This window comes from Vigna unguiculata, chromosome 1, assembly GCF_037176805.1.
Source record: "Vigna unguiculata cultivar grain cowpea cultivar isolate G323 ecotype 2 chromosome 1, ASM3717680v1, whole genome shotgun sequence".
In the NCBI taxonomy this organism is placed as follows: Eukaryota; Viridiplantae; Streptophyta; class Magnoliopsida; order Fabales; family Fabaceae; genus Vigna; species Vigna unguiculata.
In genome coordinates this window covers 39,800,188-39,861,135 of record NC_140792.1, presented here as the reverse complement: position 1 = coordinate 39,861,135, position 60,948 = coordinate 39,800,188, and the positions used below count along the sequence as shown (strand labels likewise).

At 28.9% G+C, this 60,948-nt stretch overlaps 1 protein-coding gene across 1 annotated transcript; it reads right to left on the bottom strand.

The window, feature by feature from the left end:
• Nucleotides 1-1,627: 1,627 nt before the first annotated feature.
• On the bottom strand, nucleotides 1,628-6,563 carry LOC114163774 (glutathione gamma-glutamylcysteinyltransferase 3-like). Its single transcript, XM_028048089.2, has 8 exons — nucleotides 6,344-6,563; nucleotides 6,110-6,266; nucleotides 5,789-6,027; nucleotides 5,391-5,554; nucleotides 4,515-4,566; nucleotides 3,809-4,036; nucleotides 3,154-3,672; nucleotides 1,628-1,877 (listed from the first exon to the last, which is right to left on the bottom strand). Exons 1-8 carry the CDS (start codon nucleotides 6,419-6,421, stop codon nucleotides 1,821-1,823), a joined length of 1,494 nt encoding a protein of 497 aa, XP_027903890.2. The 5' UTR covers nucleotides 6,422-6,563; the 3' UTR covers nucleotides 1,628-1,820.
• Between the last annotated feature and the right edge of the window lie 54,385 nt (nucleotides 6,564-60,948).

Below are 60,948 nucleotides of genomic sequence, written 5' to 3'. Positions count from 1 at the left end.
TAAATTTTAATGTAAATATCAATAATTAATTTTGTAAGTCATTTTAAATATTAATACCGTTAATGAATTAATAATTTTTATCTGAAATATACCTAATTGAGACATCTTTTCAAAAGAAGTTGATACTTAACATCCAAAATAAAGTGAATACCGACTAATTAAAAAGAAATTACGCCCTATTTACATCTTTTGGTAATTTTATTTGTTATGCGAGACAATAAAATATATAATAGATGAATAGATCCGAGAACCACACATTGATGCGACCTAGAGCACTGTTTCAGGAAAATTAAATTAATTTATTTTCCACTTATTTTTGAAATAAATTAAATGTGATAGTCAAAATATAAAAAGCGTGCTGTTAATTTTCCTTTTAACTTACCCTGATCCTTTTTACTTAGTAGAACTAAGCTTTATATCTTCAAAAGCACATGCGTTCATGTTGATTCTATGGTTAAAGTCACCTATACTTAAAAAGTTTGCTTATTAAAAAGATAAAAAACAAGATAATTTTTTTTCTATTCAATTGTTAATTTTGTTAATAGACAAAATTGAACCCGCAATCTTTCATACCTTCTTTTCCGAACTCTTCAAAGTAAGACAGAAAATATATACTATTGAGTTAAGAAATTCAAATAATTAATTGACGCAGGAAAAAGATGCTCTTTGCTCTGATGCAAAAATTGGTATAAAAGACCCGCCAAGCTTGTTGGGGTATATGAATGAAAGCAATACCAAACAGTTTTCAAAGTGTGCAGTTTAGATATTTGATGATATGCGAAGCTGAATAAAATTAGACTAGACTAAAAGTGAAATGAAGTTCTTAATGTAGTTTAATTAAATTTACTCCATACTTGTAAAATTAGAAAAGACAAAAATTAATAAAGATCTTAAAGTAAATTGATCTCATCAAAATTCATTTCCATCAACTCAATATTAACTTTTGAATTCTCAAGTATTTTCAATTCTGGTTGAGACATCAATAAAATATGACAATTTTCGGTAATAACTCAAATTTCATTTCATTAGTGACTCAACAACCTTCCACAAAATGAGACTACGCCATTCAATCTTATTTAAACTTCATCTACAAAATCTTCTCCTATGCAAACATAGACTAAAAACATATATATAGGTTCATTAAAACCCCTTACCGGGGTCTATAACTCCACACTTTTGACCAGCTCGTGATATTATGAAGGACCATTTAGAGTATCAATGACTAATTCTATAAATAAAGTAGCCACGAACAAAAGAAGCAAAAAGGACAATGCAATTTACGATGGTACAACGAGTGGTTGATATTCTTTAAACAGAAATTGCCAAAAAAACCTGTCAGCATTGTTCAATTCATTTAACATTAACTTCGCATGAATCATTGCATGTTTCCAACTGTCAATTTTAAGCGCACACGCAACGATATTGTAATGAAAAATAATAGCCATCGACTGTTACTAGTTGTCACGTAATATAACAGCTGAGAAAAAAAAGGATCATGTGGTTGAAGGAAATGAATAGCTTCAAAAAGACAAAATATCTATTTGGAGAAAAACAAAAATGATATACCATGCATGAACATATCCATTCATTTATTTTCAATAGATCAATAGTATAAAATGAAATAGGATTTTACTGCTTTAACTTCTCATAATTTATTACTCAAGTGAGAAATATCAGATTAACGTTCACCTTTTGGCACATTCAGTTGATTCATCTTTCAATTTATGCAAATCTGCTTGTTATTCTTCCCTACAGAATTACGCTACAGCTCAGACATCATCTTGCACAAAGGTAGAACAATAGTTTTTCTCAGGTGTGTTCTACACGTCACCACAACGTTGCATGAGAAAATGAAGTTGGTCTCGCAATAACAAAACCTGTTTCAAGAATTATTACTGAGTATCAGAAGCTAATCAGATTAGTGATTACATTGCAAAGTTATAATAATAATTTCACCCAACCCACTAAGTTCCATTCATTAGTTTTTCATGAATTCTCTTCGACGATGTAGAACCTATGCTTTCCTGAGATTTCTATGCTATACATACATTTGAAGAACATGAACAAGATTTACTTGGTTCTATATCAAGTTTCTTAGGCAAGTTTTCTTATTATTTGAGTTGGAAAATTAATTCCAGCAATTTTTTCCTAAACCAAATTAATTGGGAAATTAAAATTATTCAATTAGCACAAATTTAGATAAAACAATTACTAACTTTTCAATTAATACCAAGTTCGTTCCACCAATGTACAGAACAAAAATAATGTTAAAGTCAGAAGAATATTTCAAAATATTTTTTTTATAAGTAAAACTGTAATTATTTTAAGATCAGGTAATACTATACATTGATTATTTTGAAATGGAAAGAATATAATTTACCTCTTCAACTTTGTTGGCCAGAGAAATTTTAGAACATGTTAATAAGCATTAGCAATACCAAATCACTATCAAACTTTATCCCAATGGTGGGTTGGACACGATCTATTTATTCCCATTATATATATAAAAAACTATATTCCTGTTGATAATTCATAACATGCCAATGATACTCTCTATTAAGCTTTAATATTATGAGCAACTGAAGCATTCAGGTTCTGTCAAGGTGGTCAACGTAAAGGGTGATATGTTGACACTACTAAAAGAGACAATCCTTTAATTACATATATTTTATTTTTTAATTAAAAAATTTAATATATATTATTATATTATAAAATAGAGTTATCAAAATGAACATATGTTTTTGAGTGTCAAAGTGTTATTTTCCTTTTATATATATATATATATATATATATATATATATATATATATTCCAATTAGTGGTTAATGTAAATGTTTCTTGTTTTTAGATACCTCTCTATTAAGCTTTATCATGAGCAACTTAGCATTTCAGAGTCTCTCTGTTATGTTTTTTGAAACTCAATTAACTGAAAAGGTAGTCTTGAATTTGGTGTGATCAAATTAATTTGGATCAAAATTTTCAAATGGTGTGAATTTACAGTTTGCTGTAAACTGAGAAAAGGAATATACTTGTAAGACAATAGGACTTTGTAAGTAGAGTTATTAAAAATGAAATCCTATTAAAATATTTATTTACCATGAAAAATAATAGCCACGGTTTAGCATAAAATTCTTAGTTGGAATCCAGACATTACCTCTTCCTGAAGTAGGGGAGGGAGATCTTCAGTTGCTAGAAGGCTCAAAACTTCCACTCGCAGCTTTTCTTCTTTAAAACCCGACCACGTATGCAAGGGCAAGGCCAATAAAAGTATCGTTAAGAAATCTGTATCAGATGGGTGCATTTCTTTGCAGTGACCTTCATTATAAAGACACAACCTACTTGGCTCCATTTGACACAGAGGGACCAACACTTCAATTTCTTCACTACCATCACTAGTTGTAACAGTTCCGGAAGCTAATGTTCCTGGATTTTCACTGTCAACATTCAGATGTTTTACCACTATTTGACTGCAGCTTTTTCCACCTGACAAACCTAACCTACCACAACCAGTCAAAAGATCTGCCCCTTGGCAACAAACACCGGTGGCAAGTACTGATAGCGTATCTTCGTCACCAAGGTTTGCATATGTTTTACAACATGAACTTTCAGAATCCAACCACCTGGTCACGTGTTTGAAAAGTGAAGTTGTGCGAATCTGTTCCAGTATGTCAGCCTGAAATTTCAAATCTCTCAAATATTGTTATTGTTCATTTATTTGAAGTTCCTAATTATGCAAATGATACATTTGACAGATCCAAGAGTGAAATTATCCCCACCCCCAAAAAACAGAAAGGAAGTAGAGTCAAAACCTTTAAAGCAAGCCTTCCTTTTTCCTCGTCGCTTAATGTGAGATTTCTATCTTCTTGTCTGCGAACTTCAGCAACCCATGTTATTAACCCTCTCAATTCACTAAGAGGCGGTTTAAAAACAACAGACAGCACTTCCTGAACGTCTGTTAGATCCTCTGAATTTAGAAGTTGAGGCACATCTTCAGTTAGAAATTTGGCGACACGGCTCCAACCTTCATGTCTACAACTCTGCAGACAATCTTTAAGTATTTATTTACTATTTGCCTTAATCTACAAAAAGAAACTGGTTTGCAAAGCATACGAAAATAGAGCTTTTGTTAAGAAAGACTTTTACCTATATTTTCAATCATTACAGTTCCTACAAGTGAAAAAGGATGCAGACCTCCCAATCACACTTCACATTTTAACATGATCTATGTATGGCTATAAGACATTTTATTGTTCAAAATGATTTCAGAAGAAGAAGCTATTTCTAGCTGACCTAACCATTACAATTTTACAGTGCGCTTCATATTTTAACATGATCTATGTATGGCTATAAGACATTTTATTGTTCAAAATGATTTCAGAAGAAGAAGCTATTTCTAGCTGACCTAACCATTACAATTTTACAGTGTGTCAGAGTACTTTCCCTCTATTCTAAACTCATGATTTTAGAAATTGTATATATAGTGGTTCAACAAAGAATCTAATAGTATCACAATACCAAAGTATAAAGTATAGAGGGTGCTCTGTTAAGCCTTGAAATAACCATGTACCTGAAATACAAATTTCCAAGTATAAAATAGTGGGCAGGAAGACTAGTTGAACATGCTTAACAAGCTAAATGAGTTCATAAAATCGCATCCTTTAATCATAGCAACTAGAAAGATTTTAATGACACTGATACATTCAAATAGTACGATTTTCAGATTACATCAGCAGATAACAACTAGAAGATATATGTGAATAGAATATATAGATATACACAAATTTAGTACATATTATCAAATTATTGTTATGCCTATGATGAGGTAAAGATATTTTCGACTTCCACCCGTTTCCCTCTCAAATTCTACAACATGATTGATTGGAGTGGAACTTGTTACCCTACAAAATAAGACTCGGAAAATGTACCTTTATAAATTAATCAAACCAATTTCGATAATTTAAAATAGCAATTATTCTCTGGAGTTCCCGATGCAGATTTCTTTTCCTTAATGAAATGCATCAGGGCATAAATAATACCTAAATTACTTGAAGCATACAGTACATTCCACGAAAACTACCATTTTTGAGAAATTGGTAATCTTGAATAAAAAGAAAGAACCTCGTAAGAAATGAAAATTTATTGACTAGTGAAACATTTCCACTGTTCAATAAACAGTTCTCACACAAAATTGAGGAAGGTTTAGTTTTGGCGAAAGGGGAAGTGCAACAAATTTGAAGGAAATAATAGTAATTAAAGGGGCTATAATTTGGGTGAAATTTTACCAAAGACATTGAGAAAGAAAGAATGTGTCGCCAGCATCCCTTAATTAAGACACAACTAGCTGTTATCCTAGTATGCTTTAATTAGCAGTGTAAGAGATCTTAGTGTTACCCCCTTCGAAGTCCCGTTGCTTGATCAATGGTGCTCATTCCCTCCCAGAGAAGGGTAAGGGGAACCCAGTGAGGAGGATACTTGAAACGAGCAACATCCAATATGAGGACCATATCCCTTTCAGCGTGATATCCTCCAACTGGTGAAAAGTGACCAATTCCAGTCTGTTACCCAACAAGAAGAAAATTTTCCATCATTTCTATAAACTCATGTACCTCTCTCCATTTCCTACACAACTCAACAGTAAGTGTATCTGTATAGAAAAGGACCTTAGATGTTGAATTAACCAACTATGTATAAAGTGAAGTAGGCTCGATCAAAGTTAACTAAACATGAATTATGAATAGACAAATAATCTATCATAAAGACGAATGGTTAACCAATGAAGTTTACACCACCTGATTGAGGTGTGTCCTGTGGTAAGACACAATCACATGAGAATCCTCAGAGTGAGAGCAGGAAATCACACGTTTGCGAAACTCATCAACCGAGCTTTTATCCGATCGAAAGGCTTCAACCTTAGCTCCATTGCATCGAGCCAAACACGCAACTTTCCCGAACGTAATGCCTTCCAGTTTAATTTGAGCCAAAGGCTCACAGCAATCCAGCATGGACTCATCAAACCATCTCCAAGGACCTGTTAAGCGACTTTTCCTATCATAAATTAAAAAAAGAAAAAAGAAAAAAGAAAAAAAGAGAAGATTACTACACCAATGTACCTTTCCATTTTCTTCCAGGATCAATTGCAAGGGCATTGAGAACAACGGAAAGTGTGGCGAGACCGCAGTATGCAGGCTCTGATTGCGTCTGATAGTAGGATATTAGCTTGAAGAAGGCTTCCATGGTTCCTTGCTCGTGTGCCTCGCCGAACAGCTTCTGTGCAAAGAAGAACGAATCGATGAAACTGTTGAAGGAAGAATTAGATGAATGGAATGATGAGAAAGAGCGTTGACCTTGCCTAGGGGCGAAGCGAACTCGATTGCAGGGGAAGGTAGCTCTCTGCGGTATAAACCTGTGCTCGCCATGCTCATCAAACCTCTTCTGCCTCTTCTGCAACTGCTACAGTAATGTTTCTCTTCTGAACTTAACAAATTACCGTTACTTACTATCTTCACTTCCTCTTTCTTTCTTTCTTCTTCTTCAGTTCTCTCCCCCTCTCCCTCTCTCTGTCCCCACAATATTTTAAGAGAAAATATGTTTTAACCAACTACTCCAACACGAAACAAAAGTAAAAAAACATAAAAACTCAAATATTCATTTGTCTCAGTTCTTTTTTCAATTTGGTTCTCTTTGTTTATATATATATATATATATATATATATATATATATATATATATATAAAAGAAAAAAATTAAATAACCAAATATATATTTAAACATTTAAAAAGTTAAAAAAGATAAAAATTGTGGTGGAAGAATGGGAAGTGTTGGCCCCCTTATTGAATGTGAAGCCCCCTTATTGAATGTGAAGTAATCTTTTGAAATAAATAAATTGACCAAAAACTATAATCAAATGAAAGTTCAAGAAACTGTAATAGTAGTATGTTTTTTTTTTTTTATTATTATTATTATTATTATTATTATTATTTAATACAAAAATATAAGAAACCGTCTAACATTTTTACGTTAAAACCGTTTTTTTAATTTCTAACTTAACTTAAATAAAATTAAATAAAACTAATTTTTTTTATTTTTTAATTAACATTTTATATTATTATTATTATTACTTAAACACCTACATTATTATTATTATTATTATTATTATTATTATTATTATTCTTTTAAAAAAAATTAAATGAAACTTTTCTAATTAATTTTATTATTTTTTAAAAACAATTTTTTTTAATTAACAATTGTTTTTTCTTTGGAAACAATTTTTTTAATCATCCAAAACAAACTTGGGTATTAATAGTACCACAAATTTGATTACAAGTCATACAAATCAACCTTGTTTCCACTAAGTGGCTATTATAAGTTACAAAAATTAATCTTTACTTCTTGAACTAGGTGGTCGGCTTGAAAAAAAAAAATAGGCCAAACCATATAGACAAAGAAGTTGGACAAAATGAACAAATGAGTGAAAAGTTGTTTGTTACTTTTCGTACACTTTTTTAAAATATGCTAATCAATCTTTTTTTATCATCCAATGGGATGTACGTCTTATGTACCAAGAATTTAATTATAAGTTACAAAAATCAACCCTTTGCACCAGGTTGCTGGCTTAAAAAAAAAAGGTCACACCATATAGGCAAATAAGTCGAACAAAATGAACAAATATGTGAAAAATTTTTTGTTACTTTTCATACACTTTTTTAAAATTTACTAATCAATTTCTTTTTTATTATCCAATGGGATGTACCCCTCATGTACCACATATTTTATTATAAGTTACAAAAATTAATCCTTACTTCTTGCAATAGGTGGCTGACTTGAAGAAAAAAAAGGCCAAACAAGATAGACAAAGAAGTTGGACAAAATGAACAAATATGTGAAAAGTTGTTTGTTAATTTTTGTACAATTTTTTAAAATTTGCTAATCAATCTTTTTTTTATCATCCAATGGGATGTATATGTACACGAATTTTATTATGAGTTACAAAAATCAACCTTTATTGTTTGCATAAGGTGGATGACTTGAAAAAAAATAGGCCAAACCAGATAGACAAAGAAATTGGACAAAATGAACAAATATGTGGAAAGTTGTTTGATACTTTGCGTAAGATTTTTTAAAATTTGCTAATCAATGTTTTTGTTATCATTCAATGGGATGTAGCTCTCATGTACTGTACAACATATTTTATTATAAGTTAGAAAAATCAACCCTTCTTGCACAAGGTGGCTGGCTTGAAGAAAAAAATAGGCCAAACAAGATAGGTAAAAAAGTTTGGCACAATGAGTAAAGTTGTTTGATACTTTGCATACAATTTTTTAAAATTTGCTAATCAATCTCTTTACTTTATCATCCAATGGGATGTATCTCTTATGTACCACATATTTTATTACAAGTTACAAAAATCAACCTTTACTTTTTGCACAAGGTGGCTGACTTGAAGAAAAAAAATAGGCCATATAAGATAGGCAAAAAAGTTTGGCACAATGAATAAAAATGTGGAAAGTTGTTTGATACTTTGCGTACAATTTTTTATAATTTGCTAATCAATCTTTTTGTTATCATTCAATGGGATGTACTTCTTATGTACCCAATATTTTATTATAAGTTACAAAAATTAACCCTTACTTCTTGCACAAGGTGGCTGGCTTGAAGAAAAAAATAGGCCAAAAAAGATTGGTAAAAAAGTTTGGCATAATGAACAAATATGTGGAAAGGTTTTTGATACTTTGCGTACATTATTTTTAAATTTGCTAATCAATCTCTTTATTTTATCATCCAATGGGATGTATCTCTTATGCACCACATATTTTATTATAAGTTACAAAAATCAACCCTTACTTCTTGCACAAGGTGGCTGGTTTGAAGAAAAAAATAGGGCAAACAAGATAGGTAAAAAAGTTTGGCACAATGAGGAAAGTTGTTTGATACTTTGCATACAATTTTTTAAAATTTGCTAATCAATCTCTTTATTTTATCATCCAATGGGATGTACCTCTTAAGTACGACATATTTTTACAAAAATCAACCCTTACATCTTGCACAGGTGGCTAACTTGAAGAAAAAAATAGGCCAAACAAGATAGGAAAAAAAAGTTTGGTACAATGAACAAATATGTGGAAAGTTGTTTGATATTTTATGTACAATTTTTTAAAATTTGCTAAATAATCTTTTTGTTATCATTCAATGGGATGTAGCGCTTATGTACCACCAATTTTATTATGAGTTACAAAAACAACCCTCATTGTTTGCCCAAGGTGGTTGACTTGAAGAAAAAATAGGACAAACAAGATAAGCAAAAAAGTTTGGCACAATGAACAAATATTTGGAAAGTTGTTTGATACTTTGAGTACAATTTTTAAAAATTTGCTAATCAATCTCTTTTATTTATCATCCAATGGGATGTACCTCTTATGTACCACATATTTTATTATAAGTTACAAAAATCAACCTTTACTTTTTGCACAAGGTGACTGGCTTGAAGAAAAAAATAGACCATATAAGATAGGCTAAAAAGTTTGGCACAATGAATAAAAATGTGGAAAATTGTTTGATACTTTGCGTACAATTTTTTATAATTTGCTAATCAATCTTTTTGTTATCATTCAATAGGATGTACTTCTTATGTACCCAATATTTTATTATAAGTTACAAAAATTAACCCTTACTTCTTGCACAAGGTGGCTGGCTTGAAGAAAAAAATAGACAAAAAAAGATTGGTAGAAAAGTTTGGCATAATGAACAAATATGTGGAAAGGTTTTTGATACTTTGCGTACATTATTTTTAAATTTGCTAATCAATCTCTTTATTTTATCATCCAATGAGATGTACCTCTTATGTACCACATATTTTGTTATAAGTTACAAAAATCAACTCTTACTTTTTGCACAAGGTGGCTTGGCTTGAAGAAAAAAATAGGCCAAACCAGATAGACAAAGAAATTGGACAAAATGAACAAATATGTGGAAAGTTGTTTGATACTTTGCGTACAATTTTTTAAAATTTGCTAATCAACCTTTTTGTTATCATTCAATGGGATGTACCTCTTATGTACCACGAATTTTATTATGAGTTACAAAAATCAACCTTTATTGTTTGAATAAGGTCGATGACTTGAAGAAAAAAATAGGCTAAACAAGATAAGCAAAAAAGTTTGGTGCAAAGAACAAATATGTGGAAAGTTGTTTGATACTTTATGTACAATTTTTTATAATTTGCTAATCAATGTTTTTGTTATCATTCAATGGGATGTAGCTCTCATGTACCCAATATTTTATTATAAGTTAGAAAAATTAACCCTTATTTCTTGCACGAGGTCGCTGGCTTCAAGAAAAAAATAGGCCAAAAAAGATAGGTAAAAAAGTTTGGCACAATGAACAAATATGTGGAAATGTTTTTGATACTTTGCGTACAATTTTTTTAAATTTGCTAATCAATCTCTTGATTTTATCATCCAATGGGATGTACCTCTTATGCACCACATATTTTATTATAAGTTACAAAAATCAACCCTTATTACTTTCACTTGGTGGCTGCCTTGAAGAAAAAAATACACAAATAAGAGCTACGTATTAGTTTCCGTACAAAGTGTTAAAATATAGTGATCATTTCTTATATATTATCCAAAGGATGCACTTCTTATGTACCACAAGTTTGATTATAAGTTACAAATATCAACCCTTATTACTCTCACTAGGTGGCTGCCTTGAAGAAAAAATTAGGCAAATAAGTGGGGCATAATAAACAAATAAGTGGAAAGCTACGTATTAGTTTTCGTACAAAGTTTCAAAATTTATTAAACAATTTTTTTTTATTATCCAAAGGGATGCACATCTTATGTACCAGAACTGTGATTATAAGTTACAAAAATCAACCCTACTTACTTTCACTAAGTGGCAGCCTTGAAGAAAAAAAATGGGAAAATAAGTGGGGCATAATAAAAAAATAAGTGGAGAGCTACGTATTAGTTTGCATACAAAGTTTTACATTAATTATTAATTTTTTTTATTATCTAAAGGGATGCACTTCTTATGCATCAAAACTTTGATTATAAGTTACAAAAATCCACCCTTATTACTTTTACTAGGTGGCTGCTTTGAAGAAAAAAATGGGCAAATAAGTGGGGCATAATAAAAAAAAAAGTGGAGAGCTACCTATTATTTTTCGTACAAATTTTTAAAGTTTATTAAAACATTTTTTTTATTATCCAAAGGAATGCATTTCTTATGTACCACTTCTTTGATTATAAGTTAAAAAATCAACCCTTATTACCTTCACTAGGTGGCTGACTTGGAGAAAAAATAGACAAATAAGTGGGGCATAATAAACAAATAAGTGGAGAGCTACGTATTAGTTTTCGTACAAAGTTTTAAATTTTATTAATTTGTTTTTATTATCTAATGGGATGCACTTCTTATGGATCAAAAGTTTGATTATAAGATACAAAAATCAACCCTTATTACTTTAACTAGGTGACTGCCTTGAAGAAAAAAATAGGCATATAAGTGGGGCATAATAAACCAATAAGTGTAGAGCTACGTATTAGTTTTCGTACAATGTTTTAAACTTTATTAAACATTTTTTGTAATTATCCAAAGAGATGCACTTCTTAAGTATCACAAGTTTGATTATAAGTTACCAAAATCAACCCTTATTACTTTTACTAAGTGGGTGCCTTGAAGAAAAAAATGGACAAATAAGTGGGGCATAATAAAAGAATAAGTGGAGAGCTACGTATTATTTTTCGTACAAAGTTTTAAACTTTATTAAAATATTTTTTTTATTATCCAAAGGGATGCACTTCTTATGGATCACAAGTTTCATTATAAGTTACAAAAATCAACCCTTATTACTTTCTGTAGGTGGCTCTCTTGAAGAAAAAAAATGGGCAAATAAGTGGGGCATAATAAAAAAATAAGTGGAGAGCTACGTATTAGTTTTCGTACAAAGTGTTAAAATATAGTCATCACTTCTTATATATTATCCAAAGGGATGCACTTCTTATGTACCACAAATTTGATTATAAGTTACAAAAATAAACCCTTATTACTTTCACTAGGTAGCTGCCTTGAAAAAAAAATGGGCAAATAAGTGGGGCATAATAAAAAAATAAGTGGAGAGCTACGTATTAGTTTTCGTACAAAGTTTTAAACTTTATAAAAAAAAATTATTATCTAAAGCGACCCACTTCTTATGGATCAAAAGTTTGATTATAAGTTACAAAAATCAACCCTTAATACTTGTACTAGGTGGCTGCCTTGAAGAAAAAAATGGGCAAATAAGTGGGGCATAACAAAACAATAAGTGTTGAGCTACGTTTTAGTTTAAGTACAAAGTTTTAAACTATTATTTTTTTTTTATTATTTAAAGGGATGCACTTCTTATGGATCAAAAGTTTGATTATAAGTTACAAAAATCTTTCACTAGGTGGATGCGTTGAAGAAAAAAATGGACAAATAAGTGGGGCATAATAAAAAAATAAGTGGAGAGCTACGTATTAGTTTTCGTACAAAGTTTTAAACTTTATAAAAAAAAATTTTTTATCTAAAGCGGCGCACTTCTTATGGATCAAAAGTTTGATTATAAGTTACAAAAATAAACCCTTATTACTTTCACTAGGTGGCTGCTTTGAAGAAAAAAATGGACAAATAAGTGGGGCATAGTAAAAAAATAAGTGGAGAGCTACGTACTAGTATTCGTACAAGGTTTTAAACTTTATTTAATTTTTTTATTATTATCTAAAGGTATGCACTTCTTATGGATCAAAAGTTTGATTATAAGTTTCAAAAATCAACCCATATTACTTTTACTAGGTGACTGCCTTGAAGAAAAAAATGGACAAATAAGTGGGGCATAATAAAAAAATAAGTGGAGAGCTATGTATTAGTTTTCGTACAAGGTTTTAAACTTTATTAATTTTTTTTTATTATCTAAAGGGATGCACTTCTTATGGATCAAAAGTTTGATTATAAGTTACAAAAATCAACCCTTATTACTTTTACTAGGTGGCTGCCTTCAAGAAGAAAATGGGCAAATAAGTGGGGTATAATAAAAAATAAGTGGAGAGCTACCTATTAGTTTTCGTACAAAGTTTTAAACTTTATTAATTTTTTTTTATTATCTAAAGGGACGCACTTCTTATGGATCAAAAGTTTGATTATAAGTTACAAAAATCAACCCTTATTACTTTTACTAGGTGGCTGCCTTCAAGAAGAAAATGGGCAAATAAGTGGGGTATAATAAAAAATAAGTGGAGAGCTACCTATTAGTTTTAGTACAAAGTTTTAAACTTTATTAATTTTTTTTATTATATAAAGCGATACCCTTCTTACGGATCAAAAGTTTGATTATAAGATACAAAAATCAACCCTTATGACATTCACTTCCGCCTTGAAGAAAAAAATGGGCAAATAGGTGGGGCATAATAAAACAATAAATGGAGTGCTACGTATTAGTTTTCGTACAAAGTTTTAAACTTTATTAACCAATTTTTTTTTTATTATCTAAAGGGATGCACTTCTTATGAATCAAAAGTTTGATTATAAGTTAAAAAAATCAACCCTTATTACTTTTACTAGATGGCTGCCCTAAAGAAAAAAATGAGCAAATAAGTGGCGTATAATAAAAAAATAAGTTGAGATCTACGTATTAGTTTTCGTACAAAGTTTTAAACTTTATTAAATTGTTTTTATTATATATAAGGATACACTTCTTATGGATCAAAAGTTTGATTATAAGGTACAAAAATAAACCCTTATTACTTTTACTATGTGGCTGCCTTAAAGAAAAAAATGGGCAAACAAGTGGCGTATAATAAAAAAATAAGTTGAGAACTACGTATTAGTTTTCGTACAAAGTTTTAAACTTTATTAAATTGTTTTTATTATATAAAGGGATACACTTCTTACGGATCAAAAGTTTGATTATAAGGTACAAAAATCAACCCTTATTACTTTTACTATGTGGCTGCCTTGAAGAAAAAAATGGGCAAATAAGTGGGGCATAATAAAAACATAAGTGGAGAGCTACGTATTAGTTTTCGTACAAAGTTTTAAACTTTATTAATTTTTTTTTTATTATCTAAAGGGATGCACTTCTTATGGATCAAAAGTTTTATTATAAGTTACAAAAATCAACCCTTAGTACTTTCACTAGGTGGTGGCCTTGAAGAAAAAAATGGGCAAATAAGTGGGCCATAATAAAAAAATAAGTGGAGAGCTACGTATTAGTTTTCGTACAAAGTTTTAAACTTTTTTAAATTTTTTTATTATTATCTAAAGGGATACACTTCTGATGGATCAAAAGATTGATTATAAGTTACAAAAATCAAACTTTATTACTTTTCACTAGGTGGCTGCTTTGAATAAAATAAGGGCAAATAAGTGGGGCATAATAAAAAATTAAGTTGAGAGCTACGTATTAGTTTTCGTAAAAAGTTTTAAACATTATCAAACTTTTGATGCATAAGAAGTGCATCCCTTTAGATAATAATAAAAAATTTAATAAAGTTTAAAACTTTGTACGAAAACTAATACGTAGTTCTGCACTTATTTTTTTATTATGCCCCACTTCTTTGCCCATTTTTTTTCTTCAAGGCAGCCACCTAGTAAAAGTAATAAAGGTTGATTTTTGTAACTTATAATCAAACTTGTGATACTTAAGAAGTGCAGCCTTTGGATAATTAAAAAAAATTTAATAAAAGTTTAAAACTTTTTAAGAAAATTAATACGTAGCTCTCCACTTATTGTTTTATAATGCCCCACTTATTTGCCCATATTTTTCTTAAAGGCAGCCACCTAGTTAAAGTAATAAGGGTTGATTTTTCTAACTTAAAATCAAACTTTTGATCCATAAGAAGTGCGTCCCTTTAGATAATAAAAAAAATTAATAAAGTTTAAAACTTTGTACGAAAACTAATACGTAGCTCTCCACTTATTTTTTTATTATGCCCCACTTATTTGCCCATTTTTTTTCTTCAAGGCAGCCACCTAGTAAAAGTAATATGGGTTGATTTTTGTAACTTATAATCAGACTTTTGATGCATAAGAAGTGCATCCCTTTAGATAATAATAAAAAATTTAATAAAGTTTAATACTTTGTACGAAAACTAATACGTAGCTCTCCACTTATTTTTTTATTATGCCCCACTTATTTGCCCATTTTTTTTCCTCAATGCAGCCACCTAGTAAAAGTAATAAGGGTTGATTTTTGTAACTTATAATCAAACTTGTGATACTTAAGAAGTGCAGCCTTTGGATAATTAAAAAAAATTTAATAAAGTTTAAAACTTTGTAAGAAAACTAATACGTAGGTCTCCACTTATTGTTTTATTATGCCCCACTTATTTGCCCATTTTTCTTAAAGGCAGCCTCCTAGTGAAAGTGATAAGGGTTGATTTTTGTAACTTATAATCAAACTTTTGATCCATAAGAAGTGCGTCCCTTTAGATAATAAAAAAAATTAATAAAGTTTAAAACTTTGTACGAAAACTAATACGTAACTCTCCACTTATTTTTTTATTATGCCCCACTTATTTGCCCATTTTTTTCTTCAAGTCAGCCACCTAGTAAAAGTAATAAGGGTTGATTTTTGTAACTTATAATCAAACTTGTGATACTTAAGAAGTGCATCCCTTTGGATACTGAAAAAAAATTTAATAGTTTAAAACTTTGTAAGAAAATTAATACGTAGCTCTCCACTTATTGTTTTTTTATGCCCCACTTATTTGCCCATTTTTTTCTTCAAGGCAGCCACCTAGTGAAAGTAATAAGGGTTGATTTTTGTAACTAATAATCAAACTTTTGATCCATAAGAAATGCGTCCCTTTAGATAATAAAAAAAATTAATAAAGTTTAAAACTTTGTACGAAAACTAATACGTAGCTCTCCACTTATTTTTTTATTATCCCCCACTTATTTGTCTATTTTTTTCTTCAAGGCAGTCACATAGTAAAAGTAATATGGGTTGATTTTTGTAAGTTATAATCAAAATTTTGATCCATAAGAAGTGCATCCTTTAGATAATAAAAAAAAATTATTAAAGTTTAAAACTTTGTACGAAAATTAATATGTAGCTCCTCCACTTATTTTTTTATTATTCCCCACTTATTTCCTTATTTTTTTCTTACAGGCAGCCACCTAATGAAAGTAATAAGGGTTGATTTTTGTAACTTATAATCAAACTTTTGATGCATAAGTAGTGCGTCCCTTTAGATAATAAAAAAAACTTTAATAAAGTTTAAAACTTTGTTCGAAAACTAATACGTAGCTCTCCATTTATTGTTTTATTATGCCCCACTTATTTGCCCATATTTTTCTTCAAGGCAACCACCTAGTTAAAGTAATAAGGGTTGATTTTTCTAACTTACAACCAAACTTTTGATCCATAAGAAGTGCGTCCCTCTAGATAATAAAAAAAATTAATAAAGTTTAAAACTTGGTACGAAAACTAATACGTAGCTCTCCACTTGTTTTTTTATGATGCCCCACTTATTTGCCCATTTTTTTCTTCAAGGCAGCCACCTAGTAAAAGTAATATGGGTTGATTTTTGTAACTTATAATCAAACTTTTGATCCATAAGAAGTGCATCTCTTTAGATAATAAAAAAAAAATTATTAAAGTTTAAAACTTTGTACGAAAATTAATACGTAGATCTCCACTTATTTTTTTATTATTCCCCACTTATTTCCTTATTTTTTTCTTCAAGGCAGCCACCTAGTGAAACTAATAAGGGTTGATTTTTGTAACTTATAATCAAATTTTGATCTATAAGAAGTGCATCCCTTTAGCTAATAAAAAAAAATTAATAAAGTTTAAAACTTTGTACAAAAACAAATACGTAGCTCTCCACTTATTGTTTTATAACGCCCAACTTATTTGCCCATATTTTTCTTCAAGGCAGCCTCCTAGTCAAAGTAATAAGGGTTGATTTTTGTAACTAATAATCAAACTTTTGATCCATAAGAAGTGCGTCCCTTTAGATAATAAAAAAAATTAATAAAGTTTAAAACTTTGTACGAAAACTAATACGTAACTCTCCACTTATTTTTTTATTATGCCCCACTTATTTGCCCATTTTTTTCTTCAAGGCAGTCACATAGTAAAAGTAATATGGGTTGATTTTTGTAAGTTATAATCAAACTTTTGATCCATAAGAAGTGCATCCTTTAGATAATAAAAAAAAATTATTAAAGTTTAAAACTTTGTACGAAAATTAATACGTAGCTCCTCCTCTTATTTTTTTATTATTCCCCACTTATTTCCTTATTTTTTTCTTACAGGCAGCCACCTAGTAAAATTAATAAGGGTTGATTTTTGTAACTTATAATCAAACTTTTGATGCATAAGTAGTGCGTCCCTTTAGATAATAAAAAAAACTTTAATAAAGTTTAAAACTTTGTACGAAAACTAATATGTAGCTCTCCACTTATTGTGTTATTATGCCCCACTTATTTGCCCATATTTTCCTTCAAGGCAGCCACCTAGTTAAAGTAATACGGGTTGATTTTTCTAACTTACAATCAAACTTTTGATCCATAAGAAGTGCGTCCCTCTAGATAACAAAAAAAATTAATAAAGTTTAAAACTTGGTACGAAAACTAATACGTAGCTCTCCACTTGTTTTTTTATTCTTCCCCACTTATTTGCCCATTTTTTTCTTCAAGGCAGCCACCTAGTAAAAGTAATAAGGGTTGATTTTCGTAACTTATAATCAAATTTGTGATACTTAAGAAGTGCATCCCTTTGGATAATTAAAAAAAATTTAATCAAGTTTAAAACTTTGTACGAAAACTAATACGTAGCTCTCCACTTATTTTTTTATTATACCCCACTTATTTGCCCATTTTTTTCTTCAAGGCAGCCACCTAGTAAAAGTAATATGGGTTGATTTTTGTAACTTATAATCAAACTTTTGATCCATAAGAAGTGCATCTCTTTAGATAATAAAAAAAAATTATTAAAGTTTAAAACTTTGTAAGAAAAATTAATACGTAGATCTCCACTTATTTTTTTATTATTCCCCACTTATTTCCTTATTTTTTTCTTCAAGGCAGCCACCTAGTGAAACTAATAAGGGTTGATTTTTGTAACTTATAATCAAATTTTGATCCATAAGAAGTGCATCCCTTTAGCTAATAAAAAAAAATTAATAAAGTTTAAAACTTTGTACAAAAACAAATACGTAGCTCTCCACTTATTGTTTTATAACGCCCGACTTATTTGCCCATATTTTTCTTCAAGGCAGCCACCTAGTCAAAGTAATAAGGGTTGATTTTTGTAACTAATAATCAAACTTTTGATCCATAAGAAGTGCGTCCCTTTAGATAATAAAAAAAATTAATAAAGTTTAAAACTTTGTACGAAAACTAATACGTAACTCTCCACTTATTTTTTTATTATGCCCCACTTATTTGCCCATTTTTTTCTTCAAGGCAGCCACCTAGTAAAAGTAATAAGGGTTGATTTTTGTAACTTATAATCAAACTTGTGATACTTAAGAAGTGCATCCCTTTGGATACTGAAAAAAAATTTAATAGTTTAAAACTTTGTAAGAAAATTAATACGTAGCTCTCCACTTATTGTTTTATTATGCCCCACTTATTTGCCCATATTTTTCTTAAAGGCAGCAACCTAGTGAAAGTAATAAGGGTTGATTTTTGTAACTAATAATCAAACTTTTGATCCATAAGAAGTGCGTCCCTTTAGATAATAAAAAAAATTAATAAAGTTTAAAACTTTGTACGAAAACTAATACGTAGCTCTCCACTTATTTTTTTATTATCCCCCACTTATTTGCCTATTTTTTTCTTCAAGGCAGTCACATAGTAAAAGTAATATGGGTTGATTTTTGTAAGTTATAATCAAACTTTTGATCCATAAGAAGTGCATCCTTTAGATAATAAAAAAAATTATTAAAGTTTAAAACTTTGTACGAAAATTAATACGTAGCTCCTCCACTTATTTTTTTATTATTCCCCACTTATTTCCTTATTTTTTTCTTACAGGCAGCCACCTAGTGAAATTAATAAGGGTTGATTTTTGTAACTTATAATCAAACTTTTGATGCATAAGTAGTGCGTCCCTTTAGATAATAAAAAAAACTTTAATAAAGTTTAAAACTTTGTACGAAAACTAATACGTAGCTCTCCACTTATTGTTTTATTATGCCCCACTTATTTGCCCATATTTTTCTTCAAGGCAGCCACCTAGTTAAAGTAATACGGGTTGATTTTTCTAACTTACAATCAAACTTTTGATCCATAAGAAGTGCGTCCCTCTAGATAATAAAAAAAATTAATAAAGTTTAAAACTTGGTACGAAAACTAATACGTAGCTCTCCACTTGTTTTTTTATTCTGCCCCACTTATTTGCCCATTTTTTTCTTCAAGGCAGCCACCTAGTAAAAGTAATAAGGGTTGATTTTCGTAACTTATAATCAAATTTGTGATACTTAAGAAGTGCATCCCTTTAGATAATTAAAAAAAATTTAATAAAGTTTAAAACTTTGTACGAAAACTAATACGTAGCTCTCCACTTATTTTTTTATTATGCCCCACTTATTTGCCCATTTTTTTCTTCAAGACAGCCACCTAGTAAAAGTAATATGGGTTGATTTTTGTAACTTATAATCAAACTTTTGATCCATAAGAAGTGCATCTCTTTAGATAATAAAAAAAAAAAAATTATTAAAGTTTAAAACTTTGTACGAAAATTAATACGTAGATCTCCACTTATTTTTTTATTATTCCCCACTTATTTCCTTATTTTTTTCTTCAAGGCAGCCACCTAGTGAAACTAATAAGGGTTGATTTTTGTAACTTATAATCAAATTTTGATCCATAAGAAGTGCATCCCTTTAGCTAATAAAAAAAAAATTAATAAAGTTTAAAACTTTGTACAAAAACAAATACGTAGCTCTCCACTTATTGTTTTATAATGCCCGACTTATTTGCCCATATTTTTCTTCAAGGCAGCCACCTAGTCAAAGTAATAAGGGTTGATTTTTGTAACTTATAATCAAACTTTTGACGCATAAGAAGTGCATCCCTTTAGATAATAATAAAAAATTTAAAAAAGTTTAAAACTTTGTACGAAAACTAATACGTAGCTCTCCACTTATTTTTTTATTATGCCCCACTTATTTGCCCATTTTTTTCTTCAAGGCAGCCACCTAGTAAAAGTAATATGGGTTGATTTTTGTAACTTATAATCAAACTTTTGATCCATAAGAAGTGCATCCCTTTAGATAATAAAAAAAAATTATTAAAGTTTAAAACTTTGTACGAAAATTAATACGTAGCTCTCCACTTATTTTTTTATTATTCCCAACTTATTTCCTTATTTTTTTCTTCAAGGCAGCCACCTAGTGAAACTAATAAAGGTTGATTTTTGTAACTTATAATCAAACTTGTGATACTTAAGAAGTGCATCCCTTTGGATACTTAAAAAAAATTTAATAAAGTTTAAAACTTTGTAAGAAAACTAATACGTAGCTCTCCACTTATTGTTTTATTATGCCCCACTTATTTGCCCATATTTTTCTTTAAGGCAGCAACCTAGTGAAAGTAATATGGGTTGATTTTTGTAACTAATAATCAAACTTTTGATCCATAAGAAGTGCGTCCCTTTAGATAATAAAAAAAATTAATAAAGTTTAAAACTTTGTACGAAAACTAATACGTAGCTCTCCACTTATTTTTTTATTATGCCCCACTTATTTGCCCATTTTTTTCTTCAAGGCAGCCACCTAGTAAAAGTAATAAGGGTTGATTTTTGTAACTTATAATCAAACTTGTGATACTTAAGAAGTGCATCCCTTTGGATACTTAAAAAAAATTTAATAAAGTTTAAAACTTTGTAAGAAAATTAATACGTAGCTCTCCACTTATTGTTTTATTATGCCCCACTTATTTGCCCATATTTTTCTTAAAGGCAGCAACCTAGTGAAAGTAATAAGGGTTGATTTTTGTAACTAATAATCAAACTTTTGATCCATAAGAAGTGCGTCCCTTTAGATAATAAAAAAAAATTAATAAAGTTTAAAACTTTGTACGAAAACTAATACGTAGCTCTCCACTTATTGTTTTATTATGCCCCACTTATTTGCCCATATTTTTCTTAAAGGCAGCAACCTAGTGAAAGTAATAAGGGTTGATTTTTGTAACTAATAATCAAACTTTTGATCCATAAGAAGTGCGTCCCTTTAGATAATAAAAAAAATTAATAAAGTTTAAAACTTTGTACTAAAACTAATACGTAGCTCTCCACTTATTTTTTTATTATGCCCCACTTATTTGCCCATTTTTTTCTTCAAGGCAGCCACCTAGTAAAAGTAATAAGGGTTGATTTTTGTAACTTATAATCAAACTTGTGATACTTATCCCTTTGGATACTGAAAAAAAATTTAATAAAGTTTAAACCTTTGTAAGAAAATTAATACGTAACCCTCCACTTATTGTTTTATTATGCCCCACTTATTTGCCCATATTTTTCTTAAAGGCAGCAACCTAGTGAAAGTAATAAGGGTTGATTTTTGTAACTAATAATCAAACTTTTGATCCATAAGAAGTGCGTCCCTTTAGATAATAAAAAAAATTAATAAAGTTTAAAACTTTGTACGAAAACTAATATGTAGCTCTCCACTTATTTTTTTATTATGCCCCACTTATTTCCCTATTTTTTTCTTCAAGGCAGCCACATAGTAAAAGTAATATGGGTTGATTTTTGTAACTTATAATCAAAATTTTGATCCATAAGAAGTGCATCCTTTAGATAATAAAAAAAAAATTATTAAAGTTTAAAACTTTGTACGAAAATTAATACGTAGCTCCTCCACTTATTTTTTTATTATTCCCCACTTATTTCCTTATTTTTTTCTTACAGGCAGCCACCTAGTGAAAGTAATAAGGGTTGATTTTTGTAACTTATAATCAAACTTGTGATAATTAAGAAGTGCATCCTTTGGATAATTAAAAAAAATTTAATAAAGTTTAAAACTTTGTACGAAAACTAATACGTAGCTCTCCACTTATTTTTTTATTCTGCCCCACTTATTTGCCCATTTTTTTCTTCAAGGCAGCCACCTAGTAAAAGTAATAAGGGTTGATTTTTGTAACTTATAATCAAACTTGTGATACTTAAGAAGTGCATCCCTTTGGATAATTAAAAAAAATTTAATAAAGTTTAAAACTTTGTACGAAAACTAATACGTAGCTCTCCACTTATTTTTTTATTATGCCCCACTTATTTGCCCATTTTTTTCTTCAAGGCAGCCACCTAGTAAAAGTAATATGGGTTGATTTTTCTAACTTATAATCAAACTTTTGATCCATAAGAAGTGCATCTCTTTAGATAATAAAAAAAATTTATTAAAGTTTAAAATTTTGTACGAAAATTAATACGTAGATCTCCACTTATTTTTTTATTATTCCCCACTTATTTCCTTATTTTTTTCTTACAAGCAGCCACCTAGTGAAAGTAATAAGGGTTGATTTTTGTAACTAATAATCAAACTTTTGATCCATAAGAAGTGCGTCCCTTTAGATAATAAAAAAAATTAATAAAGTTTAAAACTTTGTACGAAAACTAATACGTAGCTCTCCACTTATTTTTTTATTATGCCCCACTTATTTGCCTATTTTTTTCTTCAAGGCAGCCACATAGTTAAAGTAATATGGGTTGATTTTTGTAACTAATAATCAAACTTTTGTTCCATAAGAAGTGCATCTCTTTAGATAATAAAAAAAAATTATTAAAGTTTAAAACTTTGTACGAAAATTAATACGTAGATCTCCACTTATTTTTTTATTATTCCCCACTTATTTCCTTATTTTTTTCTTCAAGGCAGCCACCTAGTGAAACTAATAAGGGTTGATTTTTGTAACTTATAATCAAACTTTTGATCCATAAGAAGTGCATCCCTTTAGATAATAAAAAAAATTATTAAAGTTTAAAACTTTGTACGAAAATTAATACGTAGCTCTCCACTTATTTTTTTATTATGCCCCACTTATTTGCCCATATTTTTCTTCAAGGCAACCACCTAGTGAAAATAATGAGGGTTGATTTTTGTAACTTATAATCAAACTTTTGATCCATAAGAAGTGCATCCTTTAGATAATAATAAAAAATTTAATAAAGTTTAAAACTTTGTACGAAAACTAATACGTAGCTCCCCACTTATTTTTTTGTTATGCCCCACTTTTTTGCCCATTTTTTTTCTTCAAGGCAGCCACCTAGTAAAAGTAATAAGGGTTGATTTTTGTAACTTATCATCAAACTTGAGATACTTAAGAAGTGCATCCCTTTGGATAATTAAAAAAAAATTGTTTAATAGTTTAAAACTTTGTACGAAAACTAATACTTAGCTCTCCACTTATTTTGTTATTATGCCCCACTTATTTGCCTATTTTTTTCTTCAAGGCAGCTACCTAGTGAAAGTAATAACAGTTGATTTTTTTAACTTATAATCAAACTTTTCATCTATAAGAAGTGCATCCCTTTAGATAATAAAAAAAAAACTAATAAAGTTTAAAACTATGTACGAAAACTAATAAGTAGCTTTCCGCGTATTTTTTTATTCTGCCCCACTTATTGGCCCATTTTTTTTTTCTTCAAGGCAGCCACCTAGTAAAAGTAATATGGGTTGATTTTTGTAACTTATAATCAAACTTTTGATCCATAAGAAGTGCATCCCTTTAGATGATAAAAAAAAATTAATAAGGTTTAAAACTTTGTACAAAAACTAATACGTAGCTCTCCACTAATTTTTTTTATTATGCCCCACTTATTTGCCCATATTTTTCTTCAAAGCCACCTAGTGAAAGTAATAAGGGCTGATTTTTGTAACTTATAATCAAACTTTTGATGCATAAGAAGTGCATCCCTTTAGATAATAAAAAAAATTTAATAAAGTTTAAAACTTTGTACGAAAACTAATACGTAGCTCTCCACTTATTTTTTTTATTATGCCCGACTTATTTCCCCATTTTTCTCTTCAAGGCAGCCACCTAGTAAAAGTAATAAGGGTTGATTTTTGTAACTTATCATCAAACTTTTGATCATAAGAAGTGCATCCCTTTAGATAATAAAAAAGAATTAATAGTTTAAAACTTTGTACGAAAACTAATACGTAGCTCTCCACTTATTTTTTTATTATGCCGCACTTATTTGTCCATTTTTTTCTTCAAGGCAGCCACCTAGTAAAAGTAATAAGGGTTGATTTTTGTAACTTATAATCAAACTTTTGATCCATAAGAAGTGCATTCCTTTAGATAATAATAAAAAATTTAATAAAGTTTAAAACTTTGTACGAAAACTAATACGTAACTCTCCACTTATTTTTTTATTATGCCCCACTTATTTGTCCCTTTTTTTCTTCATGGCAACCACCTAGTAAAAGTAATAAGGTTTTATTTTTGTAACTTATAATTAAGCTTTTGATCCATAAGCAGTGCGTCCCTTTAGATAATAAAAAAAAATTAATAAAGTTTAAAACTTTGTACTAAAACTAATACGTAGCTCTCCACTTATTTTTTTATTATGTCCCACTTATTTGCCCATTTTTTTCTTCAAGGCAGCCACCTCGTAAAAGTAATAAGGGTTTATTTTTGTAACTTATAATTAAGCTTTTGATCCATAAGAAGTGCATCCCTTTAGATAATAAAAAAAAATTTAATAAAGTTTAAAACTTTATACGAAAACTAATACGTAACTCTCCACTTATTTTTTTATTATGCCCCACTTATTTCCCCATTTTTTTCTTCAAGGCAGCCACCTCGTACAAGTAATAAGGGTTGATTTTTGTATCTTATAATCAAACTTTTGATCCATAAGAACTACATCCCTTTAGATAATAATAAAAAATTTAATAAAGTTTAAAACTTTGTACGAAAACTAATACGTTGCTCTCCACTTATTTTTTTATTATGCCCCACTTATTTACCCATAATTTTTGTATCTTATAATCAAACTTTTGATCCATTAGAAGTGCATCCCTTTAGATAATAATAACAAAATTTAATAAAGTTTAAAACTTTGTACGAAAACTAATACATAGCTCTCCACTTATTTTTTTATTATGCCCCACTTATTTGCCCATTTTTTTTCTTCAAGGCAGCCGCCTAGTAAAAGTAATAAGGGTTGATTTTTGTAACTTATCATCAAACTTGAGATAAGAAGTGCATCCCTTTGGATAATTAAAAAAAATTGTTTAATAGTTTCAAACTTTTTACGAAAACTAATACTTAGCTCTCCATTTTTTTTTTATGATGCCCCACTTATTTTCCTATTTTTTTCTTCAAGGCACCAGCTACCTAGTGAAAGTAATAAGAGTTGATTTTTTTAACTTATAATCAAACTTTTCATCTATAAGAAGTAGATCCCTTTGGATAATAAAAAAAAATTTAATAAAGTTTAAAACTTTGTACGAAAACTAATAAGTAGCTTTCCGCGTATTTTTTTATTATACCCACTTATTTGCCCATTTTTTTTCTTCAAGGCAGCCACCTAGTAAAAGTAATATGGGTTAATTTTTGTAACTTATAATGAAACTTTTGATCCATAAGAAGTGCATCCCTTTAGATGATTAAAAAAATTTAATAAAGTTTAAAACCTTGTACAAAAATTAATACGTAGCTCTCCACTTATTGTTTTATTATGGCCCACTTATTTGCCCATATTTTTCTTCAAGGCAGCCACATAGTGAAAGTAATAAGGGTTGATATTTGTAACTTATAATCAAACTTTTGATCCATAAGAAGTGCATCCCTTTAGATAATAATAAAAAATTTAATAAAGTTTAAAACTTTGTACCAAAACTAATACGTAGCTCTCCACTTATTGTTTTATTATGCTCCACTAATTTGTCCATTTTTTTTCTTCAAGGCAGGCACCTATTACAAGTAATAAGGGTTGAATTTTGTATCTTATAATCAAACTTTTGATCCATAAGAAGTGCATCCCTTTAGATAATAATAAAAAATTTAATAAAGATTAAAACTTTGTACCAAAACTAATACGTAGCTCTACACTTATTTTTTTATTATGGCCCACTTTGTTGCCCATTTTTTTTCTTCAAGGCAGCCACCTAGTGAAAGTAATAAGGGTTGATTTTTGTATCTTCTAATCAAACTTTTGATCCATAAGAACTACATCCCTTTAGATAATAATAAAAAAATTAATAAAGTTTAGGACTTTGTAGGAAAACTAATACGTAGGTCTCCACTTATTTTTCTATTATGCCCCACTTATTTGCCCATATTTTTCTTCAAGGCAGCCACCTAGTGAAAGTAATAAGGGTTGATTTTTGTAACTTATAATCAAACTTTTGATCCATAAGAACTACATCCCTTTAGATAATAATAAAAAATTTAATAAAGTTTAGGACTTTGTACGAAAACTAATACGTAGGTCTCCACTTATTTTTCTATTATGTCCCACTTATTTGCCTATTTTTTTTTTCAAGGCAGCCACCTAGTGAAAGTAATAAGGGTTGATTTTTTTATCTTCTAATCAAATTTTTCATCTATAAGAAGTGCATCCCTTTAGATAAGAAAAAAAATTTAATAAAGTTTAAAACAATGTACGAAAACTAATATGTAGCTCACCACATATTTTTTTATTATGCCCCAGTTATTTGACCATTTTTTTCTTCAAACAGCCACCTAGTCAAAGTAATAAGGGTTGATATTTGTATCTTATAATCAAACTTTTGATCCATAAGAAGTTCATACCTCTAGATAATAAAAAAAAATTTAATAAAGTTTAAAACTTTGTACAAAAACTAATAAGTAGCTCTCCACTTATTGTTTTATTATGCCCCACTTATTTGCCCATATTTTTCTTCAAGGCAGCCACCTAGTTAAAGTAATACGGGTTGATTTTTCTAACTTACAATCAAACTTTTGATCCATAAGAAGTGCGTCCCTTTAGATAATAAAAAATTTAATAAAGTTTAAAACTTTGTACCAAAACTAATACGTAACTCTCCACTTATTGTTTTATTATGCCCCACTAATTTGTCCATTTTTTTCTTCAAGGCAGCCACCTATTACAAGTATGCAGGGTTGATTTTTGTATCTTATAATCAAACTTTTGATCCATAAGAAGTGCATCCCTTTAGATAATAATAAAAAATTTAATAAAGATTAAAATTTTGTACCAAAACTAATACGTAGCTCTCCACTTATTTTTTTATTATGGCCCACTTTGTTGCCCATTTTTTTCTTCAAGCATCCACCTTTTTAAAGTAATCAGGGTTGATTTTTGTAACTTATAATCAAACTTTTGATCCATAAGAAGTGAATCCCTTTAGATAATATAAAAAATATAATAAAGTTTAAAACTTTGTACCAAGACTAATATGTAGTTCTCCACTTATTTTTTTTATTATGGTAGCCCACTTAGTTGCCCATTTTTTTAATCAAGGCAGCCACCTAGTGAAACTAATAAGGGTTGATTTTTGTAACTTATAATCAAACTTTTGATCCATAAGAACTACATCCCTTTAGATAATAATAAAAAATTTAATAAAATTTAGAACTTTGTACGAAAGCTAATATGTAGCTCTCCACTTATTTTTTTATTATGTCCCACTTATTTGCCTATTTTTTTCTTCAAGGCAGCCACCTAGTGAAAGTAATAAGGGTTGATTTTTTAATCTTATAATCAAACTTTTGATCCACAAGAAGTGTATACCTTTACATAATAAAAAAAAATATTAAAGTTTAAAATTTTGTATGAAAACTAATACGTAGCTCTCCACTTCATTTCTTTTCTTCAAGACAGCCACCTGGTAAAAGTAATAAGGGTTGATTTTTGTAACTTATAATCAAACTTTTGATCCATAAGAAGTGCATCCCTTTAGATAATAAAAAAAATAATTAAAGTTTAAAACACTTTGTTCGAAAACTAATACGTAGCTCTCCACTTATTTTATTATTATGCCCCACTTATTTGACTATTTTTTTTTTCAAGGCAGCCACTTAGTGAAAGTAATAAGGGTTGATTTTTGTATCTTATAATCAAACTTTTGATCATCAGAAGTGCATCCCTTTAGATAATAAAAAAAAAGTTCAATAGTTTAAAACTTTGTACGAAAACTAATACGTAGCTCCCCACTTATATTTTTATTATGCCCCACTTATTTCCCCATTTTTTTCTTCAAGGCAGCCACCTCGTACAAGTAATAAGGGTTGATTTTTGTATCTTATAATCAAACTTTTGATCCATAAGACCTACATCCCTTTAGATAATAATAAAAAATTTAATAAAGTTTAAAACCTTGTACGAAAACTAATACGTTGCTCTCTACTTATTTTTTTATTATGCCCCACTTATTTACCCATAATTTTTGTATCTTATAATCAAACTTTTGATCCATTAGAAGTGCATCCCTTTAGATAATAATAACAAAATTTAATAAAGTTTAAAACTTTGTACGAAAACTAATACATAGCTCTCCACTTATTTTTTTATTATGCCCCACTTATTTGCCCATTTTTTTTCTTCAAGGCAGCCGCCTAGTAAAAGTAATAAGGGTTGATTTTTGTAACTTATCATCAAACTTGAGATAAGAAGTGCATCCCTTTGGATAATTCAAAAAAATTGTTTAATAGTTTCAAACTTTTTACGAAAACTAATACTTAGCTCTCCATTTTTTTTTTATGATGCCCCACTTATTTTCCTATTTTTTTCTTCAAGCACCAGCTACCTAGTGAAAGTAATGAGAGTTGATTTTTTTAACTTATAATCAAACTTTTCATCTATAAGAAGTAGATCCCTTTGGATAATAAAAAAAAATTTAATAAAGTTTAAAACTTTGTACGAAAACTAATAAGTAGCTTTCCGCGTATTTTTTTATTATACCCACTTATTTGCCCATTTTTTTTCTTCAAGGCAGCCACCTAGTAAAAGTAATATGGGTTAATTTTTGTAACTTATAATGAAAGTTTTGATCCATAAGAAGTGCATCCCTTTAGATAATAAAAAAAATTTAATAAAGTTTAAAACTTTGTACGAAAACTAATAAGTAGCTTTCCATGTATTTTTTTATTATGCCCCACTTATTTTCCAATTTTTTTTTCTTCAAGGCAGCCACCTAGAAAAAGTAATAAGGCTTCATTTTTGTAACATATAATCAAACTTTTGATCCATAAGAAGTGCGTCCCTTTAGATAATAAAAAAAAATTAATAAAGTTTATAACTTTGTACCAAAACTATATTTTTATTATGCTCCACTTATTTGCCCATTTTTTTCTTCAAGACAGCCACCTACTGAAAGTAATAAGGGTTGATTTTTGTAACTTATAATCAAACTTTTGATCCTTAAGAAGTGCATCCCTTTAGATAATAAAAAAAATTAATAGTTTAAAACTTTCTACAAAAACTAATACGTAGCTCTCTCCACTTATTTTTTTTATTATGCCCCACTTATTTGTCCATTTTTTTCTTCAAAGCAACAACCTAGTAAAAGTAATAAGGGTTGATTTTTGTAACTTATAATCAAACTTTTGATCCATAAGAAGCACGTCCCTTTAGATAATAAACAAAATTAATAAAGTATAAAACTTTGTACAAAACTAATACGTAGCTCTCCACTTATTTTTTTATTTTGCCCCACTTATTTGCCCATTTTTTTCTCCAAGGCAGCCACCTAGTAAAAGTAATATGGGTCGATTTTTATAACTTATAATCAAACTTTTGATCCATAAGAAGTGCGTCCCTTTAGATAATAAAAAAAAATTAATAAAGTTTAAAACTTTGTACGAAAACTAATGCGTAGCTCTCCACTTATTTTTTTATTATGCCCCACATATTTGCTCATTTTTTTCTTCAAGACAGCCACCTAGTAAAAGTAATAAGGGTTGATTTTTGTAACTTATAAACAAACTTTTGATCCATAAGAAGTGCATCCCTTTAGATAATAAAAAAAATTTATTAAAGTTTAAAACTTTTTACGAAAACTAATACGTAGCTCTCCACTTATTTTTTTATTATGCCCCACTTATTTGCTCATATTTTTCTTCAAGACAGCCACCTAGTAAATATAATAAGGGTTGATTTTCGTAACTTATAATCAAACTTTTTATCCATAAAAAGTGCATCCCTTTAGATAATAAAAAAAAATTAATAAAGTTTAAAACTTTGTACGAAAACTAATACGTAGCTCTCCACTTATTTTTTTATTATGCCCCACTTATTTGCCCATTTTTTTCTTCAAGACAGCCACCTAGTAAAAGTAATAAGGGTTGATTTTTGTAACTTATAATCAAACTTTTGATCCATAAGAAGTGCATCCCTTTAGATAATAAAAAAAAATAATTAAAGTTTAAAACACTTTGTTCGAAAACTAATACGTAGCTCTCCACTTATTTTATTATTATGCCCCACTTATTTGACTATTTTTTTCTTCAAGGCAGCCACTTAGTGAAAGTAATAAGGGTTGATTTTTGTATCTTATAATCAAACTTTTGATCATCAGAAGTGCATCCCTTTAGATAATAAAAAAAAAGTTCAATAGTTTAAAACTTTGTACGAAAACTAATACGTAGCTCCCCACTTATATTTTTATTATGCCCCACTTATTTGCCCATTTTTTTCATCAAGACAGCCACGTAGTAAAAGTAATAAGGGTTGATTTTTGTAACTTATAATCAAACTTTTGATCCATAAGAAGTGTATCCCTTTAGATAATAAAAAAAATTTAATAAAGTTTAAAACTTTGTACGAAAACTAATAAGTAGCTTTCCACGTATTTTTTTATTATGCCCCACTTATTTTCCAATTTTTTTTTTCTTCAAGGCAGCCACCTAGAAAAAGTAATAAGGCTTCATTTTTGTAACATATAATCAAACTTTTGATCCATAAGAAGTGCGTCCCTTTAGATAATAAAAAAAAATTAATAAAGTTTATAACTTTGTACCAAAACTATATTTTTATTATGCTCCACTTATTTGCCCATTTTTTTCTTCAAGACAGCCACCTACTGAAAGTAATAAGGGTTGATTTTTGTAACTTATAATCAAACTTTTGATCCATAAGAAGTGCATCCCTTTAGATAATAAAAAAAAATTAATAGTTTAAAACTTTCTACAAAAACTAATACGTAGCTCTCTCCACTTATTTTTTTTATTATGCCCCACTTATTTGTCCATTTTTTTCTTCAAAGCCACAACCTAGTAAAAGTAATAAGGGTTGATTTTTGTAACTTATAATCAAACTTTTGATCCATAAGAAGCACGTCCCTTTATATAATAAACAAAATTAATAAAGTATAAAACTTTGTACAAAACTAATACGTAGTTCTCCACTTATTTTTTTTATTTTGTCCCACTTATTTGCCCATTTTTTTCTCCAAGGCAGCCACCTAGTAAAAGTAATATGGGTCAATTTTTATAACTTATACTCAAACTTTTGATCCATAAGAAGTGCGTCCCTTTAGATAATAAAAAAAATTAATAAAGTTTAAAACTTTGTACGAAAACTAATGCGTAGCTCTCCACTTATTTTTTTATTATGCCCCACTTATTTGCTCATTTTTTTCTTCAAGACAGCCACCTAGTAAAAGTAATAAGCGTTGATTTTTGTAACTTATAATCAAACTTTTAATCCATAAGAAGTGCATCCCTTTAGATAATAAAAAAAAATTTATTAAAGTTTAAAACTTTTTACGAAAATTAATACGTAGCTCTCCACTTATTTTTCTATTATGCCCCACTTACTTGCCCATTTTTTCTTCAAGGCAGCCGCCACCTAGTAAAAGTAATAAGGGTTGATTTTTGTACCTTATAGTCAAACTTTTGATCCATAAGAAGTGCATCACTTTAGATAATAAAAAAAATTTAATAAAGTTTAAAACTGTGTACGAAAACTACGTAGCTCTCCACTTATTGTTTTATTATGCCCCACTTATTTGTCCATTTTTTTCTTGAAGGCAGCCACCTAGTGAAAGTAATAAGTGTTGATTTTTGTAACTTATGATGAAACTTTTTATCCATAAGAAGTGCATCCCTTTAGATAATAAAAAAAATTAATAAAGTTTAAAACTTTGTACGAAAACTAATACGTAGCTCTCCAATTATTTTTTTATTATGCCCCACTTATTTGCCAATTTTTTTCTTCAGGACAGCCACCTAGTAAAAATTAATAAGGGTTGATTTTTGTAACTTATAATCAAACTTTTGATCCATAAGAAGTGCATCCCTTTAGATAATAAAAAAAAATTTAATAAACTATAACACTTTGTACGAAATCTAATAAGTAGCTTTCCACGTATTTTTTTATTATGCCCCACTTATTTTCCCATTGTTTTCTTCAAGCTAGTTACCTAGTAAAAGTATTATGGGTTGATTTTTGTAACTTATAATCAAACTTGTGATACTTAAGAAGTGTATCCCTTTGGATAATTAAAAAAAATTGTTTCATAAAGTTTAAAACTTTGTACGAAAACTAATACGTAGCTCTCCAATTATTTTTTTATTATGCCCCATTTATTTGCCTATTTTTTTGTTCAAGGCAGCTTCGTAGTGAAAGTAATAAAGATTGATATTTGTAACTTATAATCAAACTTTTTTTTTATAAGAAGTGCATCCCTTTAGATAATAAAAAAAAATAATAAAGTTTAAAACATTGTACGAAAACTAATACGTAGCTCTCCACTTATTTTTTTATTATGCTCCACTTATTTGCACATTTTTTTCTTCGAGGCAGCCACCTAGTGAAACTAATAAGGGTTGATTTTTGTAACTTATAATCAAACTTTTGATCCATAAGAAGTGCATCCCTTTAGATAATAATAAAAGATTTAATAAAGTTTAAAACTTTGTACGAAAACTAATACGTAGCTCTCCACTTATTTTTTTATTATGCCCCACTTATTTGCCCATTTTTTTTCTTCAAGGCAGCCACCTAGTAAAAGTAATAAGGGTTGATTTTTGTAACTTATCATCAAACTTTTGATCCATAAGAAGTGAATCCCTTTAGATAATAAAAAAAATATAATAAAGTTTAAAACTTTGTACGAAGACTAATATGTAGTTCTCCATTTATTTTTTTATTATGGTGGCTCACTTAGTTGGCCATTTTTTTATTCAAGGCAGCCACCTAGTGAAACTAATAAGGGTTGATTTTCGTAACTTATACTCAAACTTTTCATCTATAAGAAGTAGATCCCTTTAGATAATAAAAAAAAATTAATAAAGTTTAAAACTTTGTACGAAAACTAATAAGTAGCTTTGCGCGTATTTTTTTATTATGCCCCACTTATTTGCCTATTTTTTTCCTTCAAGGCAGCCACCTAGTAAAAGTAATAAGGGTTGATTTTTGTAACTTATAATGAAACTTTTGATCCACAAGAAGTGCATCCCTTTAGATGATAAAAAAAAATTAATAAAGTTTAAAACCTTGTACAAAAATTAATACGTAGCTCTCCACTTATTGTTTTACTATGCCCCACTTATTTGCCCATATTTTTCTTCAAGGCAGCCACCTAGTGAAAGTAATAAGGGTTGATTTTTGTAACTTATAATCAAACTTTTGATCCATAAGAAGTGCATCCCTTTAGATAATAATAAAAAATTTAATAAAGTTTAAAACTTTGTACGAAAACTAATACGTTGCTCTCCACTTATTTTTTTATTATGCCCCACTTATTTGCCCATATTTTTTTTCAAGGCAGCCACCTAGTGAAACTAATAAGGGTTGATTTTTGTAACTTATAATCAAACTTTTGATCCTTAAGAAGTGCATCCCTTTAGATAATAATAAAAGATTTAATAAAGTTTAAAACTTTGTACGGAAACTAATACGTAGCTCTCCACTTATTTTTTTATTATGCCCCACTTATTTGCCCATTTTTTTTCATCAAGGCAGCCACCTAGTAAAAGTAATAAGGGTTGATTTTTGTCACTTATAATGAAACTTTTGATCCATAAGAAGTGCATCCCTTAAGATCATAAAAAAAAATTTAACAAAGTTTAAAACCTTGTACAAAAATTAATGCGTAGCTCTCCACTTATTGTTTTACTTTGCCCCACTTATTTGCCCATATTTTTCTTCAAGGCAGCCACGTAGTGAAAGTAATAAGGGTTGATTTTTGTAACTTATAATCAAACTTTAGATCCAATAATAAAAAATTTAATAAAGTTTAAAACTTTGTACGAAAACTAATACGTAGCTCTCCACTTATTATTTTATTATGCACCACGAATTTGCCCATTACTTTCTTCAAGGCAGCCACCCAGTACAAGTAATAAGGGCTGATTTTTGTATCTTATAATCAAACTTTTGATCCATAAGAAGTGCATCCCTTTAGATAATAATAAAAAATTTAATAAAGATTAAAACTTTGTACCAAAACTAATACGTAGCTCTCCACTTATTTTTTTATTATGGCCCACTTTGTTGCCCATTTTTTTCTTCAAGCAGCCACCTTGTTAAAGTAATGAGGGTTGATTTTTGTAACTTATAATCAAACTTTTGATCCATAAGAAGTGAATCCCTTCAGATAATAAAAAAAATATAATAAAGTTTAAAACTTTGTACGAAGACTAAAATGTAGTTCTCCACTTATTTTTTTATTATGGTGGCTCACTTAGTTGCCCATTTTTTTATTCAAGGCAGCCACCTAGTGAAACTAATAAGGGTTGATTTTCGTAACTTATACTCAAACTTTTCATCTATAAGAAGTAGATCCCTTTAGATAATAAAAAAAAAATTAATAAAGTTTAAAACTTTGTACGAAAACTAATAAGTAGCTTTGCGCGTATTTTTTTATTATGCCCCACTTATTTGCCCATTTTTTTCCTTCAAGGCAGCCACCTAGTAAAAGTAATAAGGGTTGATTTTTGTAACTTATAATGAAACTTTTGATCCACAAGAAGTGCATCCCTTTAGATGATAAAAAAAAATTTAATAAAGTTTAAAACCTTGTACAAAAATTAATACGTAGCTCTCCACTTATTGTTTTACTATGCCCCACTTATTTGCCCATATTTTTCTTCAAGGCAGCCACCTAGTGAAAGTAATAAGGGTTGATTTTTGTAACTTATAATCAAACTTTTGATCCATAAGAAGTGCATCCCTTTAGATAATAATAAAAAATTTAATAAAGTTTAAAACTTTGTACGAAAACTAATACGTTGCTCTCCACTTATTTTTTTATTATGCCCCACTTATTTTGCCCATATTTTTTTTCAAGGGAGCCACCTAGTGAAACTAATAAGGGTTGATTTTTGTAACTTATAATCAAACTTTTGATCCATAAGAAGTGCATCCCTTTAGATAATAATAAAAGATTTAATAAAGTTTAAAACTTTGTACGGAAACTAATACGTAGCTCTCCACTTATTTTTTTATTATGCCCCACTTATTTGTCCATTTTTTTTCATCAAGGCAGCCACCTAGTAAAAGTAATAAGGGTTGATTTTTGTAACATATCATCAAACTTGGGATAAGAAGTGCATCCCTTTGGATAATTAAAAAAAAAAATTTAATAGTTTAAAACTTTGTACGAAAACTAATACTTAGCTCTCCATTTATTTTTTTATTATGCCCCACTTATTTGCCTATTTTTTTCTTCAAGGCACCAGCAAAGTAATAAGAATTGATTTTTTTAACTTATACTCAAACTTTTCATCTAGAAGTACATCCCTTTAGATAATAAAAAAAAATTAATAAAGTTTAAAACTTTGTACGAAAACTAATAAGTAGCTTTCCGCGTATTTTTTTATTATGCCCCACTTATTTGCCCATTTTTTTCCTTCAAGGCAGCCACCTAGTAAAAGTAATAAGGGTTGATTTTTGTAACTTATAATGAAACTTTTGATCCATAAGAAGTGCATCCCTTTAGATCATAAAAAAAATTTTAATAAAGTTTAAAACCTTGTACAAAAATTAATGCGTAGCTCTCCACTTATTGTTTTACTATGCCCCACTTATTTGCCCATATTTTTCTTCAAGGCAGCCACCTAGTGAAAGTAATAAGGGTTCATTTTTATAACTTATAATCAAACTTTTGATCCAATAATAAAAAATTTAATAAAGTTTAAAACTTTATAAGAAAACTAATACGTAGCTCTCCACTTATTATTTTATTATGCCCCACGAATTTGCCCATTTCTTTCTTAGAGGCAGCCACCCAGTACAAGTAATAAGGGCTGATTTTTGTATCTTATAATCAAACTTTTGATCCATAAGAAGTGCATCCCTTTAGATAATAATAAAAAATTTAATAAAGATTAAAAGTTTGTACCAAAACTAATACGTAGCTCTCCACTTATTTTTTTATTATGGCCCACTTTGTTGCCCATTTTTTTCTTCAAGCAGCCACCTTGTTAAAGTAATGAGGGTTGATTTTTGTAACTTATAATCAAACTTTTGATCCATAAGAAGTGAATCCCTTCAGATAATAAAAAAAATATAATAAAGTTTAAAACTTTGTACGAAGACTAAAATGTAGTTCTCCACTTATTTTTTTATTATGGTGGCTCACTTAGTTGCCCATTTTTTTATTCAAGGCAGCCACCTAGTGAAACTAATAAGGGTTGATTTTCGTAACTTATACTCAAACTTTTCATCTATAAGAAGTAGATCCCTTTAGATAATAAAAAAAAAATTAATAAAGTTTAAAACTTTGTACGAAAACTAATAAGTAGCTTTGCGCGTATTTTTTTATTATGCCCCACTTATTTGCCCATTTTTTTCCTTCAAGGCAGCCACCTAGTAAAAGTAATAAGGGTTGATTTTTGTAACTTATAATGAAACTTTTGATCCACAAGAAGTGCATCCCTTTAGATGATAAAAAAAAAATTAATAAAGTTTAAAACCTTGTACAAAAATTAATACGTAGCTCTCCACTTATTGTTTTACTATGCCCCACTTATTTGCCCATATTTTTCTTCAAGGCAGCCACCTAGTGAAAGTAATAAGGGTTGATTTTTGTAACTTATAATCAAACTTTTGATCCATAAGAAGTGCATCCCTTTAGATAATAATAAAAAATTTAATAAAGTTTAAAACTTTGTACGAAAACTAATACGTTGCTCTCCACTTATTTTTTTATTATGCCCCACTTATTTGCCCATATTTTTTTTCAAGGCAGCCACCTAGTGAAACTAATAAGGGTTGATTTTTGTAACTTATAATCAAACTTTTGATCCTTAAGAAGTGCATCCCTTTAGATAATAATAAAAGATTTAATAAAGTTTAAAACTTTGTACGGAAACTAATACGTAGCTCTCCACTTATTTTTTTATTATGCCCCACTTATTTGCCCATTTTTTTTCATCAAGGCAGCCACCTAGTAAAAGTAATAAGGGTTGATTTTTGTCACTTATAATGAAACTTTTGATCCATAAGAAGTGCATCCCTTAAGATCATAAAAAAAAATTTAACAAAGTTTAAAACCTTGTACAAAAATTAATGCGTAGCTCTCCACTTATTGTTTTACTTTGCCCCACTTATTTGCCCATATTTTTCTTCAAGGCAGCCACGTAGTGAAAGTAATAAGGGTTGATTTTTGTAACTTATAATCAAACTTTAGATCCAATAATAAAAAATTTAATAAAGTTTAAAACTTTGTACGAAAACTAATACGTAGCTCTCCACTTATTATTTTATTATGCACCACGAATTTGCCCATTACTTTCTTCAAGGCAGCCACCCAGTACAAGTAATAAGGGCTGATTTTTGTATCTTATAATCAAACTTTTGATCCATAAGAAGTGCATCCCTTTAGATAATAATAAAAAATTTAATAAAGATTAAAACTTTGTACCAAAACTAATACGTAGCTCTCCACTTATTTTTTTATTATGGCCCACTTTGTTGCCCATTTTTTTCTTCAAGCAGCCACCTTGTTAAAGTAATGAGGGTTGATTTTTGTAACTTATAATCAAACTTTTGATCCATAAGAAGTGAATCCCTTCAGATAATAAAAAAAATATAATAAAGTTTAAAACTTTGTACGAAGACTAAAATGTAGTTCTCCACTTATTTTTTTATTATGGTGGCTCACTTAGTTGCCCATTTTTTTATTCAAGGCAGCCACCTAGTGAAACTAATAAGGATTGATTTTCGTAACTTATACTCAAACTTTTCATCTATAAGAAGTAGATCCCTTTAGATAATAAAAAAAAAATTAATAAAGTTTAAAACTTTGTACGAAAACTAATAAGTAGCTTTGCGCGTATTTTTTTATTATGCCCAACTTATTTGCCCATTTTTTTCCTTCAAGGCAGCCACCTAGTAAAAGTAATAAGGGTTGATTTTTGTAACTTATAATAAAACTTTTGATCCACAAGAAGTGCATCCCTTTAGATGATAAAAAAAAATTTAATAAAGTTTAAAACCTTGTACAAAAATTAATACGTAGCTCTCCACTTATTGTTTTACTATGCCCCACTTATTTGCCCATATTTTTCTTCAAGGCAGCCACCTAGTGAAAGTAATAAGGGTTGATTTTTGTAACTTATAATCAAACTTTTGATCCATAAGAAGTGCATCCCTTTAGATAATAATAAAAAATTTAATAAAGTTTAAAACTTTGTACGAAAACTAATACGTTGCTCTCCACTTATTTTTTTATTATGCCCCACTTATTTGCCCATATTTTTTTTCAAGGGAGCCACCTAGTGAAACTAATAAGGGTTGATTTTTGTAACTTATAATCAAACTTTTGATCCATAAGAAGTGCATCCCTTTAGATAATAATAAAAGATTTAATAAAGTTTAAAACTTTGTACGGAAACTAATACGTAGCTCTCCACTTATTTTTTTATTATGCCCCACTTATTTGTCCATTTTTTTTCATCAAGGCAGCCACCTAGTAAAAGTAATAAGGGTTGATTTTTGTAACATATCATCAAACTTGGGATAAGAAGTGCATCCCTTTGGATAATTAAAAAAAAAAATTTAATAGTTTAAAACTTTGTACGAAAACTAATACTTAGCTCTCCATTTATTTTTTTATTATGCCCCACTTATTTGCCTATTTTTTTCTTCAAGGCACCAGCAAAGTAATAAGAATTGATTTTTTTAACTTATACTCAAACTTTTCATCTAGAAGTACATCCCTTTAGATAATAAAAAAAAATTAATAAAGTTTAAAACTTTGTACGAAAACTAATAAGTAGCTTTCCGCGTATTTTTTTATTATGCCCCACTTATTTGCCCATTTTTTTCCTTCAAGGCAGCCACCTAGTAAAAGTAATAAGGGTTGATTTTTGTAACTTATAATGAAACTTTTGATCCATAAGAAGTGCATCCCTTTAGATCATAAAAAAAATTTTAATAAAGTTTAAAACCTTGTACAAAAATTAATGCGTAGCTCTCCACTTATTGTTTTACTATGCCCCACTTATTTGCCCATATTTTTCTTCAAGGCAGCCACCTAGTGAAAGTAATAAGGGTTCATTTTTATAACTTATAATCAAACTTTTGATCCAATAATAAAAAATTTAATAAAGTTTAAAACTTTATAAGAAAACTAATACGTAGCTCTCCACTTATTATTTTATTATGCCCCACGAATTTGCCCATTTCTTTCTTAGAGGCAGCCACCCAGTACAAGTAATAAGGGCTGATTTTTGTATCTTATAATCAAACTTTTGATCCATAAGAAGTGCATCCCTTTAGATAATAATAAAAAATTTAATAAAGATTAAAAGTTTGTACCAAAACTAATACGTAGCTCTCCACTTATTTTTTTATTATGGCCCACTTTGTTGCCCATTTTTTTCTTCAAGCAGCCACCTTGTTAAAGTAATGAGGGTTGATTTTTGTAACTTATAATCAAACTTTTGATCCATAAGAAGTGAATCCCTTCAGATAATAAAAAAAATATAATAAAGTTTAAAACTTTGTACGAAGACTAAAATGTAGTTCTCCACTTATTTTTTTATTATGGTGGCTCACTTAGTTGCCCATTTTTTTATTCAAGGCAGCCACCTAGTGAAACTAATAAGGGTTGATTTTCGTAACTTATACTCAAACTTTTCATCTATAAGAAGTAGATCCCTTTAGATAATAAAAAAAAAATTAATAAAGTTTAAAACTTTGTACGAAAACTAATAAGTAGCTTTGCGCGTATTTTTTTATTATGCCCCACTTATTTGCCCATTTTTTTCCTTCAAGGCAGCCACCTAGTAAAAGTAATAAGGGTTGATTTTTGTAACTTATAATGAAACTTTTGATCCACAAGAAGTGCATCCCTTTAGATGATAAAAAAAAAATTAATAAAGTTTAAAACCTTGTACAAAAATTAATACGTAACTCTCCACTTATTGTTTTACTATGCCCCACTTATTTGCCCATATTTTTCTTCAAGGCAGCCACCTAGTGAAAGTAATAAGGGTTGATTTTTGTAACTTATAATCAAACTTTTGATCCATAAGAAGTGCATCCCTTTAGATAATAATAAAAAATTTAATAAAGTTTAAAACTTTGTACGAAAACTAATACGTTGCTCTCCACTTATTTTTTTATTATGCCCCACTTATTTGCCCATATTTTTTTTCAAGGCAGCCACCTAGTGAAACTAATAAGGGTTGATTTTTGTAACTTATAATCAAACTTTTGATCCTTAAGAAGTGCATCCCTTTAGATAATAATAAAAGATTTAATAAAGTTTAAAACTTTGTACGGAAACTAATACGTAGCTCTCCACTTATTTTTTTATTATGCCCCACTTATTTGTCCATTTTTTTTCATCAAGGCAGCCACCTAGTAACTTATAATCAAACTTGTGTTACATAAGAAGTGCATCCCATTGGATAATTAAAAAAAATGTTTAATAAAGTTTAAAACTTTGTACGAACACTAATACGTAGCTCTCCACTTATTTGTTTATTATGCTCCACTTATTTGCCTATCTTTTTCTTCAAGCAGCCACCTATTTTAAAGTAATAAGCGTTGATTTTAGTAACTTATAATCAAACTTGTGGTACTTAAGAAGTGCATCCCTTTGGATAATAAATAAATATTGATCGCTTTATTTTCACACTTTTTATGGAAACTAATATGTGGCTCTCCACTCATTTGTTTATTATGCCCCACTTATTTGTCTATTTTTTTCTTCAAGGCATCCACATAGTGAAAGTAAGAAGGATTGACTTTTGTAACTTATAATCAAGCTTGTGGTACATAAGAAGTGCATCCCTTTGGATAACAAAAAATTTGTTTAATAAATTTTAAAACTTTATACGAAGTCTATTACGTAGCTCTCCACTTATTTTTTTATTATGACCAACTTATTTTCCTATTTTTTTCTTCAAGGTAGCCCCCTAGTGAAAGTAATAAAGGTTGTATTTTGTAACTTATAATCAAACTTGTGATATATAAGAAGTGCATCCCTTGGGATAATAAAAAAAACTTTTTTAATAAAGTTTCAAACTTTGTACGAAAACTAATACGTAGCTCCCCTCTTATTTTTTTATTATGCCCCACTTATTTGCCTATTTTTTTTTTTCTCCAAGGCAGCCACCACCTAGTGAAAGTAATAAGAGGTGATTTTTTAACTTATAATCAAACTTGTGGGAGATAAGAAGTGCATCCCTTTGGATAATTAAAAAAATAGTTTAATAAAGTTTAAAACTTGAAAACTAATACGTAACTTTCCACATATTTGTTTATTATGTCCCACTTATTTGCCTATTTTTTAATAAATTTTAGAGTTAATTTTTGTAACTTATAATCAAACTTGTGGTACATAAGAAGTGAATGCCTTTGGATAATACATAAAAATTCTTTAATAAATTTTAGAGCTTTGTACGAAAACTAATACGTGGCTCTCCACTAACTTGTTTATTTTGCCACACTTATTTGTCTATTTTTACTTTAAGGAAGCCATAAGATTGATTTTTGTAACTTATAATAAAACTTGTGGTACATAAGAAGTGCATCCCTCTGGATAATAAAAAAAATTGTTTTACAAATTTTAAAACTTTGTACGAAAACTAATACGTAGCTCTACACTTATTTGTTTCTTATGCCCCACTTATTTGCCTTTATTTTTTCTTCAAGGCAGTCCACCTAGTGAAAGTTATAAGGGTTGATTTTTGTAACTTATAACCAAATTTGTGGTACATAAGAAGTACATCCCTTTGGATAATAAATAAGAAGTGATCACTATATTTTAACACTTTGTACGGAAACTAATAAGCAGCTTTCCACTTATTTGCCTATTTTTTTCTTCAAGGTATCCACCTAGTGAAAGTAAGAAGGATTGACTTTTGTAACTTATAATCAAACTTGTGGTACACAAGAAGTGCATCCCTTTGGATAACAAAAAAATTGTTTAATAAATTTTAAAACTTTATACGAAATCTATTACGTAGGTCTCCACTTATTTGTTTATTATTTCCAACTTATTTTTCTATTTTTTTTCTTCAAGGTAGCCTTGAAGAAAAAAATGGGGAAATAAGTGGAGCATAATAAAAAAATAAGTGCAGAGCTACGTATTAGTTTTCGTACAAAGTTTTAAATTTTATTAATTTTTTTTATTATCTAAAGGGATGCACTTCTTATGGATCAAAAGTTTGATTATAAGTTACAAAAATCAACCCTTATTATTTTCACTAGGTGCCTGCGTTGAAGAAAAAAATGGGCAAATAAGTGGGGCATAATAAAAAAATAAGCGGACAGCTACGTACTAGTTTTCGTACAAAGTTTTAAACTTTATTAATTTTTTTTTATTATCTAAAGGGATTCACTTCTTATAGATCAAAAGTTTGATTATAAGTTATAAAAATCAACCACTATTACTTTCAGTAGGTGGCTGGCTTGAAGAAAAATATGAGCAAATAAGTGAGGCATAATAAAAAAATAAGTGGAGAGCTACGTATTAGTTTTCGTACAAAGTTTTAAACTTTATTAATTTTTTTTATTATCTAAAGGGACGCACTACTTATGCATCAAAAGTTTGATTATAAGTTACAAAAATCAACCCTTATTACTTTCACTAGGTGGCTGCCTGTAAGAAAAAAATAAGGAAATAAGTGGGGAATAATAAAAAAATAAGTGGAGGAGCTACGTATTAATTTTCGTACAAAGTTTTAAACTTTAATAATTTTTTTTTATTATCTAAAGGATGCACTTCTTATGGATCAAAAGTTTGATTATAAGTTACAAAAATCAACCCATATTACTTTTACTATTTGACTGCCTTGAAGAAAAAAATAGGCAAATAAGTGGAGGATAATAAAAAAATAAGTGGAGAGCTACGTATTAGTTTTCGTACAAAGTTTTAAACTTTATTAATTTTTTTTTATTATCTAAAGGGACGCACTTCTTATGGATCAAAAGTTTGATTGTAAGTTAGAAAAATCAACCCTTATTACTTTAACTAGGTGGCTGCCTTTAAGAAAAATATGGGCAAATAAGTGGGGCATTATAAAACAATAAGTGGAGAGCTACGTATTAATTTTCTTACAAAGTTTTAAACTTTATTAAATTTTTTTTCAGTATCCAAAGGGATGCACTTCTTAAGTATCACAAGTTTGATTATAAGTTACAAAAATCAACCCTTATTACTTTTACTAGGTGGCTGCGTTGAAGAAAAAAATGGGCAAATAAGTGGGGCATAATAAAAAAATAAGTGGAGAGTTACGTATTAGTTTTCGTACAAAGTTTTAAACTTTATTAATTTGTTTTATTATCTAAAGGGACGCACTTCTTATGGATCAAAAGTTTGATTATTAGTTAGAAAAATCAACCCTTATTACTTTCACTAGGTTGCTGCCTTTAAGAAAAATATGAGCAAATAAGTGGGGCATAATAAAACAATAAGTGGAGAGCTACGTATTAAATTTTTTTTCAGTATCCAAAGGGATGCACTTCTTAAGTATCACAAGTTTGATTATAAGTTACAAAAATCAACCCTTATTACTTTTACTATGTGGCTGCCTTGAAGAAAAAAATCGGCAAATAAGTGGGGCATAATAAAACAATAAGTGGAGAGCTACGTATTAGTTTTCTTACAAAGTTTTAAACTTTTATTAAATTTTTTTTAATTATCCAAAGGATGCACTTCTTATGGATCAAAAGTTTGACTATAAGTTACAAAAATCAACCCTTATTATTTTCACTAGGTGCCTGCGTTGAAGAAAAAAATGGGCAAATAAGTGGGGCATAATAAAAAAATAAGCGGACAGCTACGTACGAGTTTTCGTACAAAGTTTTAAACTTTATTAATTTTTTTATTATCTAAAGGGATTCACTTCTTATGAATCAAAAATTTGATTATAAGTTATAAAATCAACCACTATTACTTTCACTAGGTGGCTGCCTTGAAGAAAAATATGAGCAAATAAGTGAGGCATAATAAAAAAATAAGTGGAGAGCTACGTATTAGTTTTCGTAAAAAGTTTTAAACTATTAAATTTTTTTTTATTATCTAAAGGTATGCACTTCTTATGGATCAAAAGTTTGATTATAAGTTACAAATATCAACCCTTATTACTTTCACTAGGTGGCTGCCTTGAAGAAAAAAATGGACAAATAAGTGGGCCATAATAAAACAATAAGTAGAGAGCTACGTATTAGTTTTCGTACAAAGTTTTAAACTATTAGAAAAATTTTGTATTATCTAAAAGATGCACTTCATAAGGATCAAAAGTTCGATTATAAGTTACAAAAATCAACTCTTATTACTTTCACTAGGTGGCTGCCTTGAAGAAAAAAATGGGCAAATAAGTGGGCCATAATAAAACAATAAGTGGAGAGCTACGTATTAGTTTTCGTACAAAGTTTTGAACTATTAAAATTTTTTTTATTATCTAAAGGGATGCAATTCTTGTGGATCAGAAGTTCGATTATAAGTTACAAAAATCAACCCTTATTACTTTTACTAGGTGACTGCCTTGAAGAAAAAAATGGGCTAATAGGTGCGGCATAATAAAACAATAAGTGGAGAGCTACGTATTAGTTTTCGTACAAAGTTTTAAACTTTATTAAATTTTTTATTATTATCTAAAGGGATGCACTTCTTATGCATCAAAAGTTTAATTATAAGTTACAAAAATCAATCCATATTACTTTTACTAGGTGGCTGCCTTCAAGAAAAAAAATGGGCAAATAAGTGGGGCATAATAAAAAAATAAGTGGAGAGCTACGTATTAGTTTTCGTACAAAGTTTTAAACTTTATTAATTTTTTTTTATTATCTAAAGGGACGCACTTCTTATGGATCAAAAGTTTGATTGTAAGTTAGAAAAATCAACCCTTATTACTTTCACTAGGTGGCTGCCTTGAAGTAAAATATGGGCAAATAAGTGGGGCATAATAAAAAAATAAGTGGACAACTACGTATTAGTTTTCGTACAAAGTTTTAAACTTTATTAATTTTTTTTTAATATCTAAAGGGACGCACTTCTTATGGATCAAAAGTTTGATTGTAAGTTAGAAAAATCAACCCTTATTACTTTCACTAGGTGGCTGCCTTTAAGAAAAATATGGGCAAATAAGTGGGGCATTATAAAACAATACGTGGAGAGCTACGTATTAGTTTTCTTACAAAGTTTTAAACTTTATTAAATTTTTTTTAATTATCCAAAGGATGCACTTCTTAAGTATCACAAGTTTGATTATAAGTTACAAAAATCAACCCTTATTACTTTTAGTAGGTGGCTGCCATGAAGAAAAAATATGGGCAAATAAATGGGGCATAATAAAAAAATAAGTGGAGAGTTACGTATTAGTTTTCGTACAAAGTTTTAAACTTTATTAAATTTTTTATTATTATCTAAAGGGATGCGCTTCTTATGGATCAAAAGTTTGATTATAAGTTACAAAAATCAATACTTAATAGTTTCACAGGTAGCTGCCTTGAAGAAAAATATGGCCAAATAAGTGGGGCATAATAAAAAAATAAGTGGAGAGCTACGTATTAATTTTCGTACAAAGTTTTAAACTTTAATAATTTTTTTTTATTATCTAAAGGGACGCATTTCTTATGGATCAAAAGTTTGATTATAAGTTAGGAAAATCAACCCTTATTACTTTAACTAGGTGGCTGCCTTGAAGAAAAAATTGGGCAAATCAGTGGGGCAAAATAAATAAATAAGTGGAGAGTTACGTATTAGTTTTCGTACAAAGTTTTAAACTTTATTAATTTTTTTTATTATCTAAAGGGACGCACTTCTTATGGATCAAAAGTTTGATTATAAGTTACAAAAGTCAACCCTTATTAGTTTCACTAGCTGGCTGCCTTGAAGAAAAAAATAAGGAAATAAGTGGGGAAAAATAAAAAAATAAGTGGAGAGCTAGGTATTAATGTTCGTACAAAGTTTTAAACTTTAATAATTTTTTTTTATTATCTAAAGGGATGCACTTCTTGTGGACCAAAAGTTTGATTATAAGTTACAAAAATCAACCCATATTACTTTTACTGGGTGACTGCCTTGAAGAAAAAAATGGGCAAATAAGTGGGGCATAATAAAAAAATAAGTGGAGAGCTACGTATTAGTTTTCGTACAAAGTTTTCAACTTTATTATTTTTTTTTTATTATCTAAAGGGACGCACTTCTTATGGATCAAAAGTTTGATTGTAAGTTAGAAAAATCAACCCTTAATACTTTAACTAGGTGGCTGCCTTGAAGAAAAATATGGGCAAATAAGTGGGGCATAATAAAACAATAAGTGGAGAGCTACGTATTAGTTTTCGTACAAAGTTTTAAACTTTATTAATTTTTTTTTATTATCTAAAGGGACGCACTTCTTATGTATCAAAAGTTTCATTTTAAGTTAGAAAAATCAACCCTTATTACTTTAACTAGGTGGCTGCCTTGAAGAAAAATATGGGCAAATAAGTGGGGCATAATAAAACAATAAGTGAAGAGCTACGTATTAGTTTTCGTACAAAGTTTTAAACTTATTAAATTTTTTTTTATTATCTAAGGGGATGCACTTCTTGTGGACCAAAAGTTTGATTATAAGTTACAAAAATCAACCCATATTACTTTTACTAGGTGACTGCCTTGAAGAAAAAAATGGGCAAATAAGTGGGACATAATAAAAAAATAAGTGGAGAGCTACGTATTAGTTTTCGGACAAAGTTTTAAACTTTATTAATTTTTTTATTATCTAAAGCGACGCACTTCTTATGGATGAAAAGTTTGATTGTAAGTTTGAAAAATCAACCCTTATTACTTTAACTAGGTGGCTGCCTTGAAGAAAAATATGGGCAAATAAGTGGGGCATAATAAAACAATAAGTGGAGAGCTACGTATTAGTTTTCGTACAAAGTTTTAAACTTTATTAATTTTTTTTTATTATCTAAAGGGACGCACTTCTTATGTATCAAAAGTTTCATTTTAAGTTAGAAAAATCAACCCTTATTACTTTAACTAGGTGGCTGCCTTGAAGAAAAATATGGGCAAATAAGTGGGGCATAATAAAACAATAAGTGAAGAGCTACGTATTAGTTTTCGTACAAAGTTTTAAACTTATTAAATTTTTTTTATTATCTAAGGGGATGCACTTCTTGTGGACCAAAAGTTTGATTATAAGTTACAAAAATCAACCCATATTACTTTTACTAGGTGACTGCCTTGAAGAAAAAAATGGGCAAATAAGTGGGACATAATAAAAAAATAAGTGGAGAGCTACGTATTAGTTTTCGGACAAAGTTTTAAACTTTATTAATTTTTTTATTATCTAAAGCGACGCACTTCTTATGGATGAAAAGTTTGATTGTAAGTTTGAAAAATCAACCCTTATTACTTTAACTAGGTGGCTGCCTTGAAGAAAAATATGGGCAAATAAGTGGGGCATAATAAAACAATAAGTGGAGAGCTACGTATTAGTTTTCGTACAAAATTTTAAACTTTATTAATTTTTTTTTATTATCTAAAGGGATGCACTTCTTATGGATCAAAAGTTTGATTATAAGTTACAAAAATCAACCCTTATTAGTTTCACTAGCTGGCTGCCTTGAAGAAAAAAATAAGGAAATAAGTGGGGAAAAATAAAAACATAAGTGGAGAGCTACGTATTAATGTTCGTACAAAGTTTTAAACTTTAATAATTTTTTTTTATTATCTAAAGGGATGCTTTTCTTGTGGACCAAAAGTTTGATTATAAGTTACAAAAATCAACCCATATTACTTTTACTAGGTGACTGCCTTGAAGAAAAAAATGGGCAAATAAGTGGGGCATAATAAAAAAATAAGTGGAGAGCTACGTATTAGTTTTCGTACAAAGTTTTAAACTTTATTAATTTTTTTTTATTATCTAAAGGGACGCACTTCTTATGGATCAAAAGTTTGATTATACGATACAAAAATCAACCCTTATTACTTTAACTAGGTGGCTGATTTTAAGAAAAATATGGGCAAATAAGTGGTGTATAATAAAACAATAAGTGGAGAGCTACGTATTAGTTTTCTTACAAAGTTTTAAACTTTATTAAATTTTTTTTAATTATCCAAAGGGATGCACTTCTTAAGTTTTGATTATAAGTTACAAAAATCAACCCTTATTACTTTTACTAGGTGGCTGCCTTGAAGAAAAAAAATGGGCAAATAAGTGGGGCATAATAAAAAAATAAGTGGAGAGCTAGGTATTAATTTTCGTACAAAGTTTTAAACTTTATTAATTTTTTTTATTATCTAAGGGGACCCACTTCTTAGGGATCAAAGTTTGATTATAAGTTATAAAAATCAACCCGTATTACTTTTACTAGGTGGCTGCCTTGAAGAAAAATATGGGCAAATAAGTGGGGCATAATAAAACAATAAGTGGAGAGCTACTTATTAGTTTTTATACAAAGTTTTAAACTTTATTAATTTTTTTTTATTATCTAAAGGGATGCACTTCTTATGGATCAAAAGTTTGATTATAAGTTACAAAAATCAACCCTTATTAGTTTCACTAGGTGGCTGCCTTGAAGAAAAAAATCAGGAAATAAGTGGGGAATAATAAAAAAATAAGTGGAGAGCTACGTATTAATTTTCGTACAAAGTTTTAAACTTTAATAATTTTTTTTTATTATCTAAAGGGATGCACTTCTTTTGGATCAAAAGTTTAATTATAAGTTACAAAAATCAACCCATATTACTTTTACTAGGTGGCTGCCGTGAAGAAAAAAATGGACAAATAAGTGGGGCATAATAAAAAAATAAGTGGAGAGCTACGTATTAGTTTTCGTACAAAGTTTTAAACTTTATTAATTTTTTTTTATTATCCAAAGGGATGCACTTCTTAAGTATCACAAGTTTGATTATAAGTTACAAAAATCAACCCTTATTACTTTTACTAGGTGGCTTCCTTGAAGAAAAAAAATGGGCAAATAAGTGGGGCAAAATAAAAAAATAAGTGGAGGGTTACGTATTAGTTTTCGTACAAAGTTTTAAACTTTATTAATTTTTTTTATTATCTAAAGGGACGCACTTCTTATGGATCAAAAGTTTGATTATAAGTTACAAAAATCAACCCTTATTACTTTCACTAGGTGGCTGCCTTTAAGAAAAATGGGCAAATAAGTGGGGCATAATAAAACAATAAGTGGAGAGCTACGTATTAGTTTTCTTACAAAGTTTTAAACTTTATTAAATTTTTTTTAATTATCCAAAGGCTGCACTTCTTAAGTATCACAAGTTTGATTATAAGTTACAAAAATCAACCCTTATTACTTTTACTAGGTGGCTGCCTTGAAGAAAAAAAATGGGCAAATAAGTGGGGCATAATAAAAAAATAAGTGGAGAGCTACGTATTAGTTTTCGTACAAAGTTTTAAACTTTATTAAATTTTTTATTATTATCTAAAGGGATGCACTTCTTATGCATCAAAAGTTTGATTATAAGTTACAAAAATCAACCCATATTACTTTTACTAGGTGGCTGCCTTGAAGAAAAAAAATGGGCAAATAAGTGGGGCATAATAAAAAAATAAGTGGACAACTACGTATTAGTTTTCGTACAAAGTTTTAAACTTTATTAATTTTTTTTTATTATCTAAATGGACGCACTTCTTATGGATCAAAAGTTTGATTGTAAGTTAGAAAAATCAACCCTTATTACTTTAACTAGGTGGCTGCCTTTAAGACAAATATGGGCAAATAAGTGGGGCATTATAAAACAATAAGTGGAGAGCTAGGTATTAGTTTTCTTACAAAGTTTTAAACTTTATTAAATTTTTTTTAATTATCCAAAGGATGCACTTCTTAAGTATCACAAGTTTGATTATAAGTTACAAAAATCAACCCTTATTACTTTTAGTAGGTGGCTGCCTTGAAGAAAAAAAATGGGCAAATAAGTGGGGCATAATAAAAAAATAAGTGGAGAGTTACGTATTAGTTTTCGTACAAAGTTTTAAACTTTATTAAATTTTTTATTATTATCTAAAGGGATGCGCTTCTTATGGATCAAAAGTTTGATTATAAGTTACAAAAATCAATACTTAATAGTTTCACAAGTAGTTGCCTTCAAGAAAAAAATGGGCAAATAAGTGGGGCATCATAAAAAAATAAGTGGAGAGCTACGTATTAATTTTCGTACAAAGTTTTAAACTTTAATAATTTTTTTTTATTATCTAAAGGGACGCCTTTCTTATGGATCAAAAGTTTGATTATAAGTTAGGAAAATCAACCCTTATTACTTTCACTAGGTGGCTGCCTTTAAGAAAAATATGGGCAAATAAGTGGGGCATAATAAAACAATAAGTGGAGAGCTACGTATTAGTTTTCGTACAAAGTTTTAAACTTTATTAAATTTTTTTTTATTATCTAAAGGGATGCACTTCTTATGGATCAAAAGTTTGATTATAAGTTACAAAAATCAACCCTTATTACTTTTACTAGGTGGCTGCCTTGAAGAAAAAAATAGGGAAATAAGTGGGGAATAATAAAAAAATAAGTGGAGAGCTACGTATGAATTTTCGTACAAAGTTTTAAACTTCAATAATTTTTTTTTATTATCTAAAGGGATGCACTTCTTATGCATCAAAAGTTTGATTATAAGTTACAAAAATCAACCGATATTACTTTTACTAGGTGCCTGCCTTGAAGAAAAAAAATGGACAAATAAGTGGGGCATAATAAAAAAATAAGTGGAGAGCTACGTATTAATTTTCGTACAAAGTTTTAAACTTTAATAATTTTTTTTTATTATCTAAAGGGACGCATTTCTTATGGATCAAAAGTTTGATTATAAGTTAGGAAAATCAACCCTTATTACTTTCACTAGGTGGCTGCCTTTAAGAAAAATATGGGCAAATAAGTGGGGCATAATAAAACAATAAGTGGAGAGCTACGTATTAGTTTTCGTAAAAAGTTTTAAACTTTATTAAATTTTTTATTATTATCTAAGGGGACGCACTTCTTAGGGATCAAAGTTTGATTATAAGTTACAAAAATCAACCCGTATTACTTTTACTAGGTGGCTGCCTTGAAGAAAAATATGGGCAAATAAGTGGGGCATAATAAAACAATAAGTGGAGAGCTACGTATTAGTTTTCGTACAAAGTTTTAAACTTTATTAAATTTTTTTTTATTATCTGAAGGGAGGCACTTCTTATGGATCAAAAGTTTGATTATAAGTTACAAAAATCAACCCTTATTACTTTTACTAGGTGGCTGCCTTGAAGAAAAAAATAGGGAAATAAGTGGGGAATAATAAAAAAATAAGTGGAGAGCTACGTATGAATTTTCGTACAAAGTTTTAAACTTCAATAATTTTTTTTTTATTATCTAAAGGGATGCACTTCTTATGCATCAAAAGTTTGATTATAAGTTACAAAAATCAACCGATATTACTTTTACTAGGTGCCTGCCTTGAAGAAAAAAAATGGGCAAATAAGTGGGGCATAATAAAAAAATAAGTGGAAAGCTACGTATTAGTTTTTGTACAAAGTTTTAGACTTTATTAATTTTTTTTTATTATCTAAAGGGACGCACTTCTTATGGATCAAAAGTTTGATTGTAAGTTAAAAAAATCAACCCTTATTACTTTAACTAGGTGGCTGCCTTTAAGAAAAATATGGGCAAATATGTGGGGCATAATAAAAAAATAAGTGGAGAGCTACGTATTAGTTTTCTTACAAAGTTTTAAACTTTATTAAATTTTTTTTAATTATGCAAAGGGATGCACTTTTTAAGTATCACAAGTTTGATTATAAGTTACAAAAATCAACCCTTATTACTTTTACTAGGTGGCTGCCTTGAAGAAAAAAAATGGGCAAATAAGTGGGGCATAATAAAAAAATAAGTGGAGAGCTACGTATTAGTTTTCGTACAAAGTTTTAAACTTTATTTAATTTTTTATTATTATCTAATGGGATGCACTTCTTATGGATCAAAAGTTTGATTATAAGTTACAAAAATCAACCCTTATTACTTTTACTAGGTGGCTGCCTTGAAGAAAAAAATAGGGAAATAAGTGGGGAATAATAAAAAAATAAGTGGAGAGCTACGTATTAATTTTCGTACAAAGTTTTAAACTTTAATAATTTTTTTTTATTATCTAAAGCAATGCACTTCTTATGGATCAAAATATTGATTATAAGTTACAAAAATCAACCCATATTACTTTTACTAGGTGGCTGCCTTGAAAAAAAAATGGGCAAATAAGTGGGGCATCATAAAAAAATAAGTGGATAGCTACGTATTAGTTTTCGTACAAAGTTTTAAACTTTATTAATTTTTTTTATTATCTAAAGGGATGCACTTCTTATGTTTCAAAGTTTGATTATAAGATACAAAAATCAACCCATATTACTTTTACTGGGTGACTGCCTTGAAGAAAAAAATGGGCAAATAAGTGGGGCATAATAAAAAAATAAGTGGAGAGCTACGTATTAGTTTTCGTACAAAGTTTTAAACTTTATTATTTTTTTTTTATTATCTAAAGGCATGCACTTCTTATTGATCAAAAGTTTGATTATATGTTACAAAAATCAACCCTTATTACTTTTACTAGGTGACTACCTTGAAGAAAAAAATGGTCAAATAAGTGGGGCATAATAAAAAAACAAGCGGACAGCTACGTATTACTTTTCGTACAAAAGATTTAAACTTTATTAAATTTATTTTTTATTATTTAAAGGGATGCACTTCTTATGGATCAAAAGTTTGATTATAAGTTATACAAATGAACCTTTATTACTTTCACTAGGTGACTGCTTTGAAGAAAAAAATGGGCAAATAAGTGGAGCATAATAAAAAAAATAAGTGGAGAGCTACGTATTAGTTTTCGTACAAAGTTTTAAACTTTATTAATTTTATTTATTATCTAAAGGGATGCACTTCTTATGGATCAAAAGTTTGATTATAAGTTAGAAAAACCAACCCATATTACTTTTACTAGGTAGCTGCCTTCAAGAAAAAAATGGGCAAATAAGTGGGGCATAATAAAAAAAATAAGTTGAGAGATACGTATTAGTTTTCGTACAAAGTTTTAAACTTTATTAATTTTTTTTATTATCTAAAGAGATGCACTTCTTATGGATCAAAAGTTTGATTATAAGTTACCAAAATCAACTCTTATTAGTTTCACTAGCTGGCTGCCTTGAAGAAAAAAATAAGGAAATAAGTGGGGAAAAATAAAAAAATAAGTGGAGAGCTAGGTATTAATGTTTGTACAAAGTTTTAAACTTTAATAATTTTTTTTTATTATCTAAAGGGATGCACTTCTTGTGGACCAAAAGTTTGATTATAAGTTACAAAAATCTACCCATCTTACTTTTACTGGGTGACTGCCTTGAAGAAAAAAATGGGCAAATAAGTGGGGCATAATAAAAATATAAGTGGAGAGCTACGTATTAGTTTTCGTACAAAGTTTTAAACTTTATTAATTTTTTTTTTATTATCTAAAGGGACGCACTTCATATGGATCAAAAGTTTGATTGTAAGTTAGAAAAATCAACCCTTATTACTTTAACTAGGTGGCTGCCTTGAAAAAAAATATGGGCAAATAAGTGGGGCATAATAAAACAATAAGTGGAGAGCTACGTATTAGTTTTCGTACAAAGTTTTAAACTTTATTAATTTTTTTTCTATTATCTAAAGGGACGCACTTCTTATGTATCAAAAGTTTGATTGTAAGTTAGAAAAATCAACCCATATTACTTTAACTAGGTGGCTGCCTTGAAGAAAAATATGGGCAAATAAGTGGGGCATAATAAAACAATAAGTGAAGAGCTACGTATTAGTTTTCGTACAAAGTTTTAAACTTTATTAAATTTTTTTTTATTATCTAAGGGGATGCACTTCTTATGGATCAAAAGTTTGATTATAAGTTACAAAAATCAACCCTTATTAGTTTCACTAGGTGGTTGCCTTGAAAAAAAAAATAAGGAAATAAGTGGGGAATAATAAAAAAATAAGTGGACAGCTACGTATTAATTTTCGTACAAAGTTTTAAACTTTAATAATTTTTTTATTATCTAAAGGGATGCACTTGTTATGGATCAAAAGTTTAATTATAAGTTACAAAAATCAACCCATATTACTTTTACTAGGTGGCTGCCTTGAAGAAAAAAATGGGCAAATAAGTGGGGCATAATAAAAAAATAAGTGGAGAGCTACGTATTAGTTTTCGTACAAAGTTTTAAACTTTATTAATTTTTTTTTATTATCTAAAGGGACGCATTTCTTATGGATGAAAAGTTTGATTGTAAGTTAGAAAAATCAACCCTTAATACTTTAACTAGGTGGCTGCCTTGAAGAAAAATATGGGCAAATAAGTGGGGCATAATAAAACAATAAGTGGAGAGCTACGTATTAGTTTTCGTACAAAGTTTTAAACTTTATTAATTTTTTTTTATTATCTAAAGGCATGCACTTCTTATGGATCAAAAGTTTGATTATAAGTTACAAAAATCAACCCTTATTAGTTTCACTAGCTGGCTCCCTTGAAGAAAAAAATAAGGAAATAAGTGGGGAAAAATAAAAAAATAAGTGGAGAGCTACGTATTAATGTACGTACAAAGTTTTAAACTTTAATAATTTTTTTATTATCTAAAGGGATGCACTTCTTGTGGACCAAAAGTTTGATTATAAGTTACAAAAATCAACCCATATTACTTTTACTAGGTGACTGCCTTGAAGAAAAAAATGGGCAAATAAGTGGGACATAATAAAAAAATAAGTGGAGAGCTACGTATTAGTTTTCGTACAAAGTTTTAAACTTTATTAATTTTTTTTATTATCTAAAGGGACGCACTTCTTATGGATGAAAAGTTTGATTGTAAGTTTGAAAAATCAACCCTTATTACTTTAACTAGGTGGCTGCCTTGAAGAAAAATATGGGCAAATAAGTGGGGCATAATAAAACAATAAGTGGAGAGCTACGTATTAGTTTTCGTACAAAGTTTTAAACTTTATTAATTTTTTCTTTATTATCTAAAGGGATGCACTTCTTATGGATCAAAAGTTTGATTATAAGTTACAAAAATCAACCCTTATTTGTTTCACTAGCTGGCTGCCTTCAAGAAAAAAATAAGGAAATAAATGGGGAAAAATAAAAAAATAAGTGGAGAGCTACGTATTAATGTTCGTACAAAGTTTTAAACTTTAATAATTTTTTTTTTATTATCTAAAGGGATGCACTTCTTGTGGACCAAAAGTTTGATTATAAGTTACAAAAATCAACCCATATTACTTTTACTAGGTCACTGCCTTGAAGAAAAAAATGGGCAAATAAGTGGGGCATAATAAAAAAATAAGTGGAGAGCTACGTATTAGTTTTCGTACAAAGTTTTAAACTTTATTAATTTTTTTTTATTATCTAAAGGGACGCACTTCTTATGGATCAAAAGTTTGATTATACGATACAAAAATCAACCCTTATTACATTAACTAGGTGGCTGCCTTTAAGAAAAATATGGGCAAATAAGTGGGGTATAATAAAACAATAAGTGGAGAGCTACGTATTAGTTTTCTTACACAGTTTTAAACTTTATTAAATTTTTTTTAATTATCCAAAGGGATGCACTTCTTAAGTTTTGATTATAAGTTACAAAAATCAACCCTTATTACTTTTACTAGGTGGCTGCCTTGAAGAAAATAAATGGGCAAATAAGTGGGGCATAATAAAAAAATCAGTGGAGAGCTAGGTATTAGTTTTCGTACAAAGTTTTAAACTTTATTATTTTTTTTTATTATCTAAGTGGACGCACTTCTTAGGGATCAAAGTTTGATTATAAGTTACAAAAATCAACCCGTATTACTTTTACTAGGTGGCTGCCTTGAAGAAAAAAATCAGGAAATAAGTGGGGAATAATAAAAAAATAAGTGGAGAGCTACGTATTAATTTTCGTACAAAGTTTTAAACTTTTATAATTTTTTTTTATTATCTAAAGGGATGCACTTCTTTTGGATCAAAAGTTTAATTATAAGTTACAAAAATCAACCCATATTACTTTTACTAGGTGGCTGCCTTGAAGAAAAAAATGGACAAATAAGTGGGGCATAATAAAAAAATAAGTGGAGAGCTACGTATTAGTTTTCGTACAAAGTTTTAAACTTTATTAATTTTTTGTTATTATCCAAAGGGATGCACTTCTTAAGTATCACAAGTTTGATTATAAGTTACAAAAATCAACCCTTATTACTTTTACTAGGTGGCTTCCTTGAAGAAAAAAAATGGGCAAATAAGTGGGGCATAATAAAAAAATAAGTGGAGAGTTACGTATTAGTTTTCGTACAAAGTTTTAAACTTTATTAATTTTTTTTATTATCTAAGGGGACGCACTTCTTATGGATCAAAAGTTTGATTATAAGTTACAAAAATCAACCCTTATTACTTTCACTAGGTGGCTGCCTTTAAGAAAAATGGGCAAATAAGTGGGGCATAATAAAACAATAAGTGGAGAGCTACGTATTAGTTTTCTTACAAAGTTTTAAACTTTATTAAATTTTTTTTCATTATCCAAAGGCTGCACTTCTTAAGTATCACAAGTTTGATTATAAGTTACAAAAATCAACCCTTATTACTTTTACTAGGTGGCTGCCTTGAAGAAAAAAAATGGGCAAATAAGTGGGGCATAATAAAAAAATAAGTGGAGAGCTACGTATTAGTTTTCGTACAAAGTTTTAATCTTTATTAAATTTTTTATTATTATCTAAAGGGATGCACTTCTTATGCATCAAAAGTTTGATTATAAGTTACAAAAATCAACCCATATTACTTTTACTAGGTGGTTGCCTTGAAGAAAAAAAATGGGCAAATAAGTGGGGCATAATAAAAAAATAAGTGGACAGCTACGTATTAGTTTTCGTACAAAGTTTTAAACTTTAATAATTTTTTTATTATCTAAAGGGATGCACTTCTTATGGATCAAAAGTTTAATTATAAGTTACAAAAATCAACCCATATTACTTTTACTAGGTGGCTGCCTTGAAGAAAAAAATGGGCAAATAAGTGGGGCATAATAAAAAAATAAGTGGAGAGCTACGTATTAGTTTTCCTACAAAGTTTTAAACTTTATTAAATTTTTTATTATTATCTAAAGGGATGCACTTCTTATGCATCAAAAGTTTGATTATAAGTTACAAAAATCAACCCATATTACTTTTACTAGGTGGTTGCCTTGAAGAAAAAAAATGGGCAAATAAGTGGGGCATAATAAAAAAATAAGTGGACAGCTACGTATTAGTTTTCGTACAAAGTTTTAAACTTTATTAATTTTTTTTTATTATCTAAAGGGACGCACTTCTTATGGATCAAAAGTTTGATTGTAAGTTAGAAAAATCAACCCTTATTACTTTAACTAGGTGGCTGCCTTTAAGAAAAATATGGGCAAATAAGTGGGGCATTATAAAACAATAAGTGGAGAGCTACGTATTAGTTTTCTTACAAAGTTTTAAACTTTATTAAATTTTTTTTAATTATCCAAAGGATGCACTTCTTAAGTATCACAAGTTTGATTATAAGTTACAAAAATCAACCCTTATTACTTTTAGTAGGTGGCTGCCTTAAAGAAAAAAAATGGGCAAATAAGTGGGGCATAATAAAAAAATAAGTGGAGAGTTACGTATTAGTTTTCGTAAAAAGTTTTAAACTTTATTAAATTTTTTATTATTATATAAGGGGACGCACTTCTTAGGGATCAAAGTTTGATTATAAGTTACAAAAATCAACCCGTATTACTTTTACTAGGTGGCTGCCTTGAAGAAAAATATGGGCAAATAAGTGGGGCATAATAAAACAATAAGTGGAGAGCTACGTATTAGTTTTCGTACAAAGTTTTAAACTTTATTAAATTTTTTTTTATTATCTAAAGGGATGCACTTCTTATAGATCAAAAGTATGATTATAAGTTACAAAAATCAACCCTTATTACTTTCACTAGGTGGCTGCCTTGAAGAAAAATATGGACAAATAAGTGGGGCATAATAAAACAATAAGTGGACAACTACTTATTAGTTTTCGTACAAAGTTTTAAACATTATTAAACTACTTTTTTTAATATCTAAAGGGATGCACTTCTTATAGATGAAAAGTTTGATTATAAGTTACGAAAATCAACCCTTATTACTTTCACTAGGTGGCTGCCTTAAAGAAAAAAATGGGCAAATAATTGGGGCATAATAAAAATATAAGTGGAGAGCTACATATTAGTTTTCGTACAAGGTTTTAAACTTTATTAATTTTTTGTTATTATCTAAAGGGATGCACTTCTTATGGATCAAAAGTTTGATTATAAGTTACAAAAATCAACCCTTATTACTTTCACTAGGTGGCTGCCTTGAAGAAAAATATGGGCAAATAAGTGGGACATAATAAAACAATAAGTGGAAAGCTACGTATTATTTTTCGTACAACGTTTTAAACTTTATTAATTTTTTTTACTACTATCTAAAGGGATGCACTTCTTAAGGATCAAAAGTTTGATTATAAGTTACAAAAATCAACCCTTATTACTTTCACTAGATGGCTGCCTTGAAGAAAAAAATGGTCAAATAGGTGGGGCATAATAAAACAATAAGTGGATAGGTACGTATTAGTTTTTGTACAAAGTTTTAAACTTTATTAAAACTTTTTTTATTATCTAAAGGGATGCACTTCTTATGGATCAAAAGTTTGATTATAAGTTACAAAAAGCAACCCATATTACTTTTACTAGGTGGCTGCCTTGAAGAAAAAAATGGGCAAATAAGTGGGGCATAATAAAAAAATAAGTGGAGAGCTACGTATTAGTTTTCGTACAAAGTTTTAAACTTTATTAATTTTTTGATATTATCTAAAGGGATGCACTTCTTATGGATCAAAAGTTTGATTATAAGTTACAAAAATCAACCCTTATTAGTTTCACTAGGTGGCTGCCTTGAAGTAAAATATGGGCAAATAAGTGAGCCATAATAAAAAATTAAGTGGAAAGCTACGTATTATTTTTCGTACAAAGTTTTAAACTTTATTAATTTTTTTTACTACTATCTAAAGGGATGCACTTCTTATGGATCAAAAGTTTGATTATAAGTTACAAAAATCAACCCTTATTACTTTCACTAGATGGCTGCCTTGAAGAAAAAAATGGTCAAATAAGTGGGGCATAATAAAACAATAAGTGGATAGCTACGTATTAGTTTTTGTACAAAGTTTTAAACTTTATTAAAACTTTTTTTATTATCTAAAGGGATGCACTTCTTATGGATCAAAAGTTTGATTATAAGTTACAAAAAGCAACCCATATTACTTTTACTAGGTGGCTGCCTTGAAGAAAAAAATGGGCAAATAAGTGGGGCATAATAAAAAAATAAGTGGAGAGCTACGTATTAGTTTTCGTACAAAGTTTTAAACTTTATTAATTTTTTGATATTATCTAAAGGGATGCACTTCTTATGGATCAAAAGTTTGATTATAAGTTACAAAAATCAACCCTTATTAGTTTCACTAGGTGGCTGCCTTGAAGAAAAATATGGACAAATAAGTGAGGCATAATAAAACAATAAGTGGAGAGCTACGTATTACTTTTCGTACAAAGTTTTAAACTTTATTAAATTTTTTTATTATCTAAAGGTATGTACTTCTTATGGATCAAAAGTTTGATTATAAGTTACAAAAATCAACCCTTATTATTTTCACTAGGTGGCTGCCTTGAAGTAAAATATGGGCAAATAAGTGGGGTATAATAAAACAATAAGTGGAAAGCTACGAATTAGTTTTCCTACAAAGTTTTAAACTTTATTAAATTTTTTTTATTATCTAAAGGGATGTACTTCTTATGGATCAAAAGTTTGATTATAAGTTACAAAAAGCAACCCATATTACTTTTACTAGGTGGCTGCCTTCAAGAAAAAAATGGGCAAATAAGTGGGGCATAATAAAAATATAAGTGGAGAGCTAGGTATTAGTTTTCGTACAATGTTTTAAACATTATTAAACTATTTTTTTATTATCTAAAGGGATGCACTTCTTATAGATGAAAAGTTTGATTATAAGTTACAAAAATCAACCCTTATTACTTTCACTAGGTGGCTACCTTGAAGAAAAATATGGGCAAATAAGTGAGGCATAATAAAACAATAAGTGGAGAGCTACGTATTACTTTTCGTACAAAGTTTTAAACTTTATTAAATTTTTTTTATTATCTAAAGGGATGTACTTCTTATGGATCAAAAGTTTGATTATAAGTTACAAAAATCAACCCTTATTACTTTCACTAGGTGGCTGCCTTGAAGAAAAATATGGGCAAATAAGTGGGGCATAATAAAACAATAAGTGGAAAGCTACGTATTATTTTTCGTACAAAGTTTTAAACTTTATTAATTTTTTTTACTACTATCTAAAGGGATGCACTTCTTATGGATCAAAAGTTTGATTATAAGTTACAAAAATCAACCCTTATTACTTTCACTAGATGGCTGCCTTGAAGAAAAAAATGGTCAAATAAGTGGGGCATAATAAAACAATAAGTGGATAGCTACGTATTAGTTTTTGTACAAAGTTTTAAACTTTATTAAAACTTTTTTTATTATCTAAAGGGACGCACTTCTTATGGATCAAAAGTTTGATTATAA

Excerpts from the sequence above, each read along its gene's own strand:
- LOC114163774 (XM_028048089.2), bottom strand. The coding sequence starts at position 6,421 with ATGAGCATGGCGAGCACAGGTTTATACCGCAGAGAGCTACCTTCCCCT. Across the intron at positions 6,267-6,343 it reads TCGCTTCGCCCCTAGGCAAG|AAGCTGTTCGGCGAGGCACA; the intron begins GTCAACGCTCTT and ends TTCTTTGCACAG. Across the intron at positions 1,878-3,153 it reads CTCCCCTACTTCAGGAAGAG|GTTTTGTTATTGCGAGACCA; the intron begins GTAATGTCTGGA and ends TTCTTGAAACAG.